The 60948-nt window shown below is 40.1% G+C and overlaps 1 protein-coding gene across 1 annotated transcript; it reads right to left on the bottom strand.

The window, feature by feature from the left end:
- Window positions 1-2336: 2336 nt before the first annotated feature.
- On the bottom strand, window positions 2337-42238 carry LOC126248168 (uncharacterized protein C9orf85 homolog). Its single transcript, XM_049948926.1, has 4 exons — window positions 42104-42238; window positions 27035-27180; window positions 3126-3576; window positions 2337-2720 (listed from the first exon to the last, which is right to left on the bottom strand). Exons 3-4 carry the CDS (start codon window positions 3574-3576, stop codon window positions 2584-2586), a joined length of 588 nt encoding a protein of 195 aa, XP_049804883.1. The 5' UTR covers window positions 27035-27180; window positions 42104-42238; the 3' UTR covers window positions 2337-2583.
- Window positions 42239-60948: the final 18710 nt, after the last annotated feature.

The following is a 60948-nucleotide window of genomic DNA, read 5'->3' as shown; positions in this document are numbered from 1 at the left end:
GACTGTGATGGAGCTCCGTATGCCACGGCAAACTGGCTGACACTGACGGCGGCGGTGCACAAATGCTGCGCAGCTAGCGCCATTCGACGGCCAACACCGCGGTTCCTGGTGTGTCCGCTGTGCCGTGCGTGTGATCATTGCTTGTACAGCCCTCTCGCAGTGTCCGGAGGAAGTATGGTGGGTCTGACACACCGGTGTCAATGTGTTCTTTTTTCCATTTCCAGGAGTGTATTTAGCTTTTGCGTAGTTTTGGAACACCTGTATCCAAAACAAATGTTCTCTCTGTTTCCAGTAGAGGACAGAGAAAAACCATACCTTGGCTTACACTAGAGTGTTCATGTAGCAAGAAGTATCCCATTTTGTTATACAACAAATGAGAGATAAAGACCATTTATGCTTTCACTCTATCACAGTGACAATCACTGCATCTTCAGTAATAACTAGTTTGCTTCATTTTTGTTGGATGTGACCTCTTTAGTAACTTCATCTAAGATATGGTCCTTACACTGTAACAATCTGAGCAATTAGTAACAGAAGGGCACATTAATTATCTGTAATAAGAACATTATTTATAACATGACTATGGCAAAGATTCTGTCATCCTGTTTCGTAGCTTATGTTTTGAATAATGTATTGTGCACTAAACACGAACAGCATGCAGCAGTGTTGGTAAAGCGTGTTATGTCACCCTCTGATGCTTGCTTCTGTAGCAGATTAGATTAGTTTTTTGTTCCATAGATCCATGTTGAGGAGATCCTCGTGGATTTGGAACATATTTTGTTCTGAATTTTAATTTTATTTTTTTAAATAACTTTCAAGAAAACTGCTGTATAATCTGAAATGCCCAACCACTCCTGTGATAAGCACAATAATTCACCCACAGACAATCTTCAAAACCAGTACATTTGTCTGTTGGAACAGTTACTAGAAGAGTACCTGCATATTTTGTGAGCATAAGCACAACAAATTGTAAGTTTTTCTGTGCAAGAATTTATTGGTGAGAACGTTCAAAATCAAGGTCTTAGTTGTCAGAATGATATTCATACACAGCAGATGTATTGTCAATCTCTGTTTTTGTTGGGGGCCATCAACCTGTATTTTTTAACAATGTTTTGGAAAAGTATTACTGTCCTGTATAGTTGATGGTGTTAGGAATTTTTTCTTTGTGTGGGAAGACACGAGGCAGAGTGCAACACACAATGATAGTTTGCATGTTTTGGTTTCTTAGCATACTTGGGCACCTATGCATTAGCAGACATATCTGGGATTGTTTCCATTTTATTGCATACGCTTCTAAAGATTTTCTCAACAGAAATAGATAAAACATTATTTCAAGAGATATATATTAAAATGAAAGGTTCACAACAAGGAAAATGAACCTTTTACATTGTTTCACAGGTGCCTAAGTGCACCTGAATGAATTTCTAGCACTTGAGAGTGCTACCAGATACCGTGAATATGCTTGTCTACAGCTCTATGCCAACGGCAGTTTGGCATGGATGAAGACATCCACAGCATCTGGGGCAAGTTACAACACTGGGGTCGTAAGACATACACAGCAAAGGCTTCAACTGAATAACAATCAATACAAATCCAAAACTGTTCCAAGCATCGACTTTTAAACAATTTCCTTTTGCTCTATTATTTACTATTCTATCTTTTCTTTTACTTGTTTCTTTCCCGATAATACCAGTCATTACAGCACTAATTATCGACCAGTGGTGAGGGTGTCTTCAGAAATTAATATAATGGCTCCTGTTAATTAAGTGTAGCTACATATTTACTTTCTAACATAGAAAAAAATCTGTAAAATGTATTACTAATACTGCACTGTCAATGTGCAACAGCAGTGGATCTGTTGTCATAGTGGACACTTCATAATGATGAGCAGAAACTAATTCACTGTCCTCAGATTTATTCGTGTTGCATCGAAAGTGAAAAGCATGTTCAGTTGTAAAAAATCATAAGATTTATTTTCTGTAATATTTGATAAAATGTCACCATCAGAGGAAAAAAATTCATTGTATTACACTATGTGCTGCACGAATTCTTGTTAAATTTTAACTTAAATGCAAGTTTGTCCATTTGCTAGGTATCTTCATTCACATACTAACAATGCAAGACAAAATTCTAAATAGTTATTTGTAAATGTTGGGAAGTACGTTTACTGGTTAAAGCACTGGTTCAGCATCCCAAGACAGGCCCTACAACACCACAACATAAAATTCTATATGAAAGAAGACAAAAGCTGCATGAATCAGATACAATATTTGCTGAGCACATCTAAAGTGCATGGAAAATTTACACAGGAATAAGGATAACATGTGAATTGTAGCTAACTTTGGGACAAATATATTTATTTCCAGTTAACATGAAAGTATAGTATAAGAAACAGCTATGCTATATCTACTCTATGTAAGAGAAAATAGTAAAAATAGGTTTGTTCCTTCTGAAGCGTATTCTAAAGCTGCACATGCACTACTAGCAAGAAAACACATTATGTACTCTACATGTTTTGGGAATATATGAAGGATATTACTGAAATAAGTTATATTCTTTGGTAAAATCTTTGAGATAGAGTAATCAATCATCATCACTTTCATCAGTAAGATCATCTAATAAGTCATCCAAAACATCATCTTTGTTTATTTTCAGTGATTCCAGTTTCTTTGTAACTTCTTCCTGCAGTTTCCTCATTTCATCTTCTCCCACAGCAAAGCCTGAGTATGCAAAAAAAAAAAAAAAAAAAAAAAATCCATTTATACATTACAAAACATTAAGTTTAATAAAAACACACACACACAAAATGAGAATATAATTAACAATATGACAGTTACAGGTTTTTCACTGAGAAAATGTGGTGAACATGTAAAAGTGAGATTTCCAGAACTCCAATTTTACGTTCACAGTAATGACTGTGACTGGAAAACTATTTAACCCAAAGGTCTGCAATCTCTCACTCTAAATTATACATTTTCTGTCACAAATAGACCTAACTCAAAAACACTTTTCTTACAGTCCGTAAAGAATAAACATAATAAAGTTTGATTTATTCCCTGATTTTCTTTATAACAGTAATCAACACAATGCATTGCTACCCCTAAAAAGTATCAAGTAAATATTACCTGAATTTGTACCCTTGGTAAGGCTAGCAATGTAACGTAGAAGTGTACGTCGTCTTCGCAATGACAGCAGCTTTATTTGTCTCTGGAGTTCAGCATCCTTTTTCAGTTGTTCTTCAATAGAAATTAGTTTCTCAATAACTTTCTCATTTTTACCACATTTTGGGCATACATTCAGTAATTTGGCACAAGGGAAACAGACTGTATGGTAAGCCTTTTTTACACTTTTCTGTTCACATTTCACACATTTTTTGGGAGCCTTTAGGGGCTTGTATTTTTTGTATTTAATTTTCCATTCCAAGATGCTCTTGCATCTTTCACACACACCCGACAGATCAATATTATTTATAAGCTTTGTCTGAGAAGAGGTATCATGTAGGTCATTTTTAAATGCTTTCGTATTTTGGTGTGCCTGTGGCCTGGTTCTCTGTGTATTTCCCCGTTGAGTGCTCATCTGTGAAACAGAAAGAAAATGGGATGTATGAATATGACAAAATAAGCAACAGTTATGTTAGATGCACTGCCTATCCACTATAACCATTGTCCCCCATCTCCTGAAATGTAATATTCAACAGTAATAGGTATTACACAAATGCAGCCAGACTACCTTCCATTTGCTATTTATTCCAAGTTGTGTTGCAATGCAAAGAGCACGAATATGTGCCAACAACTACAGGATGTTCATCTGTAGGGCAAGGCGATCAGTGTTATAATAGCTGTACAGTTGCTTCATGGTAGAACACAAAGCATTGCAAATATGTGCCTGACCTGTGTGGCATTCATATTACTACAGTGTGCGAGAGAGTGCGTGAATACACTTCACATATTTGGTGGAACTTGCTGAAGGTTACTGATGCTGTCTCACTTAATGACAGCCGAGCGAGCACCTGTACACGGACATGGGGATGACACAGCCGAGTAAGCAATTGTTCACAGCTATGCGGATGTCACGCACCTGTATTTGCTTGCACGCAGGCTGCGAATTTGCAGTGTGCACTTTGCCTACCACCCGAGTTGGGTGAAATTTATTCAAATAATAAATACAGATAAACATTATTGTTCATTAGTCATGAATGACAATAGTATTCAAAATATTCACTTACATTAATAAAATCATTTATTCTTCATCATTGAATAAAAGATGTTATGCATAAAAGATAAATTTGAAATCCAATGGCATTTGTCATTTATTAAATGAATGTACTCTGTGTTGCTTTTAAACTGTTTTTCAAACATCTCATTAGAAACTTCACTTGATTTTTTCAAGATTTTCCATTATGGCTGCTAAAGAAAATACATTATACACAAGCAAGGAGGATTCGATCTCCAGAAGTTGGCTTTATTTCATGATAACAATATAGGACTTTCAATTCTCAATGTTCTTCAGCAAAAATTGAGAAACCATGAATCCCACTGTAGTTTTTGGCAAATAATGTGCTGCGATTCCATGTTAGCTTCAAATTCAAAATAAAATTTTCTTTATACATCATATCATCATTCAAAACTCTTGACCTGATTTCTTGGGCTATTATATGTCTGTGGTTTGTTGTACACCTACACCGGTTATGGACAGCAATACAGGTGAACTACTTGTTTTTTTAAAGTGTGGGCAGGACACTACTGCAATAATTGCAGTTGTTATAAAAAGGCGAATAACACCTTCAGATTGTCTCTTGCACTTTCACGATAAAAAAGTTGTTAGTGTGCTGCAATATTTTGATGTCTTATGTACTCAAACTATTTAATTTTAACGCTCCATTTAACTGCATTGACACATGTCCGATTGAAGAACTATTCCATATTCTAACAGAAAGCTTACTCAGTGTTAATACTAATACACTTTCAGATGATTTTGGACATCCAGCAGCATTCCACGAACATTTTAGGAGTCCTTTAGGTTTAGAGTCTATTATGTTAGTCATTAGAAACTGAATTCTTACTTGTGCACTCATTCTATAGCACAACAGCCACGAGCGAATTGCTTAATTATATTAACAAGACACCCATCGCTGGTGGCATTAGCTATATTGGTACAACGAAGGAAGGTACTGCAGATCAACAGTTCCCATTGGCTGCATTCTCATCTTTGGCTACTTACTTACAATACTTCCGCACGTTGACAGGGAGGGGGGTGAAGTACTGGCACATGCAAAGTTGGCTGAATTGAGCCGTGTTGGCCATGCAACTGCTAAGGCTGTGTGCCTATGAAGTATTTTTGTGTTGCATTTGTTACACTGTAAAGCTGTGCTCATTCCAAAGATCGGTTTGGACACTGCAGTGCTTTACTAGGCACGGTGGTGTGCCCTTGACTTCCTGCCACCTCTGAACTGACTTTCACATCCTACAGTTCAAAATGTACTCTGAAACATAGTGCGACTTGACTTGGCATTTTTCTCATTGTTTGAGATAAAAGAAGTGACAAGTAATACAAAAACCAATGGAAGATTGAATACAAAACCTCTAGATTTTTTAGTCCAGAACTTGATCCACTGAGGTGCATTTATGTAATAATTTATTTACAAAAAATAGAAACTGTACTGACCTAAGGGAAGAAACACCAGTCACAGAATTTGGTACAAGGAATAAACAATACAAAAAAATAGTGGCATTCTGTATTATTCAAGTAATGAATAACTTTTTTTTGAATGATATACTTATTCAAATAATGCCCATCTCTGCTTACTAGTAAACTTGCACTTCCTTCCTCTTACCATTAATTGCAGTTAATATTATCAACTGTAATAAGTCCTATTAGTTCATTTGCTCAATTTACTCTTGAGAGCCTATAGTGGAGATGGAAAAAGCTTTTTCTGTTATTTATACACAAAGTTCACAATTATAACCTGTTGTCAAGGTCCTCAACATAAATCTTTTCCATTTGTTATGTCCAAAATGTGTCTCAGTGTCACTGCAATATGAGCATTAGTTCATCAGCTATTCTTTCACACAAATTTACATTTCCACAGCTAAATCAATGATCTTCAATTCAATCCAATATTTCATTATACGTGATCATACTCGGTCACTGTGGTAATACTTGTTGAATATCAGGTACACAGCATACACTTTTTCCCAAGAAAACATGCAAAATTGACAGCTAAAAAGTAATCCTAATTCTAAGTGCATTCCAATGTTTTCCAGGCCCATTGTGGCAAAGCTATATAGAGTGTACGTTTCCTTATCCATGTGGCAGGGCCACGCACCTGTAGCCCAGCACTCAGTGAGTGCACGCCACATGATACCAATAGAGAAAACTGCTGGGCATGTTCTTCCACAATGCATGCAAAGCAAATGGTGAGTAATGAGTGCTGCTCAAGTAGTTCCATCACATGTATGCAATGCTCTAGTAGGCTACAATAATGTTCAAGTAAAAGAATATGCTAATTCTACGTAAAGTGCAGTATCTTATATGGTTTATGAATGCTGTGTACCTGTCTCATGAACATTCAATACTTAATTCATGAAGTTCACAGTGAACAGCTCATGAATGCAACAATGGTTCACTGTTGGGTAATACAAACATGCATAATTTGAAATGCACGGAACGGTTCTCTTTGGGGACAGAAACTGATCGACACTGTGGGAAAGAAGACGGAGAGAACCAAACATTAAATATGACAACTCGGTCCTGTCATTTCCCACAGGATTTCTGCAGCAGGAAATTACCTCCTACGGACTCAAATTTCAGCTAATTATCTGCCTGTTGGACTCTATGTTTACAAAGAGAAGGCTACACAAAGTAGTGATTATGAAGATTATTAGTTTACTGCACAATTCTATGAGGAATGTGACAACTATTTGAATCACTCGATGACTTTTTGAATCACACAGTGACTGGAAGCAAAATGCTGGCACTGGATGAATTTCTGGAAACAATGCAGTCCCTGTCCCTGTAGTGGAAGTACACATCATAATCACAGAAGACCAAAGACAGACTGGTGCTGACCACTCAGTTGCTCCAGCACATGTTATAAAGAGACAGTTTGTACAACGTATTAACATTATGATGTGCAATGCAACCCCAAGTACTAATGTGTACACAAATTGCATTATGCAATCCAAAACAAGCACTGCTGTATATTGAGATATGGTGCTGTTTTAGACCTCATTCCATCTGATTTTCATCTCTTCATGCTTCTGAAAGCTTACAAAGTTGGCAAGAGCCCCCAGTATAGTGGGAACATCAATCAAAAGGCAAGTTGATGAATATAGTGACATGACGTTAATAGCAAAACAAATGATGGGTATGTGGACACATGCCATTGCAGACACAGTCAAGGTGTATATTTGTTTCTTTCGTTTTAGGGCACAAAAACAACTAGGGTCATACACGCCCATCTCAAAACGTAGAACACAAAGACAAGGAGAGGACTTCAAAACAACTACATGCCAGCACCAATTGACGGAAGATAGGACAGCTTAGAACAGGGAAATGGAGAAAGGTCTATAAAATATGTCATGGAGAAATGAGAGTTCGGAACTAAAAATTAAATGGCTTTCACCATATTGCTATGACAGATAAAAAGTAAAATGCAGTCGACAGTTTGCACGTTGTTCGCTAAAACGGCCAATAACCCAGACAGCAAACAAATATGAGAACATAAGCGGTTAAAAAAGAAAAAAAAATGGGGGAGGGGCGGGGGCGGCATTCCGTCAGGAAATGGTGGACCATCAAAAGTCGAGCAAAATGTGCACAAAGTGGTGGGGGAGCACCACTTAACAAATGGCTATGGCAACCTAGTTAAAATGATCTCCTCGCGGTGAGAGGGCCGAGAGGTGGTCATCCAAGCTGCTGGGAGAGGCTTAATAACCTGGAGTTTGTCCCCATGAGGGAAGAACCAATGGTAATGCCAAAGTGACACCAACTACTGACAGAAGTGACACAAGGCAACACAGAGATCATCGGGGGGAATGTAAGAACTAGCAAGCTGAGGTACAAGGACTGCATCCTTGGCAGCAGCGTCAGTGGCCTCGTTTCCTGTCAGACCGACATGACCAGGGACCCACATAAACATAACAGTGGCTCCATCAACAGTGAGCAAGTGACAGCTTTCCTGGACCCGTTGCACTAAGGGATGAACGGTGTACAGTACACAGAGGCTATGAAGGGCACCGAGAGTCGGAGCGGATGATGTAATTAAACAGCCTGTGTCACCAGATGTAGTGTGTGGCCTGATACAGGGCAAAGATCTGTGCTGTAAATAGTGAGCAGTGTTCTGGAAGCCGATACTGAAAAATGTCGAAGCCAGTGATGAAGGCACACCCGACACCTTGATCAGTCCAAGAGCCATTAGTGTACACAAAGGTATTATCGAGAAGTTCCACGCGAAGGTCGTGAAACTGAAGGTGATAGAGCAAGGCCAGAGTAGTGTCCTTTGGAAGCAAATGAAGGCCGTCACACGAAACCAAAGTGGTGAACGGTTCACACCCACCAGGACAGTTGCAGGTGGCATGAAGTTAAGCTGCCACAGCAAGAGCCAAAAGCGATCTCCAGGAGGTAACAGAGAAGAGAAGAGGGACACATCACATACTGGTGATGAAAGGATACATCGAAGGAGGCATAGGATGGGTGGCCATGCATGGCAGACAAACAGCATGCGTATCTGCTGAGGAGGAAGTCACTGTTTCAGGGCAGCGGTAGTTCAGCAGCTTCTGCATACAGACTGTCAACTGTGCTAGTGTAAATGGCACCAGTGGCCAAATGGATGCCACAATGGTGGATAGTATTGTGACGGCGCAAGAGGGACAGACGTACAGATGCATAAACGAAGCACCCATAGTCTAGTTTCGAACGGAAAAGGAACCAGCACAAACGGAGGAGGGTGGTTCGATCTGCTCCACAGGAAGTGCCACTGAGGACACGTAGGACATTGACGGACTGCATACAGTGGGCTGTCAGGTAAGACACATAGGAGGACCGAGAAAGTTTCCTGTCGAGCAGGAGTCCCAGGACTTTCATAGTTTCAATGTATGGAAGAGGAACAGGCCTAAGATGTAAAGACAGTGGAAGAAATCAACTGCGCCACCAGAAATTCATTTAAACGGTTTTGTCAGTGGAAAAACGAAAGCCACTGTCGATGCCCAACACAAGTAAAGACGATCGAGACATCGCTGAAGATACCGTACAATGAGACAAGTACATGGAGAACTGCAATAGATGGCAAAATCGTCAACAAAACGGAGTGCCGGAGGTGCCAGACAGGCCATTACAGGGTTAATGGCGATAGCAAAGAAGACAACACTAAGGGCAGAAACCGTAGGCACGCAGTTATCCTGAATAAAGGTGTCTGACAAGGCAGAACCAACACGTAACTTGAATATCAGTCTTTTAAAAATTCCTGAGGGGAAACAAGGCATGCAGCCATGGAAGCCCCACGTGTAGAGAGTATGGAGAATACCAGTCCACCAGCAGGTGTCTTAGGCTTTCTCCAAATCAAAAAACATTCCCACAGTCTGGGATATCCACAGAAAACCATTCACGACATAGGTAGACAAAGTGATGAGATGGTCAACTGCAGAATGGCACGCTCAAAATCCACACTGTGCAGTGGTTAGTAAATTGTGAGACTCGAGCCACCATACCAGCTGGGCACTAATCATACGTTCCATCACCTTGCAAACACAGCTAGTGAGAGAAATCGGACAGTAGCTAGAAGGAGGGTGTTTATCCTTACCAGGCTTAAGTAGGGGTATGACTGTGGCTTCATGTCAGCGTCTGAGAAATGTGCCCTCTGCCCAGATGCGGTTGTACGTATGAAGCAGAAAGTGCGCGGAGGATCGGGATGAAGCAACAGCGTGATCTAGCTCCCTCATAGTAAAGGCAGCATTGTAGGACCCACGATTCTGAGAAGAGAAGGGTATCGCCCGAGCCCCCTCCTTTTGGTTCCAATGGAGGAAGGAAGGGTGATAGTGGGAGGAGCTCGAAATCTCTGAAAAAATGGCAGCCCAAGCTGTTGGCAATAGCAATGGGGTCCACTATGACTTCACCTGCTACTGTCAAGCCAGAAATTGGTCCTAGAGAGCTGTTGGAGGGTGGCCCACATGACAGAAGAGGGAGTGGAACTGTTAAAAGAACTACTGAAAGAAATCCAGCTAGCTTTTTTGCTATTCCGAAGAACACAATGACACTGTGCACGCAACTGTTTATAACGAATGCAGTCTGCCATCACAGGATAACTGTTAAAAACATGAAGAGCACATCACACACGGATTGTATCGCGACATGCCTCTATCCACCAAGGGACCAGGACACAGTGTGGCAAAGAGGAAGTGTGAGGAATGTAACATTCTGCGGCAGTAAGGATAACGTTTTTAAGATATTCTATCTGGTCATCACAATTGGGAAAATGTTTGTCGAAGGTCACCAGGGAAGAGTAAAGCCTCCAGCTGGCCTTTGTAAGCTGCCATTTGGGTGTGCACGTAGGTGGGGTAAGTCAGTAAATGGGTAGCACATGGGAAATGGTTGCCCCCGTATATGCCAGAGAGAACGGACCACTTGAGATGATGGGCAAGCTGGGCAGTGCAGAAGGATAGGTCCAAATAGGAATAGGTGTGTGTGGAGTCTGAAAGGAATGTGGGTGCTCGTGTTAAGGCAGAGGTGGTTAAGTTGACCGAGAAGATCAGCCAAGATGGCACCTCTCGGACTGTTCCTGGGAGAACTCCAAAGTGGATGGCGTGTATTAAAGTCACTGAGCAGCAGAATAGTGTGAGGTAGCTGCTCAATAAGCTGGAGGACGTCTGCTCTCGTGACACTGAACAATGGAGGGATGTAAACGGTACAAAGGGGAAAGGTCATGTGAGGAAGGGAAAGGCAAACTGCAACTGCTTGAACACAGGTAGTCAGGGAGATGGGTTACCAATGAAGTTCACCCAGTATGACTCCCCCATGAGATGGAATGCTGTCCTCAGGGGGAGGGCCAAAATGGACAGGGAAGAAATGCCAGAGCTGAAAGCGGTCATGAGAATGCAATTTTGTTTCCTGGAGGCAGAGAACAAGCAGACCCTACAATTCTAAGAGCAGCCATAAATCCTCTTTGTTTGATCAAAGGCCATGAATATTCCATTGAAGGAGAGTCTTAATGAGGAAAGGGGAGGAGGAAAAAAATGAAGGGGTGTCATCTCGGCGGCTGCCGAGTGCCAGCCTCCAAAGACTCCCTGCTACAGGGCTTAGAGGCTGGAGGATTCTGCTTCAAGAGATTGACAGAGGCATCAGCATTCTTCCTCTGTCGATCTGTGGAGTCCAGGGCAGAAAAACGGTTGGTGGTGCGCACCAGCAACACAGGGGTCAGTCGGGTGAGGGTACCACATGGCGACATCGTCCAAGAGGATCTCGAGTCGGTGAAGGAGAACACTGTTTGCCTTTGTTTGACTTCCTGGAACCTTTCCAGTTGGCAGAGGAAGACTCAAATGTTTTTTGCCCGGAGGGCATAAGAAGTCTTCGCGGAAGTATTTCTTCCGTCTTGCCGGACATGTCACAGGTGACTTGCCTCAGGAGATGAATGTTCGGTGGCTTGTTGCACAGCTGGACGAGGAGATGGTGATGCTACTGGGCACTGGGCAATTTTACAACCACAGTGCTGAATATGAGGTCATTTGTCTGCATGGCCATGTCCTTCACAGAGTGAGATGTAGCAAGAACACAGTACTGTAAGGGCCAGATGGTGGAATGCAGGGTTTGTGACTAGCCAGTAACTTGTGAGGGACCGGGTAAGGCACTTTACGTGGATCTCCTGGACAGCCCACTCATCTCAGGAGGAGGTGGATGGTCGCCACTGCAGTTGATACAGCAGGGAGGAGGAGGCGGACAATCACCATGGTGCACATCCCTACCACAGGTTACACATTTGGCCAAGTGTTGACAAGACATTTGAGTGTGGTTGAAATGATGACACTGGTAGCAGCACATCAGGTTTGGAATGTACGGTCAGACTGTGATAACTTCATTCCCTGCTTTCACCTTGGACGAAAGCACCACTCTATCAAAGGTGAGAAAAAGAGTGAATGTGGGCATTAAGGATGCATCTACCTTTTTGATCACCTGATGGAGGGCAATGTCACCCTGATTGGATTTCTGCCTCGGTCAGACCATCAAGCAGCCTAGTGTAAGTAACACCACAGGAAGAATTCAGAGTTCTGTGGGCAAAAGCAAAATGCCATTGTGTAAATGACAGCAGGATTTTACAGGGCTGGCAATTGCATCAACACTTTTCTAAATAAGAAATGGATTTACCGTTGTAAAGGACAGACGGTCTTCAGTACGTGAAACCACGAGTCACCGTGGTGCAGCTGGGAGGGTCTTTGAATCTGAAGCTTCATTCCATTTATGTCTGGTAGACGTGAGGCCCCCCTCCTCAGAGTGCGGGCTCACCCACCTTAGGTGATTGTTCACACCTCTCAAACACCTGACAGAGGGACCAATCGGCAATTTGGGAAGGTAGCAGCTCAGTTAATCACCCCTCCCTGGGCCTGGTCTGTACCAGAGGGTACAGGCGAACCCTACCTGTTATGCGTCAGATGCGTGGTGTCGCTGTCAGGAGTGCACAGGGAGGAAGATGGAAAAAAAGGAGACTCAAATGCCACAGCAAAGGAAGGATAGGAGAAGGTGAACAAGGAAAGGAAAAAAAGAAGGAAAAAACAGTTGTGAGACTGTTCTTATGTCAACTACTGAAAATGCGGAACATGTTCCCCAATGGAGGGGGAAAAGGATTAACAAGAGGATAGACATGTAGCATAGAAGGGAAAATACGATGCAAAGGCTGGGGGCCTGTGGTAGCCAACCACGAATGCGCCAAAGAGCGGCGAGCCTGCTGCGGGGACTATCAATATGTGTATTGGATGTACCAGTATGGTCACACATACTCCAGTTGTGGAAGGAAATAGGTCATGACCTTTTCATAGAAACCATTCCAGCATTTAGTGGGAGGGGAACATCTGTACCCCATTTGAATGCACACACTCAGGTGGCCACATAGGCCAGACTTTAGGGACTGACAGTGTAAGCACTGTCACTAGACAAGGAGATGTTCCCTGTTTTAGCAAAATTTAGGCATCTCAATGAGTTGTAGTCATTGGTACTTTTCCTTTGTGATGTGCTGGACAGGCAAAAGTTTTGTTTTTCTGTCTTTTAAATTTTTTGTTAAAATCTGCACAAGCAAGCGATCAGGATGAATGGTACTCACTGTAGTTTACACACATCAGTTTTTGTTTGATGGGGTGCTTATGTCCAGCAGCTGTCCACGATTTCCACAGGTAGATTTGTGTGTGCAGTACCAAAAAAATATATAAATATGCATACATTTAAAGCAATGGATGGAGTGGGGAGTGGGTCATACAATGTTACATTATAGGAGTGTACTTTTCAGGATGCATGCCTCTTACAAAGGCCAACATGAAGACATCAGAATCAGCTATTATATTTTGGTCCCTCTTGGATACACAATATTGCCAAACTTGTCACAAAGGAGCAGTACCCATTATAGGGCAAGGGAAGAATGCTATACAAAAAGATAGTGGTCAATCATCAGGTAGATGACCATGTCCTTTCATACTGTGCAAGGGATGCACAATTGGTAGCATCACATCATAAAATAAGTTCCCCATCAGCTATAACAGGGTATCAATCTGACAAAAGACCCAAGAGCAGCACTTGTTATTTGGTATGTGGCTAAAATTAATACCATTCCTATATGGCTAAATATTTAATGTTGAATACACTAAACAGTCTAGTGTACAGCAACATGTAATAAGTACAAACTCAACAGACAATGACATATGAGCTTTATTATAGTTTTCCTGACATTCTGAAAATAATTGGAATTGATCAGATTAAGGTTCATTTGTTTTATTTACAATGTTCTGAATCTATTTGAATTTAGTAGCCAATAATTTGCCCTGTGAGTGTTATTAAATAGCAATTAAAAAAATCAATCTGTAAATAAATAATGTGTGATCTGTAAACTGAATGTATTGCTACAGACATCTCTCACACGATACAAATGAAAAATTTTTGATACTAACAAATGACAACCAGAAAGGAATATATATATGGGTGTGTGTGTGTGTGTGTGTGTGTGTGTGTGTGTGTGTGTGTGTGTGTGTGTGTGTGTGCGTGTGAGAGAGAGAGAAAGAGAGAGAGAGAGAGAGAGGGGGGGGGGGGAGGGGAGGCGGCAGAGAGAGCTACACGAGGAGAGCTAACTGAGGACTGAAACCATATAGCCAGGAATATACCACTTAGCCACCTAAGTCATACAGAAATGTGGCATTAAATACTTATGAGAGACAGTGTGCTATGCAGTATATGAATAACTTTAATGGTGTTCATAGGCCAACTACTAACCTCGTTGTAGCACAGCTGTTGGTAATAATGATGTGGCTTTTCTATTCATTCTTGTGCAAAATATAAACTGTATACTGAAACACTGAATAGTCTTGAAACAGTAGTAGATACAATACAATGTTTTTGGTTGGACATTATAGTCTGTCTATACAATCATAAGTGGGCAGCGGTCTTTGTGGGGAAAATGACCCTTCCCGGAAGAACCCTGTGACTGCACTACACGTACTCCCAAAATCAGTTGTCCATTACTAGTCCAGCAGTGTAGTGCATCAACTGACGATTCACTCTGATTCTGTTCATGTCATTTTAGTTACCAGCATCAGTCAGTTCAGTTGATATATTTAGTTACTCAGAATAGAAATGTGCAAAATACAAATGAGAGGTATCTTTGGAGTAAAGAGCAGTCAGTCATCTCTAATGTAATTATAGTCAGTATTGGCACAAAAAGAACTGGGGGCTAATATTTCCAGTCTCAATCAAAGGGATGCAGTTTATACAAAAGTTAGTCTTGCCTCAATAGAACACATCAGAAAGGAATGCAAAAATAAACCACACAGTTCAATAGAATCGCCAAGAAAGAGCGCTAAGAAATTTGAAAAGAAATTAATCGTTGGAATCAGGCTTCCAAAATTGGTCATTCAAGAAACAATGGAGGACTTTTAAATAGATAAAAAGATAGTAAGATAGTGCTGACATTACACAAATTACTGCTGTAAAACAAAATATCCATTTTCCTTGGCAGAACGATATTTTGCACAAGACACCAAGTAAAAGGTATTTAAATGAAAGAGACCACTAAATAAAAGAAAGATTCTGGTAAAGGGAACTGATGCAATTGACTAGTGATGCAAATATTTCATAGAAGTAAGGAAATTAAGAGAGCAAGATGGTAAGTTCACTTGTATCAACAAAACTTGGGAGGACAACAAACAATGGCACTGAACTTGTAAGCAGTATTCCTTACTGATTGTTTTACATTGTGGCAGGAAGTCATGGAACCCTACATTGTTAATATTGAAGAACATTGGCACACAGCTCGTCGTCAGACTGCAAAAGAAGGTCCCTGTGGAATATAATACCCTGGACCATATTTCAGCTCTTACAAGGCGTGATGATAACTTGTCCTCTAAATGCTCTACTAAAAACTGAGGCTTCATCGAGATGGAGTCCCCATCAGCTCTCGTACATACGAGGTACCGGGGCAAATAAGGTTCACTGCCATTCTTAGCCTGGCGTTCCTCCCATGGTGTGGCCAGTGAGGGGAACGATTTAGGATCATACTTCCTTGCATTGTACCGAGACTTTGAACGCTTAGAGACTGCTTGCGTTTGATCACCAGCAAGTGATGTAGTGTTGCGCGTCATCCGCCCTGATGCCACCCACTCCGTCCAACCAGGGGTCCTCCCCGCAGCAAAGGCCACCTGGCATGATGGCCATTGCAGCGAGTCCTGATGCCCTAGGGTGACGGGCATCTACTCCTTGGCATACGTGGGGAGTTAATGGCATAGCCATCAGCAGAGCGATCCCTGTGTAGTCAGGAGGCTACAACCAACAGAGTACATGGCGGCCCCACCACAACGGACTGGCTACCATGATGGATGTGAGGTGCAAAGAATTCCATGGTCCTCGTCGGCGCAGAAAACGACAATGCTTAGTGGGTGGAGGAAAACCCACCCAGGAAGGTGTCCTCACTCAAGAGATAGAGGATAAGTGGGACTGCAATAGTTTTTCCAAGCCCCATCCGAAGAGCCGGAAGCAAGCATATTCTGTAGTTCCAAATGAAAAGAAAGAGGTTTTATCTTAGTAGCCCAAGGCTGTCTTGATGCATATAGCAATGAAGCTTACCACAAGAGCACTGCTTGTGGTGTTTACACCACCGTATCAACTCTAGCTACACTGCTTTTCTATTTTAGTACATTTCTCCGATTCTTTTGCAGAAGGTTTCATTGTCAATATTAAAAAGTGCTATATCATTGTAGTTGTCTTTCCAACAGCTACTGGATGCAGTTATGAAAAGTATATGGTTCCACTTAACACGTTCACTTAAAACACTGAGTCATTTCATATTTATTATTTTAACAGAAACTTAAAATCCCAAGTATACTCGGGCAACTCAAGGAAAGACCTTCAAAAACAATAAAACCTCACTTGTATCCATTTCAGCATTGATAGGTAAGTGTTTGGCCACTAGAGAGCACCTGGTACTACATTTGTAGCCTGGCTGTCATGTTTTGGTTGAGGCGGTTCCCACTAGATATTGTCTTTACTGTGTGCAGCTTTGGATACTTGACAACAAAATACATGATTTCAGACACTCTCCTGTATCGTTGTTTAGGCAATGCTTCCAAAAAGGGATGACTTCAGTGATCCTGAGTTTGATACTGAATTTAGCAGCTCAGAAAGTGATGGTAAATGTGATGTTACTTCATTAGAAACTGAAAGAGATGACATTTCGTCAGTGCTACGAGATCGATACATCCATTGTGCTCCAGCCAGCTCCTCCAAGATTTATGTTTACAGGAAACCATTGTGAAGTACATAGACTTTATAGCTACACAGAAACTAATAAATTACTTCATGTTTCAAAATATTTTAGTCAAAGTCCCGTGCACATGTATACTTGGGATTTTATTATTGGTGATCTCCAAAATTTTGTAACTCATTATTTTGAGCTTTAAAAGCTGGATTTATATGCCTATATGTAATGTCATTCATTATAGGATTTTTCATTAATAAAAAATATTATTTTTGGAACATAATTTTAAAAAAAATCATTAAGTCAATGGGCTCAAACAACCATATTTGTGTCAGTAGTTCGACTGATACCAGACTTCAGAATGTCATCCCTACAAAAAATTATGTGCACCTCAAACACACTATCAATTGCAGAAAACCTTGTTTCAATATCTGGAATCGTTTATGAAGTAAAAGGGGTGTTATATCCAGGGTGTATATGTGGACAAGGAAAAAAAATTCCCATGATTTCCCGGTTAAAAATACACTTTCTCCCAAGTGACAGTATATTTTCCCTTATCAATCCTTTGAATGGTTATGGTTTTATACACGGGCGTACAATTTCCCAGCACTTTAGGAAACGAAACTCAGGGAAAAAGACATGTTTTGGAAATATCTTTGATGTGCAGCAACATGTATGCTGCATATTTTCGTATTACGGAAGCATACATTTGAATTCCACCAAACACTGCATGTTACTTTCTGAATCATTGAAATCGAGATTTCGATACACTTTTGTAAGCCGTTCGTAGCTCATGTCACGTGATCTCGCCAGCCGATGACAGAGGATATTCACGTGATGTAGTCAGCCAACAGCAACATCCCTGTTAAGTAGCACGAACACATGAACAGAGAAAGTTAATAGTTTAAATTAATATACATAGTGTTGCTACAAGAAATGAAATTATCGTATGGCATTGTTGGCCGGGAGGCCCCATGCGGGGAAGTCTGGCCGCCGTATTGCAAGTCCTTTTTAGTTGACGCCACTTCAGCGACTTGCGAGTCAATAATGATGAAATGATGATGAAGAACACACAACACCCAGTCATCACGAGGCAGAGAAAATTCCTCACCCTGCCAGGAATCGAACCTGGGACCCCGTGCGCAGGAAGCAAGATCGCTACCGCAAGACCACGAGCTGCGGACTGCTACAAGAAAAGAAAAGCTTTCACATATAATATTGCTCTCAAGCTGCAAGAAAAGCTAAGCTTTCGCATATACTGTTGATCGTTTTTGCGCATCACACAAATGTGCCAGTAAAATTTTTAATAATGACATAAATGTCAGATCTTCAGGGTTCGAAATTCTTCTAAATGGCTCGTCATCAAACAGTTGATTTTTAAATGAGAGTCAAACACTCTGTGATTTAATAAAGTCATGGTACATTCTTGCACATAGTTCAACTTACGTAAAAGGATATTTACTTTGAAAGTAACACTTTTCAAACCACTATTTGCAATATTTTCCCACGACCTGTTAGAAATAGGTTCGTTTCAGCAGTTGCCAGAGAGCACAGATAACAGGTGACACCACACTTGGGTAGCTATCATGACGTAGGAAGCCCCTATGTACGTACGTGTAAAACATTGAAAGATCATACATTATGTCATAAAAGAAACAAGACATCAGAGGATACGGCAAGAGCATCGGAATTTCGTGAACCATATTAAAATGTGCACATTTTAAGTGCATACAGGGCACATTCGTATGTCCAGATTCCCAATGAAGTAGACCTAGACCTGATATTAAGCTTTTCAGTGTGGTTTTCGGATGTAAATTTTCTTGAAGCACCAGTACTGTAATATATCATGTTTGGTTCTTTATTATGGCATAATGCCATACATGCTAGAAAATGAAACGTGCACTTGAAATGCAGTGAACAGTTGAAACTAGCCAGTACTGTGGAATTAAACATTTCGTTTCAAATACATTGACTGCCTCTGCGGAAAATGTTAACAAAGTCAAATTTCCTTAGCAAACAGACAAAAATAACTTCATTGTTCCACAAGGCGATTAATGCTTGACAGTCAGAAAGGTGGAAATAAAATAAAATCTGAAACTATGACATATTTCAGCCTTCCGTAATTATGTGAATGTGTTTTAATTCACTTGATAGCTCCCAGCCACAGATATCTGTTTTGTTTTCATTTGATGTGACAGTAAACAAAGGGGAAACAGCAAAATCACTAAATGTAAACACGGGTCACGTAGAGACTACCCACTATAGCTCAGACTGCTCTGCAAATCAGCCTCGGATCTACATTTGCGAACCGGGTTGAAAATCGAATTTTCAAAATATGTTCATCTTGTAGCGCACATTTTTCTGGAAAGTCTGAAACAGAAAACATATATATTCGAGGAAATATAAGACATATTATTTGGTCGTAAGTATGCCAAAGTGCAGTGCCACGCCTATTCATCAAGCATTTTTCTACCGCATGTCCAAACTATATTCAGGAGAGTGGAAATTGAAATGTCCTATGGTGCCATTCCTGCTCCCAGTCGGCCGGTTTGACAGCCTGCCCCTCTTTTTAAAAAATCTTGCAATTAATAGCGGATGGGATTATTTGTAATCTACAGAACAAGAACTCTTCAGAAAATCTGAACTCTTTATTGCCTATTAGCTAATAACTTGCTGTTTTGTGTGACATAAAATTAAATATAGGCTACATAAAACCAATAAAGACAAGAGATAAGCAAGAAATTATGTATTTCTTCAATTCTTAGCTCCTAGCATTTTTTTCTCTAATCTTGCTACAGCTTTACATGGCGTGCTTTCTTTTCTGCGAGAGAATCTATTACGTCATCAAAGTTCGTCAAACATTTTGTTACATGAAAAATCGAAATGTCGTTATCTAATACTGAAAAAGCTGTTAATACAAATAATACCCAAGACTGGTGTGGTTACTCGATCGATTATGTTTATTTTGTCACTGTCTGCTAGATAAAACAAAACAGGCCTTTCTAAATATGGCAGCAATTTTGTCACACACCAAATAAACGAGACTGTTTTGGCACAAATGGCCATTTTTATAACACGACAGAATATAATCCAATAAGTATCAATATCAAATGCCTATTAAGCCTACTACAAGCAAAAAGATTTACGTTAGGAAATAATTTCACATTTCATTCATATGCACCAGCTTCTCAAGCATGAGATCGAAAGGTAGTATTACGAAATTTTTATATAAATTTGGAATCATCTTATTCTTCCATAATTTTTGTGATGTCCCCGTTTCTTCTCCTTCCTCATTCTAACAAACAATCTTGTCATCACCAATTCTGTAGCTATTGCTGCCACTGTCAAAATTTGTTCGCCGATTAACTTCACTAACCCTGCCAGAATCACAGGTTTAGTTATCCAGCGAATATTTTACGGTTAGGCGTTATTATGTGTTTGAACAACAGGTTTTCCGTGTTACTTCCAGAATAGAACTGAAGCGGCTGCTAGCCGGGGACTGTACTATTGGTTCTTACTAGTGTAGCGATCTGGCCAAAAATTTTCTGTCAAAATTTCATTTTCTTGAATACACCAAGAAGATAATACACTCCTGGAAATTGAAATAAGAACACCGTGAATTCATTTCCCAGGAAGGGGAAACTTTATTGACACATTCCTGGGGTCAGATACATCACATGATCACACTGACAGAACCACAGGCACATAGACACAGGCAACAGAGCATGCACAATGTCGGCACTAGTACAGTGTATATCCACCTTTCGCAGCAATGCAGGCTGCTATTCTCCCATGGAGTCGTAGAGATGCTGGATGTAGTCCTGTGGAACGGCTTGCCATGCCATTTCCACCTGGCGCCTCAGTTGGACCAGCGTTCGTGCTGGACGTGCAGACCGCATGAGACGACGCTTCATCCAGTCCCAAACATGCTCAATGGGGGACAGATCCGGGGATCTTGCTGGCCAGGGTAGTTGACTTACACTTTCTAGAGCACGTTGGGTGGCACGGGATACATGCGGACGTGCAGTGTCCTGTTGGAACAGCAAGTTCCCTTGCCGGTCTATGAATGGTAGAACGATGGGTTCGATGACGGTTTGGATGTACCGTGCACTATTCAGTGTCCCCTCGACGATCACCAGTGGTGTACGGCCAGTGTAGGAGATCGCTCCCCACACCATGATGCCGGGTGTTGGCCCTGTGTGCCTCGGTCGTATGCAGTCCTGATTGTGGCGCTCACCTGCACGGCGCCAAACACGCATACGACCATCATTGGTACCAAGGCAGAAGCGATTCGCATCGCTGAAGACGACACATCTCCATTCGTCCCTCCATTCACGCCTGTCGCGACACCACTGGAGGCGGGCTGCACGATGTTGGGGCGTGAGCGGAAGACGGCCTAACGGTGTGCGGGACCGTAGCCCAGCTTCATGGAGACGGTTGCGAATGGTCCTCGCCGATACCCCAGGAGCAACAGTGTCCCTAATTTGCTGGGAAGTGGCGGTGCGGTCCCCTACGGCACTGCGTAGGATCCTACGGTCTTGGCGTGCATCCGTGCATCGCTGCGGTCCGGTCCCAGGTCGACGGGCACGTGCACCTTCCGCCGACCACTGGCGACAACATCGATGTACTGTGGAGACCTCACGCCCCACGTGTTGAGCAATTCGGCGGTACGTCCACCCGGCCTCCCGCATGCCCACTATACGCCCTCGCTCAAAGTCCGTCAACTGCACATACGGTTCACGTCCACGCTGTCGCGGCATGCTACCAGTGTTAAAGACTGCAATGGAGCTCCGTATGCCACGGCAAACTGGCTGACACTGACGGCGGCGGTGCACAAATGCTGCGCAGCTAGCGCCATTCGACGGCCAACACCGCGGTTCCTGGTGTGTCCGCTGTGCCGTGCGTGTGATCATTGCTTGTACAGCCCTCTCGCAGTGTCCGGAGCAAGTATGGTGGGTCTGACACACCGGTGTCAATGTGTTCTTTTTTCCATTTCCAGGAGTGTATGTAATCTTTCTCACCTGTTATTCCTGTCAGTCGTTTATTTCCATTCTGGTAGTCTGACTCTGTGGATTTTGCTAGTAATTATAACAATGCTAATCATTTGCAAACCCAATCAACCACATAATCAGACAGCGATTGGCATTCATCCGTTCGGCTTTACTCCCTCAGCTCGTATAGCCCCGTCACCCTTTTGTCTGCGGAAAGTTTATTTCTAGATGGGACGAGGATTCTCCTGACAGAGATATCACGTACACTATGCATGCATTCAAAAGTCAACTTAGGATTCATTCTTAAATCAACTTAAAATGTGTTCAAAAATGTCTAAAAACCAACAGGGAAGTGTTTCAAAATCATATGAATAATCGATAGACAAAGGTGCGCTGGATGCTAGGTGCTTTGTGAAACAAGTTTTTTCTCCTCAAGAATATGAATTTGGCGCTCCCTTTTCCCGGTAGCATCTAGCTGCTTGCTGCGACTGCTTGCACAGCCAACAGCCACATTCCTGTTACCAGAAGCGGGAGAATCTACTACTCAAACATGACTCAACTGCGCATGCGCATGAGCCCGCGCATAATTGCTAAAACAAATCAAATGTAAACAGTTGCGACTTCACGCTCATTGGAGGCAACTTGTTGTTATGAAGTACTGCATAGTCTTCCTAAAGCATTGACACATTTTCAATTGGCAGACGCTTGCATGAGCACTGTGTGTTGTCGTCGTATATGGCGCATTTCCTTTGCAATTTAAGTTATTTTCGTTTTTTCTCTCGTTTATGTTTTATTGTTTAAGTATTATTCTGCAGTAGCGGGATACAGTAATATCCTTTGTTAGAGTAGGATACAGTAATATCCTTTGTTAGAGTATCAGTTCTTACCAGTCAAAACTACAAAAATTTAACTGAAAACTAAAACAATGAAAAATTTCCAGAATTCTAAAAATATCCCGGGTTTTTCCCAGTTTTCTCCCAGATGAAAAAATTCCCGGGTTTTTCCCGGGTTGTATACACCCTGTATATCTCACATTGCTCACCCTGTACCTATCACATTTCTTCTGACCTATTGTAATTGGATAGATCTACACAGCAAGCAGGAGAACACACATATAAATGTATTGAAATTTGCAAGTTTTTGGAGCCGGTGGCTCCGCCTCCTGGCAGAATGGTTGAAGGGGAAGGAAGATAGGTGAAGGAAAAGGCATGGTGAGATTTAGAGGATACATGTCTCCCCTGATTCAATACCTTTGTGTGTGTGTTTTGTCCTGCTGCCGCTTGGTAAGTAGATTTTTTATCTATTCAATTACATTATATTTTCAAAAACTAATTGTTTTCATTGGCATTTTGCTAATAGATTGTTATTGTTACAGGCAATGTTAGATTCAGAAAAGTTGCACACAGAATCTTGTGTGATGCTCAATTTGAAGAGAAATCATTCATGAATAGTGGGAAAGAACAGCTTACACATACAGCAAATCCTCTAAAATTTCTTCAGCAGTATATGAGGAATCTAGTGATAAGACTAATCTGCCATCACCTGAACTGAAACTGTGTACCCCAAGAACAACATACAATGCTAAAACCAATATAACATCAAAAAAGTGTGAAGCGTTTCCAGACCTGAAAGACATTACAGAAATGCCTGAGAGACAAATTAAAAGAAAACCTGTATGGATGATGATGATACTCAAGGAAGCTTGTATCAAAACAGAAAATTCGTAATATGAACATATCTTTTTAAAAAACATATCTTCCTACTTATAAAAAATTAAGGGTACCACTGTTGCTCAACAGAAGCTCAAATAATATTGCACATGTTTTCAGCAGTATCTGTTTCCCTTATTGTTCCATGGCACTGGGTGAAATGCAATGCGAGAATAAAAAGTGTAAAAAGGTCCTATTTTGACAAAGATCTCCCTCTAATTTTAGTTTACAAATTTCCAGCAAGATACAAATTTTTACAAAAACTGGATTGGTATTACCTGGCCTGTCTACAATTATATACTGGATTAGTGCCACAAAATTCCTACCTAGCTTTAACAAAAATCTTTTAGAAAGGGCATATGTAGTGTCTTCTGATGGGACATCAATAATGCAGTGTCTGGAATGCACTAAAAATCTAGATTTAGTAGAAGGTCTACAGGATTCAGGTAGTGGGGGGAAAAACCACTTCCTACAAATTATGCACTTGTTTTTATGATTAGAGATATCTACAGTAACTGGAAACTGCCCATTTCATACTTTCTGTTACATTCGGGAGTAAAACGTGTGAATTTATTGGGACTCTTACAGGAGATAATTATTCGAGATCAGGAAACCAGCAATCTAAGCACGCTCAAGATATTACGGGTTACACCAGAGAGACCTTATTTCACTGTAAATGGACAGTAAGTGTTTGCTATTTGTTATTTTCCACATTTATTCAAAAACATTTGAAACAATTGGCTTAGTGGCAACTTCACTGTCAATAATGCTGGTATCTGTGATTTGAAGATGACATACGATTTGACAAGGAGGACAAAAAAAGTAGAATGTTGTTGAAACAACACTCATTTAGAACCTGATTCATTCCCTATAATTAATGTAAAAACAGCAGTTGAGGTCCTCTGCCACTCTACTGCTGCAACTGTCAGAACTTGTACAGCAACTACAGAATTGCAGAGTGATACAGCTGCAAACACAGCTTGTCTTATAGAATTTATGATTAACTGTTTGACATTTTGAATAGTAGGACAACATTTTCCACTGCAAAAGAAAATTTACGCACTGTACATAAAACTGACAAAAAGACAGGTAAAATCACAAATCGCCATGTATTACAAGGACTGTTAATGTTATTGTTCTATTTCTGTAGAGGAACAAATTGTTAGCATTAAGTTTTTACTGACTAGCAGACTGACTCAAGATGCCCTAGAATATTTATTTTCAGTGTGCCATAAGAAAGGCTGCAACAACTGGAACCCCACAGCAAGAACACTATGGTGCTTGTTCTGAACCAGCACTATTAATTCACTAATGAAACCTAGTGACATTTCGAACTGTGAAGATGATACTGATAAGATGCTGTTAATGAACAACTGAGAGTTGGAAAAGGAAGACAATGAACCTCAGCTGTTGGAGATCTCTGGAAACATGGTAATCCCTAACATTTGTGGTCCCTCTGTGACTCTTCAGCTGGGCTCAGCGCTCCAACCATTTAGTTCAGCAATGTTATTGAAATGTCGTTCCATGCAGACTAGTCCTGTTTCGTACATTTAGGATCCTTACCTACACGAAATCCACAACTGAAAAATTTCACTGTATGGATTATGAGGAATGTAGAGCAGGTAGACTTTATATTTTAAATCACCATGCTAAAGGCAAATTATGTTATAGTTGCAGAACTATATTCAAAGATAAGTTTTGTAAAACTCTCCCAAAACTTAAGCAACTAAAAATATGTAGTTTATTTATACTGTGCCGAAGTGATGAATTAAAAAATCTGTTACACTAATTGATTTGTCTTTCCTTCATCACTTTGTACCATTTAAATCTGAGCAAAACAGTACTGTTTGTGAAAGTGGTAGATGTGCTGACAGCATTTTGGAGATTTTTACAGTCTCACAATTTTCATTTTTTTTATTAATAACATTCTTGAAGATATAGTTGTTCAGTGCATAGGTGAAATGACATTCACTTACAACTAACTGTAATCAGATGCAAAATATGGTTGGGGTTCTGGTTGGGAATGCCTACAGAAATACTCACAAAAGAAGCCCAAATCTGTAACAGGAACTCTGATCAAATCATTTACTTGATCAGTGGTTGTAATGAGCTTTCTACACCCGTTATCCATCAGTTAAGTTTTATTGTACATGTTCATTTTAACGTCAAGCCAGAGTAGTCAGATTTAAGAATAACAGTAAATGAAAAGAGTAGTAGCTGCTTGTCTACTTGTGCCATCTACAACTATTGTGTAGCACTGGAGCTCACAGGTGATTTCTTACATTTGGATAAATTTATTCATATTATTGCTACTGTCTGATAATCAGGAACTACAGACAATCACTATAATCTTATTGGAAACTGTAAAGAGCCAAGCAGGAAACAAATCACTGAGACAGAGGTAGTTGAATTTTCTATAAGACTTCCCTCTCTAAAACAATCAGCTTCCGACAGTTCACAATTGTTTATGTATAGTTGCATTCATGCAACATTTGTCAGTAAACTAATTGACAAAATTCAATGACACTGGCAAGACTCTGAATGCCTCCTAGTGCTATATACGCATGTGGATATTTTTTTTATCCGTGTCATCTATATCAAACAAGCTGCAGGAAAGAGACCACGGAGGGCAATGAATTTTTAACTACGCGACTGCATAAACCCAACAATCTATCACAAAGCTTTTATGACAGTACAGCCTGTATTCAAACTCTAAGTCATGAGGAATGTTTACAAGAGTTACTTTTCATTTGTTTCATTTATTTAACCTCCATATAATTGTAAGGACTATCCCTACAGAAGAAATGAATTTCATTTATAAAATTACAGGAATTAATCAGTGTATGACCTTCAGCTGCAGTCAGCTGTGGAGCAAACACACATGGTGTCTAGCGCTCTGGCCTTCTGCTAATCAGTAGCAAACCCACCCTCACACATTTCACTGAAGAAACAGCACTGCCAATTCCGTGGCATGTGTAAGTCAACGAGCATCATAGCATGCCTGTGACATCTGCTGTCCAGTGTAAAAAACTATCTGCCTGTTCTGCTGTAGGGATGATCAATCTGTTTCTTTCATGATCTAGGATTAAATTGTAAGTCTGAGACTAGGATTGCAGCAATGGAAAAAAAGAAATCCTACAGTGGATCAGGGTCCTAGGCTCGGAAGCACATGCTCACAAGAAAGTCTAAAGATCCCTGGGAACAGGAGGGCATTTCTGAGGAGCATGGAGACAGCACAGAGGAAGAATAATTATGTTTTTCAGCCACATCTCTTTATATTTCCCATTGACATTCCTCACATCTATACACACAATGATAATGTACATTCCCACACAGCTTTTCAATAAAATCCTAAAACTAACTTTACAATTCCTGAATAAATGTCCAACAATAATGTTTACCTTCACACAAAAACCTTGATGAGATAGCTCCAGACAGATGCTGTGTTGGCAGCTATGTACACATTAGAAACTTGCTTTCCAGCTGATATAATTCACCACTACTACAGTGATCAACACGATCAAAATACGAGGGCTGCCAGTATAATCTGAAACATAAAGTAATATTAACTGCAATAATGTAGACAAAAGTTTGAATGTGTACCTACCACTTGTTACTGTCCTTTTTGTTACACATGCCTTTTATTTGCTATTATGACACTTTTGTAAGAGGAAAAAAAAAAAAAAAAAAGACACTGACAAGACTCAATGTGAAAAATATGGATAAAAAATAGACTCTACAGAACCCAGTCTCATGTTATAATATAAGCTTCTTTCCAAAGATTAAAAATCTCCTCTGGTAAGTCTTTTATATCCATCTCACGTTGGTATTTGTTTTGCAATGTTACTGCAATGGTTTGGTGGTGCTTATTAACATTAAATGAAGCAACTCATTTTATAATCAAAGATTCAGCTATAAAATCAATTTCAGTTAAAATGTAGTGTACCAAACCAGTTTTTGGAGACAGATTGTGATGCAGAGACATTTATTGCTATTGAAGATATTAACTTCACAATTGTGAGGATCAAAGATTTAGCTGCCACTGTGTAAAACTGAGTATAGAATAAATTATATGGTCTAAATCAATAGTGTCACTTACTGGAGTAATGCAGAAATAATGCTTATTTCATCTATAAGGTGCATATAGATATGACAAATAAATTGTGATAGTTGAATAAAAGAATTTAGCAACCAGATGAAACATAAATATTGCAAAATATTGATAAAAATCACTATCATAAGAAGTCAAAGTCTACTATAGGAGCAGTGCGTGCCACTCACTCACCCCTTATGATATACACTTATCAGCCAAACATTATGACCACCAACCTACCGTCGATATTAACCCGTCCAGGCGATAGCAGAGTCACCTGGCAGGGAATGACTGCTAGTCAGACACACGCACAGTGTATGTGGTATCAGTGAGAGTGCTTCCGTGTGCAGAATGGGAAAGACTCGTAATCTACCTAACTTTGACTGAGGGTAGCTTGTGAAGGTCCAGATGCTCCACACGAGCATTTTCGAAACTGCACGACTTGTTGGGTGTTCAAGATGTGCTGGGGCGAGTGTGTTCAACATGTGGCAAAACAAAGGTGAAGCCACATACTGACGTCGTGGGGTTGGGCAGCTACCCTTTATTACAGATGTCGGCGTTGTAGGCTGGGCATACTGGTAAAACAACAGGACAAATGTTAGAACTAACATCAGACCTTAATGCTGAGCAAAGTACAAATGTGTGTGAACACACAGTGCACTGGACACTCCTAACAATGGGTCTCTGCAGCCAAAGACCTGTGTATGTGCCATGATAACGCCATGACATTGGCATCTATGACTGAAATGGGTACGAGACCCTAGGCACTGATGTTGGTGCAGAGACGGAGCATTACATGGTCTGATAAATCTGGATACTTTCTTCATCATGCCCATGGGAGGGTGAGAATCTGTCGTCTTCCAGGAAAACAGCTCCTCGACACCTGTACTGCGAGACAGAGACAAGCTGGAGGCAGCTCCAGTATGGTCTGGGGAACATGCACATGGGCAACCATGTGTCCAGTGGAGTTCGTGCAAGACACCATGATGGCCAAGGAGTATCGTACACTGGTTGCAGACCACGTACAAACTCCCTCCAGCGACCTACCAAGGCCTCTCTGCTGCCATGCCATGATGTGCCACAGCTGTTATCCATGCCAAAGGTGGACTTATCGGCTATTAGGTAGGTGGTCATAATGTTCTGGCTGATCAGTGTATAGTTAAACAGCAAATCAGTTTCACAGACAATGAGACGATAATTTGGATACAGAGGAATGTTCAATGTGAGTTGTGCTGTGACTAGTGACGCAGGAAACATGCGACAAATGTCATAAACAATATTGATGTTATTGGTGTTTTTTTTTTTCAAATGAGCTAAGCTACAGATAAGTCTGTCACCACAATCAGATTTTTTTTTTTTTTTTTAGTATCAGATTTATTGGCTTTGTAACTCACAACCAGTCACCTTCCCATCTTACCTAGACCTCGGGCAAAACTACAGATCAGTCCGTCAAGAGAAACCAAGTTTTTTTTTAGTATCACATTCGTTGGCTTCGCCAACTCACAACCAAACTGTTTATCTTCCAACCTAGCCTATACCTCACGCTAAGCTGCAGATCATTGTGTCACCACAAACAGTTTGTTGTCTTTGCCAACAACAATACTGTAACTATATTCACCAAAAAGTGATGTAACGGTAACCATTAACATTGTATCACTGGCCAATGTCGATCACTCATACTGAACATTTGTCTTGACCTAATAATTCCGTGTAATTAGTGGGAGGTGAGAAAAGAGATTATGTATTTTGCGAATCGAAACCAGTCAATATTCTTCACAGAGTATTTTTTATTAGAGTGGATGATGATAGGTTAGTTTCAATATTTTTTCACTACTTTAGCTTGCTGTAACACACAGACCTGTTTCATAGCTGAAGGTCTACATCAGATTGGAAAGTAACAGATTGGTTGTGGGTAGGCAATAAAATTATAAACATGTACAACCACAAAAAAGATCCAACAGTAGGCTACCATGAAACTGGAACACATGCAAATGTTCCTTCAGATGGTACTTACATGAGGAAGTGGAGAGAAAAATTTAATTTGTACACTGATAACAGTCTTTTTATCTGACTTTACCACTGAACTGAATGATAGTTACATACATGTGAGCAGTTTTGGTAATGGTGTGGTGTTAAGTTGGAAAATGTAAATGTTACAGCACATATTTAATAATCTCACTTTTTCAGACATAGTGGAGAGGTTTCAAATTTAGATCTGGGCATGCTATATAACTTGGTGATCAGGGACTAAGTGTCAGCACTGCCCCCTCCTACCTCCCAGCTACCATTTTAAAAATATATGAAAATGAAACTGTATGCTATTTAAGGATTGGACACTACTATGTTAATGTGATATGTCAACAAAGCCAACAGAATTCAGGATAAAATATGAAGCACAGTATGCGAGTATGTAATATCAATTTTCAAGCTAGGTACTTTGTTGAAATTTGCATCACTTCAAAAAGTGTTTGTTTAATAAAATTTTGTACCAGTGCATGGCCTACATCAGAATCCAGGTCAAAGAAGTGTACTGAAAATTTTGTATCAGATCCAATAGCACTTCCAAGGCAACTGGAGTTCATGTGGTACATGATAAACCATTTAACAGTCATACTGGGCCTGTGACTTACAAATAAAATGTCTCCCCCATATGGGAATAACATTAATGGGATGTAAAAGTACAGGTGTGGCACATGAATGATGACATATGGAAGTTTGAATCTGGCCTTGAGTCATGCTCAGATAGCCAAAGCAATAAAGACAACTGCTTGCACAAAGTGAGAAATACAGGTTTGAGTCCAATTCAGCACAAATTTTCATTGTTGTCATTCCATTATACAGCTGGAGGTGGTTCACATTCACAACTGTGAATACATTTCATGCCATTTAACATTCAGTAACATGCCTAAAGTGAAGCATCAGCATTGCTTGTATAATCCCATGGGATGATTAGAGTACAGCAAACATAGCACTTCCAATTCAGTCCAGGAAATGAGTAGTGGATATACCATAATATCCAAGTGATGACAATAAGCTTTACTGATGAATTTTGTGCAAGGAACAGCATCTATCATAACTTGCCATGAAGTTCACACGCAGATACGCTCTGTAGATATATTAAAGAGAATGATCATATACACTCAGTCGCAGGTAAAGAAGGTGACAGACTTCAGTTCATCTGTAGATACTGGAAACACTTAATCAGACTACAAAGAAGATTGATTGCAAAACAATTGTGCAACTCTTAGAATATTACTCAAGCATGTGGAACCCATTCCAAATAGGACTACATACACTATACAGGGTGAAGCGAAATTCGCACACTCGGGCTTCGCAGCGGGACTCCTCACATGCATGCGATAAAAAAATGTCTGTCCCAAAATTTCATCTGGCGAGTATATCTGGCAGAAAAAGGACATTAAAGAGTGACAATCTGGCAACAGTGTAACAACACATATGGTAACTACATCTGACAGGACATTTTAATCTTGCTGCACAGTTGGCGCAGTGGATAGAGTTTTGGGTTACCATGCAGGAGGTCGAGGGTTCTATCCTGGGTTGGGGTGCATTTTTTTTATTTGCTAATTTCATCCTGACATTTGATACTGTAATATACACCATTTCTTATGTCACATGTACCCTAAATTTACAACATTTTGTAACGCTGAACACAAAAAATACGTGGTTAGACAAATAAGAAACAGCCAGTTGAAACAATTAATCAAACCATGGTGATAACACATACAAATAGTAACCGAGTTTGGACGTTATTCGCAAAGCACGTTGCTAGTCCTACTGATAACGTAAGGCCCTGAACGAGGCAAGAATAATAGTTGGTACTAATCTATGTGAACATTAGAGGAGGGTACTAAGAAAGCAGGTTTTGCTTCTAGTGGAGGAAGTGGTGCAAATAAATTCGAGCCCATGACGTGGAAAGGGCATCTTTCAAAGCTGACCACTGTTCCATTTTTACGATTGTCGTATGTAAGTGCAAATGTTTTCCAGAGGACCTGCTGCAATCGCTGTTGATGATTAAGATGTCAGATACTGTACCACTTGGACTACATTTACCACATAAAAAAACGTATGCTTGAACCCAGGATCAAATCCTCAGCCTCCTGCATGCTAGCCCAAAACTCTATCCACTGCACCAACTGTACAGCACAACTACAACATGTTGACAGAGCTAGTTACTATACATGTGGTTACAGTGTTGCCAGATTGCCACTCTTTAACATCCTTTTACTGCCGGATGTTCTCGCTGGACAAAATTTTGTGACGGACATTTTTTTATCGCTGGCATGTGAGGAGTCGTGCTGCGAAGCTCGAGTGTGCGAATTTCACTTCACCCTGTACACAAAGAATGGCAGCATGTATGGTCATTGGTTTGTTTGAGCCATGGGAGTGTGTCATGGAGATACTGAAAAACCTAAATTGACACACATTTTAAGATAAACACCAACAAACCTGCAAAAGCCTACTTACTAGGTTTCAAGCACCAGCATTAAGTGAGGAATCTAGAAATATACTACAAAATCCTACATATTGCTCCCATAGGCACCATGAATACAAGATTAACTAATCGCAGCAAGCACACAGGTATTTAAGCAATTATTCTACTCGTACTCCATATGTGACTGGACTGAAAAGAAACACTTACATGTGATACAATAGGAAATAGCCTCTGCCATACACTTCAGAGTGATTTGCAGAATATAAATGTAGGTATACTAAATAGGTTTCACAGATATACCTGAACAGTACAACAAAGATAATTCTAAGCTACTGTACCAAACAGTACGGTAGTGGTGAGCCTGATCAAGAGTGTCCACCAATATGGAAGAAAGTAGAAAAGAGCCTTTACCAGCATGCCCAAAGAAATATTGACAAAACAAGAGTTAGTTACATGTTCCATGGATCATTTGGACAATGAATCACAATGATGTGGAACAAGCCATTTTCCATTCACATAGCAAATTAATTTGTAAATATGGCAACATGCTGAACATTTATAAGGTGTTTCTTAAACAGAAATTCTTCTATGGAAGATCTAAGGAGTTGCAAAGGAAAAATTTTTTCAGTTCGTTCTCAAATTTTAGTTTGCTGTATGTCAAGACATTTAACGTCACTGGGTAAGTGATCAAAAATTTTCGTTGCAGCACTGTGTACCCCTTTTGTGCTAAAAACAACCTTAATGATGTAGAGTAATAAATGTCATTTTTTTTTTATTTTTCCGTTGTAATTATGTACCGGGTGATCGAAAAGTCAGTATAAATTTGAAAACTTAATAAACCACGGAATAATGTAGATAGAGAGGTAAAAATTGACATACATGCTTGGAATGACATGGGGTTTTATTAGGATGGCACTCCACCCCATATTGCTAGATGCGTGAAAGATCTCTTGCGCGCGTCGTTTGGTGATGATTGTGTGCTCAGCTGCCACTTTTGTCATGTTTGGCCTCCCAGGTCCCCAGACCTCAGTCCGTGCGATTATTGGCTTTGGGGTTACCTGAAGTCGCAAGTCTATCGTGATCGACTGACATCTCTAGGGATGCCGAAAGACAACATCCGACGCCAATGCCTCACCATAACACCGGACATGCTTTACAGTGCAGTTCGCAACATTATTCCTCAACTACAGATATTGTTGAGAAATGATGGTGGACATATTGAGCAGTTCCTGTAAAGAACATCATCTTTGCTTTGTCTTACTTTGTTATGCTAATCATTGCTATTCTGATCAGATGAAGCGCCATCTGTCGGACATTTTTTTAACTTTTGTATTTTTTTGGTTCTAATAAAACCTCATGTCATTCCAAGCATGTGTGTCAATTTGTACCTCGCTATCTACCTTATTCCATGATTTATTCACTTTTCAAATTTATACTGACTTTTTGATCACCCGGTATATCAACATTCCTTTTGAACTGCAGTAAATTACTTACAACAAACTACATGAGAGACTAAATACACTATGAAGCAGTATTCAAAATGCCCAACTTCTGAAACAGATGTCTACAAGATGAGCATGGGTGGGCACCACATATTATTCTTACTGTACTTTTTTTCAGCAATGAAGACTACCCTTCTTAAAGATGAGTTAGCACAGAACATTATTCCATATGACATCACTAAATGGAACTGACTTCTCTCTCCCCAAGATTTCCAATTATTCTAAGTGCAAATATGGTTTAACTAAAAATGTTTAGGAGTTTCAAAATGTGCCTGTTCCAATTTAAATTCTTATCAATACAGACACATGAAAATTTTGAAGTTTTCACCCTATTTATTATTTCTTCTCCACATGTTACACTTATCACTGGTGTAATACCTCTAGATGTGCAGAACTGAATATGTTGTCTCTTATAAAACTGAGAGAGACCATTCACAGAAAATCAGTCAATGACACCGTTAAGAAAATTTTTTACCGTTTCTCCCATTGTTGTATTACTTGACCACAATGTTATTGTACCTGGTAGAGAGCACTTGGACAAGCTGAACCACTTGACAATATATGCACAACTATCTTTAAATCACTGACAATGTGATGCACTTTCCTTACTCATCTGTACTTGTTTAACATAATGCCACCACGTTTCTGATATTGACTGCAGGAGGCCAAGTGCAATAACATCATGGTTGCATAGTATATATGCTTGGATTGATTATAGTATTAGCGTCATCTGCAAAAGGAACTAATTCTGATAGTTGTATATTAGACAGACAATTATTTACAAATGAGGAACAATGGTGGACCTAGATAGAGCCTTTAGGAACCCCATGTGTGACTTGTCGCCAGTCAGAAGAATCTCACCTGATTACATTGATTGAACCACTAAGTACAACTTTCTGCATTCTTTCAGTTACATGTGACATTACCCCCCACTGGTTGGCTATACCATCAATTTCATAAAACCTCAGTTTATCTAGGAGCATAATGTGATTCATACAGTTAAATACCTTAGACAGGTCACAGAAAAACAGAAAATAACAACTGGCACTATTTTGTTACTTAATAATTGTAAAATTTGGAGAGTGTATTTGTAAATGGTATTTTCAGAAAAGGAGCTCTTATGAAATCCAAACTGTGATTGTTACTGTTGCTCTGGTGGGATATTAAACAAGAATACACCACCACCTCAAAAATTTTGGAAAATGTCAGCAGTGAAACAGGTCAGCAATTATTGGCATTTCTCCTATCACCTATCTTATAGAGTAGTTTAACAATGGCATATTTCACTATCAATTTTATTAAGTTGGTGGAGACATGATCAAAGCAGCTGATCTACTAAGAATACTGTAGCTTCAACGAGTATCACATTCAATATGGGAGGGCAGAAAAATTACAGTTGACTGGAAAAATGGAATAATAGCACCTCTTCAATGAAGAAAGCTGAAAGAAATGGAGCAATTATAGTGGAATCACCCCACTGTCTCATGCTTGGAAAATATTTGAGGAAATACTTGATAAAGACTAAGGTAAATAACAGAACCACAACTACAAAAAGAGCAGTACAGATTCAGGGAACCCTGTGCAACTATATATTTCATATCTACACTTACAATGCAGCTGGAAAAGCAATGGAAGAAAGGCAGACTCAGATCTCACGAAAGTGTTTGATAGTGTTCCATGGAAGTCCATACAGGAATACCTAACAAAGAAAAATGTACCTACAAGGCAAATTTAGAAAGTTAAAATGCTTTACAAAGGCTGCTGCCGTTGCATATTGGTACGAAATGATATTCTGATTTGCTCCAGACAGCTGAAGGAATCCAAAAGGACAATGTCCTTTTTCCATTACTTTTCATCACTGTCTTGGAAGAAAATACGAAAGGAAAAAGGCAGAATAACAATGACACCAACACATTTGTATTTTCATTTGATGTAGTAATCCGGGGTAATACAGAGGAAGAAGCCCATGAGGGACTAGCCACCTGAAACGACAATCTAAAAGTACAAAGACTAACAATATGTAAATCAAAAACAGTTATAATGTCAATATACTAGCAGAAAAACAAAGGAAAAATAAGGCTGGAATATACACAGCCGGAAACAGTACACACATACAAATCTTGGGTACATCATTTCAAACATTAACAGGACACAGCACAAGATCAATAACTGAACTCAAAAATCAGCTCAGTTCTACCACGAAGTTCAGAATCAGCACTGAAGCAAACAAGTTTCCTCAAGATCAAAACTGACACTCTTCAGACATACTTCATACCAATAACAACATGTGGCCTAGAAACCTGCACAACAACCAAAGAGATTGGAAACAAACTGTAAGCCAAAGAAATGTAGTTGTTACAAACTATGATCCACGAATGTATAAAAACAGGGAAAAAATAAGGGAAAAAATAAGAAGCTGGAATGTACACACCCTTAATAGAAAAAGTGATAAAGACACACCTGAGACGGTTCGACCATCTCAAACAAATGGACGGGGGAAGGATAGCGAAACAATGGCTGCAAACAGATGTGATTGGTAGAAAAAGAAATTTCCGGACCAAGTGATCAAGGATTTGGGAGCAAGAAGAGCCAGTTGGAATACAGTCCTGATAGATGAATGGTACCTGGACAAAGTGGAGAGTACTAGTAAATCACACCCAGGTAACTGGAGTGAAAAACTGATGATGATTAAATGACATATAACTCAATTGTGATCCAAGTATTATGGTTGATCTATTAAAAGTAAACATGTGATTTACAAGTTTCAAACCATTATTTACAAATATCTGCACTAAATTTTGCAAACTACTGCAAAATGCATAGCAAACTGTATGTCCCACTGAACACGATGTTAGGGCTTTTTGGCATTCCATTTATATATGTAGTGGAGGATGAATGATTGTTTAAACGCCTCTGTGCATACTGCAATTTATCTTGTCCTCGTGATCTCTATAGGAGTAATACGTAGTCTGGTGCTGTATATTCCTAAAGTTATCACTAAAGCTGGTTCTTCAAACTTTGTTAGTGGAGTTTCTCAAGACAGTTTGCAAACTGTCTTCAAAAGTCTACCAGTCCAGTTCTTTCAACATCTCTGTGGCACTCTCCCATGGGTCAAACAAACCTGTGACTATTTATGTTGCCCTTCTCTGTACATGTTCAATATCACCTGCTAGTCCTATTTGGTATGCACTCCACACACTTTAGGAATATTCTACGATGGGTCACACGAGTGACCTGTAAGCAATAGTTCTCCTTTGTAGACTTACTGCATTTCCCCAGTATTTTACCAAAACCAGTGTCTGCTACATGTTTTACCCATTATTGAGCCTATGTGATCATTCCATTTCATATGTCCCTACTAAGTGTTAAACCCAGGTATTAGTACAAGTTCACAGATTCCAACTGTGACTCGCTGATTTATAGTCTGAGGATACTATCTCTCTTCAGTTTGTGAAGTGCACAATTTTGCATTTGTGACTATTTAAAGCAAGTTGCCAGTCTTTGCACCACTATGAAATCTTGTGAAGGTCAGACAATATTTGTACATCATTCATACTGTACTTCATTGTAGATAAATTCATCGTCTATGAAATGTCCGAGGCTACTATTAATATTTTCCACAAAATCATTAATATACTACATGAACAGCAAGAGATCCAACACATTTCCATCTGGTACACCCAAAGTTACTTTTACACATGTTGATGACTCTTCATCCAAGATGATTGCTGCATCCTCCCTACCAAGAAATCCTCAATCAAGTCACAAATTTTGTCTGTTATACCGTGTGATTGTACTTTTGATTGTAAGTGTAGGTGTTGTGCTGCATCAAATGCTTTATGGTAAGTGTAGGTGTTGTGCTGCATCAAATGCTTTATGGAAATCATGAAATACTGTATCTACCTGACAGCCTTGATCCATGGCTTCCGGGATATCATGTCAGAAAAGTGTGATAAGTAGTACGCTGATACAACACTTTGCTGAATCTCTCAAGAAACTGGACTTTAAACCCTTTTCTACTCATTCTCCTCAACACTTTCAACAATATTTCAAAATTCTTACAACATGCTAACAATACAGAACGTGCAAGACCAGTAGAGATTTTCTGTCTTTTAATGTTATGTTCTCATGAGTATATTCCAACAGTTATTCAGCAAGCAAATGGCTGGACAATGCGACACCCCACATGCCCAGAATTGCTACAGAGTGGCTCCAGGAACACTCTTCTGAGTTTAAATTCTTCTGCTGGCCACCAAACTGCACAAACATGAACATTATTGGGCGTATCTGGGGTGCCTTGTAACATGCTGTTCAGAAGAGAACTCCACCCCCTTGTACTCCTATGGATTTATGGACAGCCCTGCAGGATTAATTGTGTCAATTCCCTCCAGCACTACTTCAGACATTAGTGGAGTCGATGCCACGCTGTGTTGTGGCACTTCTGCACGCATGCAGGGGCCCTATCAGTTTCCTTGGCTCTTTGGTGTATTTTAGCATGTTACAATATACACCATCCCTTGTACCCATAATATTATTATATGCATGATGATATCATGATTACCCTATTCTTTCCAATGTGTAAGGGTCCACTGTGACTTTTTATCTTAAATGATTGTACTCTTCTGTTTTTACTGTCTCTGACTTTTTGCACAAAAATGATGATAGCTCTAGGTTAGACTTTTAGTTGCACTATGACAGGTACACATTGCAGAAATAAGATACACTGCAAGCTGTCACTGTGCTGAGACCCTTATTGTTACAAATATTTGTGATCTTGTATGCTCCAACTTAAAAAAAAAAAAAAAAAAAAAAAAAACTGCAACCATCTTGTTGCCCACATAATACCTCCGGGCTTTAGCAGCCTGCTTGGGATAGGTTCTGTGAGCTTTACGGTATGTTGGTGTCTGCTGGGGGTGGCCACTGTAAGTTTTACTCTTTTGTTGTCTGGGGTGCGGGTTCTCTGGGGCCTCCCTACTGCCTGAAGTGGTGCGCTTGTGTGCCTGTCAAGTTTGCGGCTGGTAAGTGCCACAACAACAATGTTGTAAACTATTGCAGAGTAAATACTGTAATTTTCCTATTAGGCATGTAATAATAAGAATATGTAAAGGCGATTGACAGAATTTAATGTGTTTCAGTTGTTCGTAAAGTACAATTTTGTACTCTTTACTATTCTTACAGACCACTCACTAAAGTAGTTAATTTAGTACCTTACACACCATTTAAAGTAGATTCACACAGTTTAGAAGATGTCCAGCATATGTAAACAGTTGTGCGATTATGTGCTGTGTTTGTGTGATGCAACAAGGAACTGTGAGCAATATATTTATGGACATAGCCTACTGCACAAGATGCTTTCTGTTTTTAAATATTTTAGTGATGACAAACCTTTTATAATGTCCTATTTTTTCCACTTGACGTCTTGTGCATGAGGTCAGTGTAAAATGAACATGTTTAACAACAAAAGATTTTAAGGTATGTAAATGTACAGGTCCACTCCCAGTTTTTATAAAACCAATCTAAAACGTTTACATCAAATGTTACATCTTAATTTTGAGACATATTCCATGTATATGCACCTTCTTACAACCCAAAGATGACAGTATAGTGTGATGAAATCAGTTGTCTTAAATAAAAACATTACTTTATGTGACCTTGGCTGGTGAATGGTTTATGACAATTAAACAGATGGCCCTTCAGTTCTCTCAAAATGAGAAAATTCATTCAATCTTTTGCTCACCTGCAGAATCAGTTGGCGTATAAATTTGTACTACTGTGGTACCCGTGGGCTTCACATCTCTCTTGGCTACAAGAATGTGTTCAGTCTGCCGTTCATAGTAGCTCACCTGTATTTCTACTTTCTTATGGAGAATGCCTGTTTTGTTTCTACTGATGACGACATCCTCGTGAGAAGTCCCTGCTTGGAGATCCGAATGGGGGACAATATTTTACTCAAGAGGATGCCATCATTATTTAACCACACAGTAAAGCTGCATGCCCTCAGGAAAAATTATTGCTGTAGTTTCCCCTTGCTTTCAGTCATTCACAGTATCAGCACGGCAAGGACACTATGGTTCATCTTACAAGGTCACACCAGTCAATCATCCACTGTTGCACTTGCAACTGCTGAAGAGGGTGCTGCCCCTCTTCAGGAAGAACCACGTGTTTGTCTAGCCCCTCCACAGATAGCCCTTCATTGTGGTTGCACCTTCGGTACAGCTACCTGTATCGCTGAGACACGCAAGCCACTGCACCAACGGCAAGGTCCATGATGGTGGGGATGGGAAAATTAAATAAAATTCAGTAAAAAAAAACCTTTCCATCCATTACTGAACCAATCTGCCCCCCTTTTCCGCAAAAGTACTGGAAAATTATCACTTTATATACAAACACAAATGTAAAGTACAATTATGAAGACTCAGCTTGGGTCTTAAATGTCTCAGAACATACCATGAAGCGGAATGCTGCATAAACTAAAAGTTACATATTAATCAAGTAATGCACTGTACAGCACTAAAACATGAAACACAAGGAGGGAGTGCAGGAAGAGGCTGGGAGCTTCTGAAATGTTGTCATGGCACAGAACAGAAAAAATTAAATGGCTAGACAAACAAAGAGATGCCGAGAAGGATGGGGATGAATGGCAATTACTAGACATTGGTGAATGACAAACAAGAAATTTGATTTATTACATACTGTATACTGAGGTATTATTGAAACAGTTTTAGAAGGGCATGCAAGGGGAAAGAGAAAACTTGAATGGAGGAGGACTCAGATACTGATAAATATGCTCAATGGATGGTGTTACAAACACCCAAATAAGGAAGCTGTTGATCATAAAAACTGCAAGCAACAAGGCCTTGCTCACAGAACAGAAATCACTAATGAATGGAGCATTACACACTACACGAAAAGCAAAAGTAAGTAAGTGAAGTTAAAAAAAATAAAATAAAAAAAATAAAAAAACAGTGACATATCATTCCTTATGGTAATAGGAGTAGGTGAAATAACGGAACAGGGAGGTTCATCAGATCCACCAAATGTTTCAGAATTGACAAGAAGCAGTCAACAATAACAAAAAAAAAAAAATCTTTTAAAGTTACATACAAATGGGGAGCAACAGAATAATTATCTGAATTTTCCATACATGTTACTCATCAAAGCATTATGATTAATGATAGCTGTGTAGCCACCTGCAATTAAACCATAAATAACGCCCATTAAAATCCAATACGTGTAACTTCAAGTCATTACAAGAATTATATAAATTCTTGTTATCTTCGCCCAATCGAAACCAAAGTGGAGTAAAAGTTACGTAGTGGTCACCCCTCTCCATCTTCCGTGGTTTAGGTATCATATATGAATAATAAGCATCGAAATACTACCGGGAGCATCAAAGTACTCGCTGAATACTTGTCCATAATAATATATATTAGTTTTCTGGCTCTACATTACAGCGGTAGTTTTTATGACGAAATGTGAGTTTAAACATGTCGCGAATGTAAACATTATGGCACAGATTAAACTGTTATCACGAACACATTCATTGACTTCGGTCAACTCTCAACTTTATCATCACCTTTGTGCCTAAGCCAAGCGCTACGTTACAGATCAGTCTGTCACCACACCTAAGATTTAGCGGCGAGCAGGGGGAGGGGGGAGAAGCTGACGGTAGTATGTCAGCACTACCTACGATATATGCCAGAAAATAATTTGGAAGCAAAATACAAAGTTTCTGCATTCTGTTCTATCTGTTTGCACTTGTACCGACTCCACACTATACATTATTATGTCTCGGCACAAGGCCAACGTCTGGTCAAAGGTGTATGTTTGCAATAATTTTTGTACCAAATTTCCTAAGTTATCAGCAGCGCGAGATGCAACATTTACTACACTGAAAACAATGCGAAAATTAAAACTGTTCAAGTCTCACTGCAAGTCAACACTAATGAAAAGACGCAAGACTACACGTATTTAATTTTCGTTATTAGTAATCTCTGCTTACTAGGAGTTTCTACGCAAATTAGCTAAACCGATACTCATAAGCATAATGCGGGAAATTACAGTACTCTCTCACCGAATAATGGCATCTCACTTGCACAACAAAGCAAAAGAAATAAAATCAATACCACCAACTTGAAGCAATTAAAACCATATACACAATGTAAGTCACGCTTTCAGCTCATTAACGTTTTATTTCTTCGCCCCACTTGATCTGCTAACGGAAATCTTCCAAAACTCCCCATTACTTGGTGCCTGGCGTCTATCCATGAAACATCGGCATATTTCTCTTTTTCTTTCCGTTTAGGTAGCTTAAAAACAACAGCACGTTGTTTTACAACAACGTGATGCATGCAGTTACTAGAAAATCGGACACCACAAGAATTTCTGCTCCGTTTAAGGAAACACATAAAGAAATACTTACCATACCACAATAATTGAACTATACACACATCCCAGCCCAAACAATTTACACTGTCGTTGACATTTCATCTTTGGTATGTTGACAGGGAATCCAAAGAAACATCACATTTCGTGACACCGTCTTTTATTAAATCAATTTTTCATTTAGTATTATTATAATAGAAGGGACAAAGAAAAGAACTGTAAAGAAAACTGAAAGAAGTTTCGGACAGAATCAATTGACCAACAGATCAACTACGAGATACATCTCGCTCTCTATAGATACTTAATGTTAAATGTCACATGTAAATTCACAATGTTTAATAACCTTACTGTATTTTTCACACTAAAGTAAAAATGGAACGAAGAATCGGTTTTATTTAGTTATCACTCTGCAGCCACGGCGGTTATCGATCTGCGAGACAAAAAGGACACTATATCTAAATACACTTGTTTGATCTTATGCTCTGCTTGTGTAAATAGTTCGCTGTAGGAGGTTCTTTTATATGTAAAACAAACATGTGTTTTCTGAATCAGGGGATTTCAGTTAGGATTACCTCTCACATTCCTAGCTAATCTTAAAGTCTTATAGCTGTGACCCCACAAACAGTGAACATTATCTGAACTGCTACAATAGATAACGTCAACTTCGACTTCACAATTAAGTAAGGAGGTCCACATGTCTCCCGCAACTACGCAGCACTCTTCCACTGACCGCCGGGAATTGAGCCACAATAGCACAAGACAGGAACCTCAGCCAAGTAAAGTTGTCGCCGTTCTGGACGACGAGCCCAGATTTGTGGTTTAAGCAAGTCGAGAGCGTTTTTGAGCAGCGAATCTACATTATCAAGACAACTATTCTTTTTTATCTGTGAACCTTTAGCCTTCATTTCAACAAATTTCTCGAGTTCGGAATTTTCCCTGCATCATTAAAAATCTCAAAAGTTGTACCAGTTTTCAAAAAAGGAGACAAAAATCTCCCCAAAAATTACCACCCAGTCTCAGTGGCTCCTGTAACTTTCAAAATATTTGAAACTCGTATATTTAATCAATAAGTGATTATTTTGAAGAAAATTATCTCCTTTCGAATAAACAGTTTGGTGACAGACGACAAAAAGAAATACCACATCAGCAGTTCGTGATATTGTAAACCAGATAATCACTGCTTTTGAAAATGGGGGTAAAGCGTCACTAGTTTTATGTGACCTAAGTAAGGCCTTTGATTGTTTCCCTTATGAAATAATAATTGAAAAACTTGGATTTTATGGAGTCCAAACTACAACACTAAAAATAATTGCTTCATACTTAAGACACAGAAAACAATATGTTTCAGCGAGAAAATACAATTCTCTAATGAAAATGGTAGAGACAGTGGTACCACAGGGATCAGTGCTCAGACCTTTTTTTTCATAATTGCTGTCAATTATTTGCCACATCTTGTCCCTCAATCTGTGGTCTGCTGTGCAGATGACACAACAATAATTGCAACTCACCAGGACACATCAACATTACAATAAATGTCATGGAATCACTAAATGCTGCAGTAAAATTATTCTCCTCTAACAAACTGTTGCGTAATCCTGAAAAGACTCAGGATCTTCTGTTAGGACTATCTAATGATATAAAAAAACTAGAACAGCTACAGTTTGAGGGTTCCATGTTGATGCCAAATTGGGCTGGGGAGAACACATCAGTCGCATTTGCAAAAGAATATCAAGGGTAACATACCTAATATGAAAACTGAGAGATTTAGTTACTCCTATTTAAGCCTACATATTTGGATCTTTCCAGTCTCACATTTCTTACAGACTGATAGTATGGGGCCACTCTACACATAAAGCTGATATATTTAAGATATTTTAAACATAGCTGCGCAACAGCAACGGTTCCACGTAATAAAATTAAAAAACAGCCGACCAGTTGCAAAGGATAAAGTAATCTTTACCTAGGTTTCGATAGATTTAAATCTATCTTCTTCAGAAGACGGCCTGAGGACAATGAACATCGTAATTTATATTAAAGGTATGAAACATAAGTCAAGAATAGAGTTTAACATATATTAGGTGAATCTTGTATTACAAAATATGAGAAGGCTTCCTGGTACTTACAGTATTACATTAACATGGAGTGATATGTCATTGTCGTATTTACAAACATCTGCATAACTCCATTAGTCCAAATAAAATATAGCCCTGAGAATAGGGTTTGTCAGACAAATAAAAATAAGTACATGGAAGTTGGAGAGCGCATAAGTGACTGAGTAAAATCGGCCAGCGTAGTAGCACTGCAGCCAGGGCAGGTGGCGCTCAGGTCACGAACTATGTGCCGATTGGCGTACTGAAGCAACATGTAAAATATCAATATTAATTGCGTCCTTAGATAGAGTGACAATAAAAAATAAAAGGAAAGCATATAACACTCCCGTTATGACATTATGGGAGCCTTAGGAACAATAAAGTAGATACATCAAAAAGGCAGGTGGCGCTTACGCCGTGAGTCACATGCAGTGGCATATACAGCCAGAATATGAAAGTTATATTACCATATTAGTGAAGCACATAGAACGTACACTCTTGGAAATGGAAAAAAGAACACATTGACACCGGTGTGTCAGACCCACCGTACTTGCTCCGGATACTGCGAGAGGGCTGTACAAGCAATGATCACACGCACGGCACAACGGACACACCAGGAACCGCGGTGTTGGCCGTCGAATGGCGCTAGCTGCGCAGCATTTGTGCACCGCCGCCGTCAGTGTTAGCCAGTTTGCCGTGGCATACGGAGCTCCATTGCAGTCTTTAACACTGGTAGCATGCCGCGACAGCGTGGACGTGAACCGTATGTGCAGTTGACGGACTTTGAGCGAGGGCGTATAGTGGGCATGCGGGAGGCCGGGTGGACGTACCGCCGAATTGCTCAACACGTGGGGCGTGAGGTCTCCACAGTACATCGATGTTGTCGCCAGTGGTCGGCGGAAGGTGCACGTGCCCGTCGACCTGGGACCGGACCGCAGCGACGCACGGATGCACGCCAAGACCGTAGGATCCTACGCAGTGCCGTAGGGGACCGCACCGCCACTTCCCAGCAAATTAGGGACACTGTTGCTCCTGGGGTATCGGCGAGGACCATTCGCAACCGTCTCCATGAAGCTGGGCTACGGTCCCGCACACCGTTAGGCCGTCTTCCGCTCACGCCCCAACATCGTGCAGCCCGCCTCCAGTGGTGTCGCGACAGGCGTGAATGGAGGGACGAATGGAGACGTGTCGTCTTCAGCGATGAGAGTCGCTTCTGCCTTGGTGCCAATGATGGTCGTATGCGTGTTTGGCGCCGTGCAGGTGAGCGCCACAATCAGGACTGCATACGACCGAGGCACACAGGGCCAACACCCGGCATCATGGTGTGGGGAGCGATCTCCTACACTGGCCGTACACCACTGGTGATCGTCGAGGGGACACTGAATAGTGCACGGTACATCCAAACCGTCATCGAACCCATCGTTCTACCATTCCTAGACCGGCAAGGGAACTTGCTGTTCCAACAGGACACTGCACGTCCGCATGTATCCCGTGCCACCCAACGTGCTCTAGAAAGTGTAAGTCAACTACCCTGGCCAGCAAGATCTCCGGATCTGTCCCCCATTGAGCATGTTTGGGACTGGATGAAGCGTCGTCTCACGCGGTCTGCACGTCCAGCACGAACGCTGGTCCAACTGAGGCGCCAGGTGGAAATGGCATGGCAAGCCGTTCCACAGGACTACATCCAGCATCTCTACGATCATCTCCATGGGAGAATAGCAGCCTGCATTGCTGCGAAAGGTGGATATACACTGTACTAGTGCCGACATTGTGCATGCTCTGTTGCCTGTGTCTATGTGCCTGTGGTTCTGTCAGTGTGATCATGTGATGTATCTGACCCCAGGAATGTGTCAATAAAGTTTCCCGTTCCTGGGACAATGAATTCACGGTGTTCTTATTTAAATTTCCAGGAGTGTATATAAATCAAAACTTTAAGAATAATCAGTAATGGCTCTTAAGACATAAATTACGAAGCCTGGTCAACAATCCAGTTAATATACATTCTCAGGGAGCCAAGGTATTAGAATAAGAGAAAATTACATGAGGGGCGATGTAGTGGCAGCCATACATCGTGAGAAAACCACATTACATAAAAGGCAGTGAGCTTAAAGATTTGAAAGTGCATTATAGCTTCCTGAGGAAATAGACTACTGAGGTTACCAACATTAATGTTATATATTAAACAGTACGGGTTTAAAGCCTTTGAAAAATTGTCTATAGGCAAGGTTCAACTGATCGTTCAGTATATTACCGTCTTTGAGCTCTAGATGTTTAAAAATAAATAACTCTTCCCATAGATCTAGTTTCCGTCCTTTGACTTGTCTGTGTAGGATAACCGTGTCTTCTAACTGTTTAGGCGTATGGCCGGCTATCAAGAGGTGTTCAGCAAAAGTAGAGTTGTGAATATTCGCTCCTTTTTTACCTAATAGATGTTCTTTATATCGTGTTTTCACAGCTCTGCCTGTTTGACCAATATAGTATGAGGGGCAGTTATTACAGGTTAGTTTGTAAATACCTGAGTTAGAAAACCAATAGCTGGCAATCTCTACTGACTGTACAAGATTTCTTTTTAAACTGTTATCTGTAGAGAAGGAGACGTTACAGTTATATTTTTTATTTAGAAGACGTTTAATCCTATATGATATGTTACCCAAGAAAGGGATGGAAATAAATTTTTTAGTTTCTGTGGTATCTGTGGGGAGGTTATTGCTCAAAGTCGAACAATTTTGGGAAAGTTTCTTATTGAGCAGGTAATCGATCATATTCTGGTTGTACCCATTATTAACAGCGATTGCATTGATGACATTCAATTCCTTTTGTTGATCAGCAGGCGATAAAGGAGTGGTTACCATTCGGTGAATGGCGGAATGAAAAAACGCCAGTTTATGAGATTTTGGATGAGTTGAGTCAGCAGGAATGACATTATCTGAATATGTTTCTTTGCGGATGATATTGAAATGGAAGGTATTATCTTGTATAGAAATTGTTAAATCGAGAAAATTAAGTTCACGTTTATCGTTTTGAAGTTCTTTTGTGAAGGAAATTTTTTCATGTAAACTGTTGAAAGTATTGAAGAGCTGCTCTAACTCATGATCAGTGCCATCAAAAGCAATGAAAATGTCGTCAACATAACGTGCATAATAGCGGATTTTGTGGCGTAATTCTGAACTTGATTGAAGAATGTTGTTTCCAGGGCGTTAATGAAGACCTCTGCTAGAATACCGGCGAGGGGGCTACCCATTGCTAGACCATCTGGCTGTACGTACATTTTCCCGTTAAATGTGAAATAATTGTATTTTAAAATGACCTTAAGCAAACCAATGAGTTCCGCAATCTGAGTTTCACTCAGTTTTTTATGCTTAAGCAGATTCTCTTTTACAAGGTCTATGGTTTCATCAACCGGGACATTTGTATAAAGGCTGACGATGTCGAAGGACACCAGTCTAGTGTCAGGTGTACATCTTACAGATTGAATATTGTTAATTAATTCCTTACTGTTTTTTACAAGAAAAGTTATTTTCAAATGTGAAAGCATCTTTAATTTTAAAATGGAGGCGCCTCGCAAGAGTGTGATGTGGACTGCCTATACCATTCACTACAGGGCGGATTGGGTGATTTTGTTTGTGCAGTTTAAACTGACTTCTGAGCACGGGTGGTTTCGGGTTCATATTTATAAGCCCTTTCTTTTGAAACTTATTGAACAGGCTGAAAGAATTAGTTAAAGTACGCCGGATTTCATTTTGCAGTTCAGCAGTAGGATCTACAGTAACCTCAGTAATGTCGTTTTCCTCAAAAAACTTTACAGTCTTCTCTATATATTCATTTTTATAAGCCACGACAGCGGTGTTCCCTTTGTCACTCTTAGTGACTAAGGCGTCATGCTCTCTAAGTTTATGATTAATGCTTTTTACTATACTATATTCGCCCGACTGCCTATTAGGAAATAATGTAATTTCTTTTTCAATTATGTTATTACATTCGTAGACACATTTGACTTGCTACGTTTTCTCTAATTTCAGAGATTCTAAACCGATTTTTAGATCTACAATGAGATTACAGATAACTGGAAACTTGTGGAGTTTAGCAGGCAAGTTATATTTAAGGCCTTTACACAACAAGTAATTCTCAGCCTGCGTAAAAGTAATATTGGTTTTATTTAGTACTCTTTCGTAAAATAGGTGCTTGACACTATTGTCTGCTGTATTAACAATTTTACTTGTGGTCCTATTACTAAACTTCAAAATCTTTCTTTCATGTCTAGCCTTAATTTGTTCTTTACGATTAAAGAGCCATTCATTAATACTATTCCACCGGTGGTCAATTAGAAAATTACAAAGATCTTTAAAGGCTTTAGTTAAAAATAGGTGTATACAGTGGGCTTCACTATTAAGAACATCTTTTTTCTTGTACAAATTAACTGTGCTGTCCGAAATGACTAAATGCACTAACTTCTTTTTAATAGAAGGCACTCTGTTACACTGTTTAAAGTTTACGTACGCCTTCACATAATCAGGGATAATGTCTTTATCTAGGCACTGTTGATTAAAGTCAATAGCCATACCTGCTTTCACAATTTTTAATTTGATGTCCATATACCTGGATGCAGCTTTTGATACCTCGGCAGGCAAGAATTTCAGTATTTTAAACATAGCTGTCGCACTTGCCAGCGCACGTACTCGGAGCTGCAGAATCACCCGCTTCGGGTGACCACCTACTGGGGGCCTCATTAGAAAGCGAATCGAGCTCACCTAGTATTACTTGTGGGCCGATTACGCGTTTTCAGGATGACGCAACCGTTTCAAGGCCACGCGCAGGTTCAGACGTGCCAGACCAGTTAGGACACGTTCCAGACAGTTGCGCAACCTCTAACAGGGTAGGGTATAAAAGATGTGGAGAAACATTTCTGATCACAGTCGATTCCCAATCTGTTGGCGGGAAACGACATTTTATCAATACAGTGTTGGCTATTTGGAACGTGATTGAGTACTGTGTGTCGGAAGAACCATTTGCTAGAGGTAATTCTACACATATTCATTCTTATCTAAAGCTAGCGGAAGTGAAACTATTGTCAGATGTTAGATCCGGTCTGGAATTTATGTTTGGTAGTATAAATGGTGTGTTTGACGTACAAAAATGTCGCAGTAGAAAAAATGCTTTGATATATATTACGAAATCAGATCCGGAGCCAATTTCGAATTGCAATGACTCTGCGCTGTCGTTTAATGTTCGTCTCCGTCGATGGGCTGAACGTACTGAATATATTGATTATGCAGATTCATTTCTTGTGAACAATTGGTCTCGCATTAGATTTATTGAGAAATACTTCGAATCTTTTCAGGCTAAGAAGTTTGTGGTTCGTGCACTTACCGAGTGTCACCTGAAGTATAATGGCTGGGCGGAACCGCGTGGTCCGTTGGTACAATGAGGCCTTTCGGTCCAAAATGGTTCGTAAGAAGCAACTTTATTTATATGGTGACACAAATATAGGCAAATCCACTCTTGTTGAGAAAATTTTATCACGGAAACAACACGTAAATCCTCCGTTTTGTTCGGAATTTGGCTTCGGTGGATATGACTCACGTGTGCACAATGTAATTGTTTTCGAGGAATTCGACTGGCTTCGTTGGCGTCCATATGCTTCTGTACTGAAGCGTATTGTAGAAGGACGTCCTGTTACAGTTAATGTAAAAAACAAACCTGGAATGGTTATAAAACATACAGGACTTGTTATATTTGTGTCGAATGTCTTTACTATTGGCCATGAAGCTTTGATATCACGCCTTAATGTAATACATGCCGATTGCCACATAATACATTGTCTCAATGTTAAGGAGGAGATGGCGTCTGACACGTCGGACGTGGAGGCCGAGGAAGAGATTATATGCATTTCGTCGGACGAGGATGATGAGCCTGTATCGCCGTGCACGCCCGAGGCGTTGGATACGCCGTCGGAACATTCTGACTAGGCCGTATTTTGGACGAATGTGCAAGTGGCGTACCGAATATACACAATCAGATGGAGTACGCTTTGAGTATGGCAAGATGGGCACATACCTTTAATATAAATTACGATGTTCATTGTCCTCAGGCCATCTTCTGAAGAAGATAGATTTAAATCTATCGAAACCTAGGTAGAGATTACTTTATCCTTTGCAACTGGTCGGCTGTTCTTTAGTTTTTTAATATTTAAGATACAAAAAAGTTGTGATAAAAATGTGTAGGGCTTTAGTAAACTCAATATACCTGCAATTGTAAATCTGTATGCATCTGTCTTATCACTATACATTGTAACAAATATCGGAGAATTTCAAACAAGAGGAGCTACACACCAACACAACACCAGAGGAAAAATTAAAACGGTAATTCCGAGACACAGACTGATAAAAACAACTCAGCTCAATTATAAGGTTTAACAAATTACCACATGGTCCATGACTTCTAAACTATTTCAAAGAATACTGTACAACTGGCTGGCTGAAAATCTATTTTATAATGTAATTGGAATTTTTGATCAAAAAATGTGAACATATTTTAAAATTTTAAATATATTGCTAAACGTTTCTAGCTCTGTAGGTAATTCAGTATAAACGCTTGTAATTGAGTATATAATTAAGTATAAATATCTGTTATTGAGCATGTAATAATATATATGAAACAGATGTTAAAACTTAGAGTGCATAAATTAAACATATTAGTATTATGTAGAAGACATAAAGCTTATTCTGTTATGTTAATATTGAATAGCATATAGAGACGAACAAAGACAAATAATGTGTAATATCAACAAAACTCAGATAGTTCAGGCAGGGACCATGTTTCACACTCAATAGTATTGCCAATTTAAATTTTGTCTAATGAAACATTTTCCTCTAATGCCAGGGCTACTGTTTCAGAAACTGATCTGTGATGATCCAGTAGGAGACTAATCGTAGTATTCATTGCTCAAAAACGTGTAATCAGAATAATTGCTGGAGCCCACACACAGTCATCCTGCAGACATCTATTTAAGGATCTAGGGATCCTCACAGTAACCTCACAGTATATATATTCACTTATGAAATTTGTTGTTAATAATCCAACCCAGTTCAAAAGTAATAGCAGTGTGCATAGCTATAACACCAGGAGAAAGGATGATCTTCACTATGCAGGGTTAAATCTGACTTTGTCACAGAAAGGGGTAAATTATACTGCCACAAAAGTCTTTGGTCACCTACCAAACAGCATCGAAAGCCTGACAGATAGCCAACTAACATTTAAAAATAAATTAAAAGAATTTCTAGATGACAACTCCTTCTACTCATTGGCTGAATTTTTAAATATAAATTAAGGAAAAAAAAACAACTTAAACATTAGTGTCATGCAATATTTTGTGTAATGTAATATTTTGTACAGACATCTTTTATTAACCTGACACATTCCATATCATTAAGAAGTGTCGTATTCATGATCTATGGAACAAGTATTAATCTAATCTAATCTAATCTATTAGAACTCAAGACACTCGCAAAAAAATCTTTATGCTTGTTGTGGGTAAAGCACCTTCTACCCAGTATTAGTACTGTTTTAGCAGCTCATACGAATTTACAGCTCAAGGTTTTGGCTAATAAGGCGGAAGCTACTGTCAGTAGCTTACAGTATAATGTTCACAGCACTGTAGAGCCTGGTGCTAAGGCAGCGAGCCCTAAGCCAAGCATGCACTGCATGGCCATGCCCAGTGACCCCTTCCCACGCACATTTTCTAATGTAATAGCCGATCAGCTGGCAGACAGCGTGTAGGCACTAAATGCCACACTATAGGCTTTGTAATGGATAACACAGGTTCGAAATATTTCGCAACAAACTGTGGTCCTTCACTGGGCAAGAAAGTGAGAAGAGACGAGATTTCTGTGGCTGGTGTTGGTACTGCCAACGGTTTGGCAGCAATGCCTGCAAATTCGTCACACCATGCAGTCATCCAAGTGCATTTGACATTGAAGATAAATACAAGAAATGCTGTAGCACCCTCCAATAACCAGCGGGCTTTGCTGATTCACTTGGTATTAAAGGAGAATATCACGTGGCGCCTATGTGGCCACCACGGAGCATTTAACACTCATGCAGAGCTGGATAAATATTCAGTTCCTCACATGACAGACCTTAACCATGCTATTGCCCGAGATCAGACTTTTAGTATCACTGATTGCAAAAAGGGATATTCACATTTACCATTGGCTCTGGAGGGTGTAAAAAACAGCTATTACTACTCCAATCTGTATGTTTGAATCAACATGCTGTTTTGTTCAAAAACACAGTAGCGTACATGGCAAAGACATTTTCACCAAGTTATCTTTGGTTTTGATTTCCTCTTCCATTCTATGAACGATATTTTGATGTTCTCAGAGTCCCAAGAACCACACAGAGTGCACCTCCAACAATTGTTTCAAAATCATTGACATTGTCATAAGCCCAGAGAAGTGCATACTACACAAAAACAGTGTGAATTTTTTGGGATTCCAAGTGTCTGCTTCGGGTGTTGCACCGCCTTTGGGACGAGTGGTCAACATACACTACACTGTAGTGCTGCAAACGTTCAAAGAATAGAGAATGGAATTATCAGTTTCTACTGTAGACATATGTGAAATGCGGCTGAACCTCAGGCTCAACTGATGGAGAGATTAAAAGGTGAGTATATATCATGCTGAAGGAAAGTAATATGGACATCATAACTACCAAAAATTTTCAAGAAGATAAAGGAATATGTAACTCATGCAGTTTTGTTCACCCATCACAGACATGATGCACTGACTGCATTAATTGTGGGCCCTAGCCAATTAGCTGTTGGTGCGGCACTGCTACACTTGGCATTCTTTTTGCAGTTACTCACAATGGCACAGCAGAAATGGAACGCCATTGACAGGGAACTTTATACTATTTACTCTGTCATTCAATATTTCAAATGCTCTGTAGAAGGGATGCATTTTACAGTGTTCACTAACTACGTGTGGTTTTTTCACCGTGTAACAGATTCCCCCTGGCAATGTGGGCAAACAGTGTATATAGCACAATTCATGACTGACATACAGTATGTTTGTGTCAGCAGCAATGTGGTTCAGGACTACCTTTTGTGCTGCTGTGCGAGTATAAAAACCATTCGTTGGCAACAACATGCAGTAGAACAAGGAACAGAGATTTGAAACAGCTACAGTAACATGATACACACAAACTCAATCTGCCACCAGTCTATGTGGGAGAAGTCAGAATTTGTTTATGGTCTGACACATCATACAGCTTACAGTGGCCATTCATATCACTTAAAATCGGCGCATAGTCTTTGACACTATTCACAACTTGGCAAATTCCATCATGTGGGCTACCATTAGATTTATTATGAAGAAGTCATGTGACAGGGAATAAAAAGGGATTGCCGCCATTGGGCGCAAGCTTGCATAAGGTGCCAACAATGCAAGATTGGTCGACATTTGTCAGCGCCTTTGCATATCTTCGATGCACTGACAGCTCGCTTCATGCATACTCATGTTGACCTAAATGGACCTCTAATATGCTCCAGGTCAAATAACTACGTACTGATGGTGGCCAGACACCAACATGCCAGCACAAGCAGTAGCATGGGCCTGGCCATGATAGGCTGGATTGCGAGGTTTGGCATTCTGCAAGTTATAATGACAGACCCTGGAAGACAATTTCAATCTGTGCTTTTTCATAAGCTTTTATATCATGTGGCTGAGTGCATTTAAGAACGACCAGCTACCATCCTGTCAGCAATGTGATGGTAGAAAGGTTTCACAGAACCCTTAAAGTAGTCTTAATGCACAGTGGGAAGAAATGGATAGATGTACTATTGGTAGGTCACTTGGGTCTATGAAGGACGACTTAGATTGTCAGCGGCCCAACTGGTTTATAGTGAACAACTAAAGCTGCCCCTGGAACTTCTTTCTGCAAAACCAATGCAGCTCCCAACATATGACAGCAGCCTTCAGCATAGAGCTAGAACACAGAAAGGCGCAGGTTTTGCCAAAATCACCGCATCTATATACAGAGAAGCCTGTTTTCGTCCATAAGGATCTGTGAACCTTGTCGAATATTAGTTAGTGTTTAGCGTCCCATCGACAACAAGGTCATTAGGGCTTGTCACATGTCTGAAGACAGTGTAAGGGCTCCACTACCACCACCTTACCCAGGTCTGCACTAGGTGCTTAAATGGCATGACAACATGATCATCATTAATCAGCATGGTAAACAGAAAATTATCTCAATATAATGACTGAAACCAGTGTACTTGGACAAGAATACCATAGAACAGCATCAGATGACCCGAGTGGGGCTAAAGAGTTCACATACAGGCTACTCTAAACGTACCAGTGGGGTTGAGGACGCCACAGCCGCTCGCAAACTTTCCACAACTTGCCATCACCACCACCTGTACATCCAGCTGTAATCACCACGGCTATCAGAACAGTGAGGCATCAGTTTCCAGCCATTACCTGCACTCCCAGCTTCAAAAAAAGGCGGACTTGGTGTCGTGATCACAACTATCAATGTGTGAGACAAGTTGATTTTCTGGTGATATGTTTTTGTTTACTGTTTTTCGTACACTATGCCTGTATAACCTGTTCTTTGTAGGTGTTTTTATATGGAAAATAAACTTATGTTTTCTAGATCAGAGTAGATTTCAGTCAGGATTATTTTTGACATTCCTAGCTACCATAAAATCTTACAATTTACAATACAACCATAGAAATGAATAGCTTATATAACAATTACAAGGAAATGTTTTTCATCAATACAAAAATTACTAATTAATAATTGATAATTACTAAAGAGAGTTCCCTGTATGCAGAAGGGCAAGTGGCAGAAAACGATAGAAGGAGACACCGTGGTGGAATGAAAGAGCCATGGAGGTACTGGGAAGGAACAACAAGGCCTTCAGACTGTGTTTCCAAGAACAGACCAAATTAACAAGAGAGGAGTATAAGAAAAAGACAGAAGATGCAAGTAAGACAGTGATTGTATCATGCGGAAACGGAAATGGCACTGAGCAATATGAAAGGAGAAAAACACCACGTGTGGATGAAGTACATATCGAAATGGTTAAGGCAGCAGGGGAAGTTGGGAAACAGTCAGTGTGTCATATGATGAGGGTAGTGTGCAATGACAAGAAAAGACTCCAGAAAATTGGGAGACGGCACTATTTGTCCCTATATTCAAGAAAAGGAGTAAGAAGGGTTGTAGAAACTACAGGGGAGTCACACTGATACCACACTGTGCGAAGGTATATGTAAACATCCTGGAGAACAGAATCCAAACAAGGACAAATTGAGAGAGACATAGTATGGCTTCAGATGGTGTTCACAGATAACTTCATGATCTTGAGAAACAGGAAGGAGGAGATTCAGGAACTGAATGCTTTTGAAGAAACTGTGAGACCATATGAAATGAAATTTAATGCAAACAAATGTGAGATCCTGGTTACAACCAGAAAGAAAGATAAATCAACTAGTGGAATAAGGACTGGAGGTGAACAACTGGAGAAGGCGGAAAGGGTCGACTACTTGAGAGAGGAAAATGGAGGAACTTAGAAAGAGATCAGTGAAAGTGGCAGACAGGCAGAAGCATTTTTGCAAAGTGTTAGGAGCCTTGTTTGGAACAAAGGCATCTCACAGTAAAGCAAAGAAGTAATATACAGAAGTAACTACATCTAAATACTTACCTATGTATCTCAAACGTGGGTAATGAAGGAATGAGATGTAAGCAGATTACAGACATGTGAAATGAAGTTCCTCAGAAGTAAGATAGGAGTAACAAGGAGAGACATGGCAAGGAAAGGGAAAGGGAAACAGTAAAAGAGGAACACCTCCAGAGGAGGATATATCAAGGCTAAGGTGGTATGAGCATTTAAAAAGAATGAAAACGTGAGGATTCTCAAGGAGATCCATGATATGGAGATGCGAAGGAAACGACCAACAGAAAGACCAAGGGACATATGGCTGAAAGACATGGAGGAGTGTGTTGAAGGAAGCGTTGGAAAATGGTTGAAAAAAAGACTAGATAGTGAGTCATACGTTCCAAACAGACCCAGTCTGGGGCTGGAAACTGTTCATTATGATAATGACTAAAGATAGTTTCCTCTGGGTTTTTTTTCTGGCCTGACACAAAAGATTATCAGGTGGCTTTCGTATTTCAAAACTTCTAATCATTTTTTTAAATTCAATGACATACTGGTGCCTACTAATGAAATACGTTCGCATGGGTTATTTAATAAAGTTTATGTTCTGTAAGGGATACAAAAGATAGGCAATGTAATGTACTACGCTAACGAGTGTTACTATGCAGCGTCTGTATAAACGTTACAATTCATATCGTACGAGACATGTACATCAAGGAATTACAAATAGCGAAAGTGTTGCCCCTATACAGGGTGTTACAAAAAGGCCAAACTATCACGAAACATTCCTCACACACAAAGAAAGAAAATATGTTATGTGGACATGTGTCCAGAAACGCTTACTTTCTATGTTAGAGCTCAGTTTATTACTTCTCCTCAAATCACATTAATCATGGAATGGAAACACACAGAAACAGAACGTACCAGCGTGACTTCACTTTGTTACAGGAAATGTTCAAAATGTCCTCCGTTAGCGAGGATACATGCATCCACCCTCCATCGCATGGAATCCCTGAGGCGCTGATGCAGCACTGGAGAATGGTGTATTGTATCACAGCCGTCCAGAATACGAGCACGAAGAGTCTCTACATTTGGTACCGGGGTTGCGTAGACAACAGCTTTCAAATGCCCCCATAAATGAAAGTCAAGAGGGTTGAGGTCAGGAGAGCGTGGAGGCCATGGAATTGGTCCGCCTCTACCAATCCATTGGTCACCGAATCTGTTGTTGAGAAGCGTATGAACACATCGACTGAAATGTGCAGGAGCTCCTTCGTGCATGAACCACATGTTGTGTTGTACTTGTAAAGGCACATGTTCTAGCTGCACAGGTAGAGTATCCCGTATGAAATCATGATAACGTGCTCCATTGAGCGTGGGTGGAAGAACATGGGGTCCAATCAAGACATCACCAACAATGCCTGCCCAAACGTTCACAGAAAATCTGTGTCGATGACGTGATTGCACAATTGCGTGCGGATTCCCGTCAGCCCACACATGTTGATTGTGAAAATTTACAATTTGATCACGTTGTAATGAAGCCTCATCCGTAAAGAGAACATTTGCACTGAAATGAGGATTGACACATTGAACCATTCGCAGAAGTGTACCCGTGGAGGCCAATCAGCTGCTGATAGTGCCTGCACACGCTGTACATGGTACGGAAACAACTGATTCTCCCGTAGCACACTCCATACAGTGACGTGTTCAACGTTACCTTGTACAGCAGCAACTTCTCTGACGCTGACCTTAGGTTTATCGTCAACTGCACGAAGAATTGCCTCGTCCATTGCAGGTGTCCTCGTCGTTCTAGGTCTTCCCCAGTCGCGAGTCATAGGCTGGAATGTTCCGTGCTCCCTAAGACGCCGATCAATTGCTTCGAACGTCTTCCTGTCGGGACACCTTCGTTCTGGAAATCTGTCTCGATACAAACGTACCGCGCCACGGCTATTGCCCCGTGCTAATCCATACATCAAATGGGCATCTGCCAACTCCGCATTTGTAAACATTGCACTGACTGCAAAACCACGTTCGTGATGAACACTATCCTATTGATGCTATGTACTGATGTGCTTGATGCTAGTACTGTAGAGCAATGAGTCGCATGTCAACACAAGCACCGAAGTCAACATTACCTTCCTTCAATTGGGCCAACTGGCGGTGAATCGAGGAAGTACAGTACATACTGCCGAAACTAAAATGTGCTCTAACATGGAAATTAAGCGTTTCCGGACACATGTCCACATAACATCTTTTCTTTATTTGTGTGTGAGGAATGTTTCCTGAAAGTTTGGCCGTACCTTTTTGTAACACCCTGTCTACCGATATCATAGATGCATAGTTACCAAATAATACTTCTGCACTGCAATTACCAATTTCTCTTTGATAAATCGAAATTTAATTTGTGTACATTAGATCAGATTAGATGTACTTTTTGTTTCAATGCATCCATAATGAGTAGACCCTCCAGGATGTAGAACATTGTAGAAATATATAGTTTCTGTGTTAACAGGTTAAATATGTGAATGAAACAATATGCGGTACAGCCCTAAAATATCACTCATACAAGGATCAGTTACATTAACAGAACAGTACGCAAACATAGGTCAACTTCATTAGCAAAAGAATACTATAGAAAAAATAAACAGCATATTCTACCATCTGAGTGAGAGAAATATTATTTATGGTCCTGATATGTAGCTCTGTAACCTGGACATTTATGGTATAATGTGTTACGTGATGGATCCCTTACAGATATTGTCTGATGTGTTTGTATGTATACCAGGTGTTTCAAAATGAATATTGGGGTTTGAAGGCTTTATAGCAATTATTACATTCAACTTACAATTACAAATAATACATCAAGTGAAAGAACAATTCAAATAGTTTTCCTTACAAATGATCAATGTGAGCACTATTCGTCACATGGCACACATCAAGTGGACTGGTGAGCTCTTCCCAAACATTGATCAATGTGTCTGGAGTTTTTGTTACAAGAGGTTCATCCCTATTTCTTAAGTCAGGTAGATCAGCCAGTAGCAAGATACATACACATGATCTTTTATGAACTCCCAAAGGTAAAATTCACATGGCATCAGATTGGATGAACATAGAGGTCATGCAAAATAAGCTCCATCATGTGGTCCTTTACGGGCAGTTCAACAGTCGGGCACAACATTGTTTAATCATTTGCACACTGAGTTATGCCACTGAAGCAGTGAACCATCTTGCTACCAAATAAAGTTCTGTGCTTCAATTGAGGAATGAGCTGTAGTTGTAGAGCACCAATATAAGAAACAGCAGTTACAGTTGTGTCACTGAAAAAGAAAGGCCGACAAACTGCCCAACAGCTTATGGCACAAAACATTCAGTATAGGGAAGTCTCGTTGCAGCTGTACCATCTCATGGGCGTTTGCTGACGCCCAGATTTGCACATTTTGTGTGTTTCCATTTCCACTTGGGTGAAACATTGATTCATCACTGAAGACGACACGATCTGGAAAATCATTGTTGGGCAGCAACATTTCGTTTGCAAAGTTGACATGTAAACTGTAGTCTGTAGGATTTAGAGCTAGTATCCTCTGCTTATGATAAGGATGTCGTTGTAAGCATCTCTTTAAAAGTCTCCACACAGACATTACTGGAATTGCTAGTTCACAATTAGCCTTCCGAAGTGATTAATTTGGGCTATGCATGAAAGACTCTCTCATTCATTCAACACTTTCTTCAGTCACTCTTGGTAGTTCCATACTCCCCCACTTTTCCAAGACAGATGGTGTCTTCAAACTGATAATACCATCTATGGATGTTATTATCACTTGTAGGATTTCAATGACACATAATACAGAACAAACACTGCACTGTAACAACAGATCCAGTTTCTGCATACTGTCATGACGAAAAGCTTTCTGTTTATTAGTCGCTGTCTTTGCTACTAGCGGTTTCTAATGGAAGACACAGGGAACAGAGTATGCTCATGTGCACAAGTATGCAATGAAGGCTGTTTGAGTTGATCTATTATTTGATCTATTATTTACAGCTGTAAGTTGAATGTAATAAACGCTGAAAAAAATTGAAATCCTGATACTCACTTTGAAACACCCACTGTATTTTTTTTTTAGAAAATGAAAGTCATTGTTTTAAAATGTTGTTTCACTTCTCATCATTTCACCATACACAGCTCATCAAGAATATCCATTATGAAGTTCGTTTTGGCCATTAATGAGCTTATCGTTGTTGGTTCCTCTATTCTGATACCACAGCCCTACAATGACATTTTGTATCAAGGATGGTAAATCAGAATCTCACTTTCACCATTTGGTGCTGGGCTCAAAGTATTGATGTGACATGATATCCACTATGAATACACCCTAAAGTTAACATAAGCTAATGTGATGTGACAGGCTAATGTGAATTGGGTTTTATGTATTATTATACATAACAGTAATAATAACCTTTACATACCACACAGATGTGTACTAAAAAAGGGAATGTTACATTCCAAAGTTGGTTATCCAATAAAGTAAAAATTATACTGACTGTAGCTTCTGTAAGCTTTACTCCGATACTTTATCATATCAGTAACTGACTCTTTGAGACCCATATACACTGAAGAGCCAAAAAAACTGGTACACCTGCCTAATATCGTTTAGCGCCCCCGCGAGCACGCAGAACTGCCACAACACATGACATGAACCTGACTAATGTCTGAAGTAGTGCTGGAGGGAACTGACACCACGAATCCTGCAGGGCTGTCCATAAATCCATGAGAATACGGGGGGAGGAGGGGTGGGCGTGGAGATCTCTTCTGAACAGCACATTGCAAGGCATCCCAGATATGCTCAACAATGTTCATGTCTGGGGAGTCTGGTGGCCAGCAGAAGTGTTCCTGGAGCCACTCTGTAGCAAATCTGGGCACGTGAGGTGTTGTCTTCTCCTACTGCAGTTGCCCAAATCCGTGAGGAGGCACAATGGAAATGAATGAATGCAGGTGATCGGACAGGATGCTTACCTACATGTCACTTGTCTGAGTCGTATTTGGATGTATCAGGGGTCCCATATCACTCCAACTGCACACACCCCACATCATTACAAAGCCTCCACACTTTGAACAGTCCCCTGCTGACATGCAGG

This window comes from Schistocerca nitens, chromosome 3 (assembly GCF_023898315.1).
Source record: "Schistocerca nitens isolate TAMUIC-IGC-003100 chromosome 3, iqSchNite1.1, whole genome shotgun sequence".
In the NCBI taxonomy this organism is placed as follows: domain Eukaryota; kingdom Metazoa; phylum Arthropoda; class Insecta; order Orthoptera; family Acrididae; genus Schistocerca; species Schistocerca nitens.
Note: the sequence above shows the minus strand (reverse complement) of the source record. Positions and strands in the feature narration are given on the sequence as shown.

Coding starts and splice junctions, on each gene's coding strand:
- LOC126248168 (XM_049948926.1), bottom strand. CDS start 3,576: ATGAGCACTCAACGGGGAAATACACAGAGAACCAGGCCACAGGCACAC. Junction 2,721..3,125: donor TACCAAGGGTACAAATTCAG/GTAATATTTACT, acceptor TTGCATACTCAG/GCTTTGCTGTGGGAGAAGAT.